Genomic DNA, 72,089 nt, shown 5'->3' with positions numbered 1-72,089 from the left:
ATATGTACAGACTGCACTGGCCACATGGTAATGGCTAAAACTATGTAAGTGATGTCAAAGGAGTAACTGTACCTGGAAGGGAACACAAGCATGTGCTCACAGGGTCTGTGCATCTGCCCCAATGCGCGATTTGGATGATAGCCTTGATCAGGGAGCATGAGGAATAGTGAGTAGAGAGGGGTTCAAATGTGGACGCATCGGAAATGGTAGTATTATGGGCCGGATGTGACACATTCGTCACCATAACAGCCGCGATGTTGGCTGGCATCCGCGTCATGGAGCAGGTGACATAAGGACCATGAGGGAGAATATGTGACCCAACGACAGCCACCACATGAAGACAAAGAAGGCCATCGGGTATGGTGGGGCAGGGTGCATAAGCGTGCTGCCCATGGCAATACCAAGGCTGTGTTAGAAACGTATGTGCAAAAGGGCCATCCATCAAGGAGACAGACGACGCATGGTGAGATGGATAGGAAGGGGAGCACGGCCACAAGCGAAAGATTAGAAGGCAATCCCCTGAAACTTTCCCTGCACAACCCGGAGCACGTTGACCTCCCTGGACAGTTTCACCCCATGCGGCAATTGCGTTCCTATCCCTGTCTTGACCTAAGCATGGCCCTGGCTATTGTGTGGGGTAGCAGGAATACAAGTCCTGCTCTATAAAACAGACACAAAGGGAAACATAGAAGGGTAAAACAAAACAGCAATCACTAGTGTTGAGCAATACCTTCCGATATTCGGAACTATCAGTATCGGATTGGATCGGACGATATTAAAAAAAATATCGGATATCGCCGATACCGATACCCGATACCAATGCAAGTCAATGGGACAAAAATATCGGAATTAAAATAAACCCTTTCTTTCCTTGTAGGTTAATTCTACATGAAGGAAAACAACTAAGAATAATTTAGGATGTATTGGGGGAGGTGAAGGAGACATTAAAGGCATAGCGGTTTAGCCCAATCAAATGGAATAGCAGGAATTACTTTTTTTTAAGACGTTCGGAGTTACAAAGATATGTTAAGATTTTTTATATTTTGTCAGATATTTGTTTCACTACTACTACTACTACTGCCTCTGTACAAATCCCTAGTTAGACCGCACATGGAGTACTGTGTCCAGGTTTGGGCACCGGTGCTCAGGAAGGATATAATGGAACTAGAGAGAGTACAAAGGAGGGCAACAAAATTAATAAAGGGGATGGGAGAACTACAATACCCAGATAGATTAGCGAAATTAGGATTATTTAGTCTAGAAAAAAGACGACTGAGGGGCGATCTAATAACCATGTATAAGTATATAAGGGGACAATACAAATATCTCGCTGAGGATCTGTTTATACCAAGGAAGGTGACGGGCACAAGGGGGCATTCTTTGCGTCTGGAGGAGAGAAGGTTTTTCCACCAACATAGAAGAGGATTCTTTACTGTTAGGGCAGTGAGAATCTGGAATTGCTTGCCTGAGGAGGTGGTGATGGCGAACTCAGTCGAGGGGTTCAAGAGAGGCCTGGATGTCTTCCTGGAGCAGAACAATATTGTATCATACAATTAGGTTCTGTAGAAGGACGTAGATCTGGGGATTTATTATGATGGAATATAGGCTGAACTGGATGGACAAATGTCTTTTTTCGGCCTTATTAACTATGTTACTATGTTACTATGTTACTTCCATGATCTTCACCTTCTTTTTTACTTCTCCCACACTTTCTTCTTCATCATCCTCTCCAGGGTCTTCGTCGTATCCGGGGTCGTCGTCTTCTTCAAGGTGGTCTTCAGGGTCGTTGTCTCAAGGGTCGACATCTCTGGGGTCGTTGCCTCCGGGGTCGTCGTCTTCTTCAGGGTGGTCTTCAGGGTCATCTTCAGAGTCTTAAACTTGGAAATGTAGCAGAAGGTACAAGAAGGCTGAGGAACGGCCAAGAACCAGCTGACGGTACTGGAACCCGGATGGCTACCCGAAGGTACAAGAGCCAATGGAACTACTGAGGACCAGCTGACGGTACTGGAACCCGGTTACTAAGCAGGAGGTACCCGTGCCAGAAAACACTACCAAGGGCCACCAGACGTTGGTGGAACTCGGATACCCAGGAGGCACTTAAGCCAAAGGCTGTGCCTGGAACCAGCTGACGGTACTGGAACCAGGGGGACCTATTCAAGATTGTCTTCCAAAGAACCAGCTAATGGTGCTGAAACTTAGATAGGCAGCAGAAGGTCCACAGGAAAAAAAAATTGCTAGGCCGCGAGCCGGCGGTAGTTACCGAAAACCATAGAGTTGGCTAACCCGACCGCAACCCGACAGGACAATGTATTGGAGGCAAAGTGACCTTGACACTACTCAGAAACAGCTGACATGCTGGAACCAGGCTGGGCAGTAGGGAGTACCCATGTCAAAGACACTTCTGAGCAGCAACTGGCAGTGTTGGAGCCCAGGGATTACAGGAAAAACAGAGTGTAGGCCGAGGCCTAATTGGAGCAAGTTGGAAGGGAACCTGTAACCCCCAGGCGTTTGTAACTAAAAGAGCCACATTGTGCAGCTCTAATGTTGCACAAGAAAAGGTGGCTCTTTTACTTATGCTTCTTGCACACGCTGAAGTTAACACTTATAGAATGTGCCCCCTGATACCGTGAAACCATCCCAGAGGTGGGATTTTCCTTCATAATGAGACGCAGCACAGCCATCATTCATACCCCCTTGGGGCTGGGCGCCACCTCCTCTGCGTTGTTTGAATTTGTCCCGGTGCCTGCGCTGTTATGTTATCCCTTGGGCATGCGCAGTTAGCACTGCCCATCTTCTGACATAATTTGTTGTCAGGCTGACTGCACCTGTGCGGCTGAGTTGCCTGAGATCCCGCCCCGCAGTGTCTTCTGATTTATTCACACTGCGGGGCTGGGATTCATGGGCATGTGCAGTGCATATCATCACCTCTCAGTCATCTCCTTCCGCCTTCTTCAGACTGTGCGGTGTCATCTGATCCCTAAGTGCATGCCACGGCGATTAGGGATCAGCTGACGACGAACAGTGTGAATAAATCAGAACATACTGCAGGGCGGGATCTCGGGCAGCATGGCCGCACAGGTGCAGTCAGCCTGACATCAAATGATGTCAGAAGACGGGCAGCGCTAACTACGCATGGCCAATGGATAATGTAACAGCGCAGGCTCCTGGAGAGATTCAAACAATGCTCAGGAGGAGGCACACGGTGCCAAGGCGGTATGAATGACAGCTGTGCCGTGTCTGGTTAGGAAGGAAAGTACCGTCTCCGGGACTTTCACTGTATGAGGGGACACATTTTAGAAGTGTTTATTTCCGTGTGTGCAAGGAGCATAACTAAAAGAGCCACCTTTTCCTTGTGCAGCAATAGTGCTGCACAAGGTGGCTCTTTTAGTTACAAATGCCTGGGAGGGGACAGGTTCCCTTTAATTTCTGTAGTAGTGTGAGTGTGGAAGGAGCAGGAGAAATTGCCAGATACACAGCAGGGGATCAGCTGACATTACTGAACTCCAATAACACGGCAGCAACTGGTGACTGTGCAGACAGCATTTCCGGGCAGCAACTGGTGGTGTTGGAGCCCAGGGTCAATGCTAGAAGCAGAGTGTAGGCCGAGTCCTAATTGGAGCAAGTTTTATATCTGTTGTAGTCTTGGTGTGGAGGGAGCAGGAGACATTGCCGCACACACAGCAGGGGAGCAGCTGGCATTACTGAACCCCAATAACAAAGGAGCAACTGTTGACTGTGCAGACTGCACTTCCGGGCAGCAACTGGCGGTGTTGGAGCCCAGGGTCAATGCTAGAAACTGAGTGGAGAAATTGCCACACACACAGCAGGGGAGCAACTGGCATTACTGAACCCCAATAACAGAGGAGCAACTGTTGACTGTGCAGACAGCACTTCCGAGCAGCAACTGGCGGTATTGGAGCCCAGGCAATCCAGGAGAAGCAGAGTGTAGGCAGAGGCCTAATTTGAGCTAGTTTAATATCAGTTGTAGTGTGAGTGTGGACGGAGCAGGACAAATTGCCGGATACACAGCTGGGGATCAGATGACGTTACTGAACCCCAGTAACACGGCAGCAAGTGTTAACTGTGCAGATGGCACTTCTGAGCAGCAACTGGCAGTGTTGGAGCCCAGGGTCAATCATGGTGTAGGCCGAGGCCTAATTGAAGCAAGTTTAATATCTGATGTAATGTGATGAGACTTTGCCGGACACACAGCAGGGGAGCAGCTGACGTTACTGAACCCCACTAAACACAGGAGCTAGTGTTTTTCTCTGTGCAGACGGCATTTCCGAGCATCAACTGGCGGATTTGAAGCCCAGGGTCAATCATGGTGTAGGCCGAGGCCTAATTGGAGCAAGTTTAATATCTGATGTAATGTGAACGTGGAGGGAACAGGAGACATTGCCGGACACACAGCAGGGGAGCAGCTGTCGTTACTGAACCCCACTAACATAGGAGCTAGTGTTTTTCTCTGTGCAGATGGCACTTCCGAGCAGCAACTGGCAGTGTTGTAGCCCTGGGTCAATCATGGTGTAGGCCGAGGCCTAATTGGAGCAAGTTTAATATCTGATGTAATGTGAATGTGGAGGGAGCAGGAGACATTGCCGGACACACAGCAGGGGAGCAGCTGACGTTACTGAACCCCAATAACACAGCAGTAAGTGTTGACTGTGGAGACAGCACTTCTGAGCAGCAACTGGCGGTGTTGTAGCCCTGGGTCAATCATGGTGTAGGCCTCGGCCTAATTGAAGCAAGTTTAATATCTGATGTAATGTGAATGTGAAGGGAGCAGGAGACATTGCCGGACACACAGTAGGGGATCAGCTTACTTTCTGAAACCCTATAACACTGGGTCATGTGTTGACTGTGCAGATGGCACTTCTGAGCAGGATCTGGAGGTGTTGGAGTCCAGGGATTACAGTTCAGGTGGTAGAAACAAGAACACAACAGGAGACCTGGATACTTTTGCCAACAAATTTTTTATTCTGGAAGAGGAGTGGCAAATTCCTGCAAGATCCAGGACTTGTTCATTTTCCGAAAAGTAAGTTATCCCGGTAGTGAGGATCTAGGAGGGTGTACACCCAATAATCTGCCGTGTTGAGAATGTGGGCGATGCGGCGGTCGTTTCTCAGGCACTGCAGCATTAAATCAACCATGTGCTGCAGACTGCCAATTGGCCAAGAAACGCTGTCCCCTGCTTGAGGTGTGATCTCTGCCTGCTCTGCATCACCCCACCCTCGCTCTACATACTGACTACTGGAGCATTGTGTAACTCCCTCCTCTGGACAGATGTCTTCCTCCTCCATTGACTCCTCCTCATCCTCCACACAAAGTGTCCCCTGCCTAGGCCTTTGTGAGGAACCACGTTGTGCAGACTGTCCAGAAGCAGATGGCATTTGTGACTCCTCATCCTCTACCTCTTCCACAACCTCATCCCTTAGCGCTTGCAGTGTTTTTTTAAGCAGGCAGATAAGGGGGATAGTCATGCTGACTAGTGCATCATCTGCGCTCACCATCCGTGTGGAATCATCAAAGGCATGCAAAACCTGGCAGATGTCATTCATAGTGGCCCACTCAGTGGTTGTGAAGTCTGAACGGTGCGCAGTGCGACTTTCTTGCGCCTGATGCAGCTGGTACTCCATTACTGCTGGCTGCTGCTCACACAACCGCTCCAACATATGTAACGTTGAATTCCACCTGGTGGGTAGGTCACATATGATGCGATGTTCCGGAAGGTGAAATCGGCACTGCAGAGCTGCCATGCACGATCTTGACATGCTGGAACGCCGCAAGTGAGCACACTCTAGGCGGACCTTGTGCAGCAGTGCATCAAGATCTGGATAGTCCCTCAAAAAACTATGCACAACAAAGTTGATCACATTTGCCAGACATGGGATATGAGTGAGGTTGCCTAGGCCCAGAGCTGCCACCAGATTTCGGCCATTGTCACACACTACCATGCCTGGCTGGAGATTCGCTGGCACAAACCACATGTCGCTGTCCTGCTTGATGGCATTCCAGAGCTCCTGCGTTGTGTGGCTACGATTCCCCAAATACATTAATTTCAATGCGGCCTGTTGACATTTGGACACGGCTGTGCTCATATCGATCGTAACAGGTAAGTGTCCACGGGTCCATGTTGAGGTGGACTGTGATGACTCCTGCAGCGCTGATTCAGAGGAACTGGAGTATGAGGAGGAGTCAATGTGTACAGACTGGATTCCTGCAATCCTTGGCGTTGGCAGAACACGTACAGTGCCACTCGCAAGATCTGTACCCGGCTCCCCAACATTTACCCAATGGGCAGTGAGGGAAAGGTATCGTCCATGTCGATGGTGACTGGTCCGCGCATCGATGGTGAGGTGGATCTTCCTACTGACGGCATTTAGTAGCGCATGTTTAATGTTTCCCTCAACATGCTTTTGCAGGGCAGGGACAGCTTACCTGCTGAAATAAAAGTGGCTAGGCATGTTGTATTGTGGGACTGCCAATGCTATCAAGTTACGGAAGGTGTCTGTCTCCACCAACCTGAATGACAGCATTTCAAGGGACAGTAGTTTTGCAATGCCAGCAATCCAAACCTGTGCATGGGGGTGGTTTGCCAAGAATGGCCGCCTTTTCTCCCATGCCTGTGCTACCGATGGCTGTAAACTGGGCTGGGAGTGTAAGGATGACAGGTAACGTGATGCTGTGGGTGGAATTACACTGGGTCTCTGTACAACAGTGCCAGATGTTCTTCCATGGCGATCCTGTGAGGAAGCCGAACCAGCTGTGTGTGAGCTGGAGGAAGAGGCTACATCACGAGCTGAAGAGATGGTAGGTACCGCTGTAGGTTGGCCTAGGTCTTCAATGTGTTTTTGTAACTCCACCACGTGCTTGGTCTGCACATGTATCCACATATTTGTGGTATTGAGTTTGCTGACACTTTTCCCTCTTTTGACTTTCTGATTACACAGCTTGCATTTGACAAAGCAAATGTCATCTGCAACTGTGTCAAAAAAGGACCAGGCACTGCAAGTCTTGGTAGCGCCCATTTTGGCTTTCGGAAGAGGCATCCTCCTAATGGGTGCCAAAGTGGAGGCTACAGGCAACACAGTCTTCCCCCTCCCTCTCCCTCTTTGGGCCATTTGGGGAATCTCTTCCTCAGAGCTGCTCCCATCACCTTCCTGTACCTCACGCCATGATGGGTCAAGGACCTCATCATCTACACTACCCTCTTGCAACAACTGCTTCTCCTGGGTAGTCTCGGCAGCACAGTATGCACCAGAAAGTGGCACCTGAGTCTCATCATCATCATGAGATGCGTACTGAGGTGTGCTGACCTTAGGCACTGGCCCACCTGCCTCTTCAGATTGCATCACTGCATACTGCCTATTCTTCAGTTTCTCAAATGCTGCTTGGCTGGCCCCCTCTTTCCAAGCCAAGAGATTCAGAAAACAGAAATAGAGATGGCTCCTGCACTGGGCCCTCTGACTGCCTGGGCAATTTGGCAGGTGGTGAAGAGACAGATGGGTGCTCTTCAGTGCTTTGTGCCTGAGAGGATGTGGCACTAATTGAAGTCGATGCGTTAGCTGCCATCCATCCGACAACTGCTTCAATTTGTTCGTCCCGCAGCAGTGGGGTATAGTGAGCTCCTACAAAGCTGCGCATGAAGGACTGTACCCTGCTAAAACTGGGGGATGATGAGTCAGCGGTGCCCACAGCAGGCACAGAATCCCCACGACCTCTCCCTGCAGAAACTCCACGCCCACGACCACGTCCCTTACTCCCTGCCTTCTTCATCTTGGTAGACTGATAAAGATAGGCAGACAAGTACTAAGGGCTTAGTGTGCTTATCCTGAACAGCTGCTAACAGGTATAAGAAACACTAATTTTATAAAGTGTGGACTAGACTTTAATATGAGCTAATGTGGCCTACACAACTGTAAAGTGGAGTGTTTGGTGAACTTTATTTACTTTTTGTTTTTTTTTGCAGAACAGACTACAGCATGAGCAGCACTCACACAGAGACCTTGCAGACAGCCGTGAACGGTGCTGCAAGGCCTAAAAAAGCTCCTCTATGCACTCCTATGTAGTGTTTTTCCACAATCTAATAGGATACGGATGGAAACCCACTAATAGGATAAATCTGGACAAAATGTGCAGCAGGCTGCACTAATTGAAAAAAAGGACAATGGAACAGTATGAGGCAGTGATGCACACTGAGCTGTCTACAACCGGCTGTGGCTGCAGAACAGACTACAGAGTGAGCTGCACTCACACAGCAACCTTGCAGACAGCCATGAACAGTGCTGTAAGGCAAAAACAAGGTTCTCACATAGCGGTTGTTAAATTAGCCTGGGTAAAGCACAATGAAGCAAATCACTTTCTCAAACTGGCCCTCAGTCAGAACACAGCGTCCTGTCCCTAACTGAATTCACAGCAGAGTGAATCCAAAACGGTGGCGGCGACTTTTATAGTGCATTATGACATCATTTCCGCAGCCAATCACAGCCATGCCAGTAGTTACCTGACTAATATGCATAACAGGATGTGCCCACACTTCTAAGGATTCCTCATTGGCTGAATTAAATGAAACTGGCTCATTGAATTATGGGAACTTCCGATTCCGGTATCCGATATTGAGAAATTATCGGAACTCGGTATCGGAATTCCGATACCGCGAATGTCGGTCGATACCCGATATTTGCAGTATCGCAATAGCAATCACTCTAAGCGCACCCAGACTAAGGAATAGCATATAAAGGGAGAGTAAGGGTGAGGCAAACCAAAAAGGGAGATAAGGAGAAGCAAAACGCCAAACTTTCAAACAGTAATCTCCAGAGTCGACTTATACATGACTTCTCTTTCCACGGCTCAAAGCTAAGAGGTGAGTACTTATACCAAAGAAGAAATTTAAGGAGCCAAGCCGGAGTAGTAATATAGTAACATAGTTAGTAAGGCCGAAAAAAGACATTTGTCCATCCAGTTCAGCCTATATTCCATCATAATAAATCCCCAGATCTACGTCCTTCTACAGAACCTAATAATTGTATGATACAATATTGTTCTGCTCCAGAAAGACATCCAGGCCTCTCTTGAACCCCTCGACTGAGTTCGCCATCACCACCTCCTCAGGCAAGCAATTCCAGATTCTCACTGCCCTAACAGTAAAGAATCCTCTTCTATGTTGGTGGAAAAACCTTCTCTCCTCCAGACGCAAAGAATGCCCCCTTGTGCCCGTCACCTTCCTTGGTATAAACAGATCCTCAGCGAGATATTTGTATTGTCCCCTTATATACTTATACATGGTTATTAGATCGCCCCTCAGTCGTCTTTTTTCTAGACTAAATAATCCTAATTTCGCTAATCTATCTGGGTATTGTAGTTCTCCCATCCCCTTTATTAATTTTGTTGCCCTCCTTTGTACTCTCTCTAGTTCCATTATATCCTTTCTGAGCACCGGTGCCCAAAACTGGACACAGTACTCCATGTGCGGTCTAACTAGGGATTTGTACAGAGGCAGTATAATGCTCTCATCATGTGTATCCAGACCTCTTTTAATGCACCCCATGATCCTGTTTGCCTTGGCAGCTGCTGCCTGGCACTGGCTGCTCCAGGTAAGTTTATCATTAACTATGATCCCCAAGTCCTTCTCCCTGTCAGATTTACCCAGTGGTTTCCCGTTCAGTGTGTAATGGTGATATTGATTCCTTCTTCCCATGTGTATAACCTTACATTTATCATTGTTAAACCTCATCTGCCACCTTTCAGCCCAAGTTTCCAACTTATCCAGATCCATCTGTAGCAGAATACTATCTTCTCTTGTATTAACTGCTTTACATAGTTTTGTATCATCTGCAAATATCGATATTTTACTGTGTAAACCTTCTACCAGATCATTAATGAATATGTTGAAGAGAACAGGTCCCAATACTGACCCCTGCGGTGCCCCACTGGTCACAGCGACCCAGTTAGAGACTATACCATTTATAACCACCCTCTGCTTTCTATCACTACGCCAGTTACTAACCCATTTACACACATTTTCCCCCAGACCAAGCATTCTCATTTTGTGTACCAACCTCTTGTGCGGCACAGTATCAAACGCTTTGGAAAAATCGAGATATACCACGTCCAATGACTCACCGTGGTCCAGCCTATAGCTTACCTCTTCATAAAAACTGATTAGATTGGTTTGACAGGAGCGATTTCTCATAAACCCATGCTGATATGGAGTTAAACAGTTATTCTCATTGAGATAATACAGAATAACATCCCTCAGATACCCTTCAAATATTTTACCAACAATAGAGGTTAGACTTACTGGCCTATAATTTCCAGGTTCACTTTTAGAGCCCTTTTTGAATATTGGCACCACATTTGCTATGCGCCAGTCCTGCGGAACAGACCCCGTCGCTATAGAGTCCCTAAAAATAAGAAATAATGGTTTATCTATTACATTACTTAGTTCTCTTAGTACTCGTGGGTGTATGCCATCCGGACCCGGAGATTTATCTATTTTAATCTTAAATAGCCGGTTTTGCACCTCTTCTTGGGTTAGATTGGTGATCCTTAATATAGTGTTTTCATTGTTTCTTGGGATTTCATCTAGCATTTCATTTTCCACCGTGAATACCGTGGAGAAGAAGGTGTTTAATATGTTAGCTTTTTCCTCGTCATCTACAACCATTCTTTCCTCACTATTTTTTAAGGGGCCTACATTTTCAGTTTTTATTCTTTTACTATTGATATAGTTGAAGAACAGTTTGGGATTAGTTTTACTCTCCTTAGCAATGTGCTTCTCTGTTTCCTTTTTGGCAGCTCTCTGGAGTATTGGAGTATTTAACCCTTGCAACAACTAAACAAGTAAAATTTGCACAGCTAACTGGAAAGTATAGCAGATCAAACCAGTGCTGGCGTGTGTGTAGCCAAACACTGCCATCTTCTTAGTTTTGCAATAGAGGAGACCACTCTCTGGGGTACACTAGTGACAGGAATACTCATTTAACTTTATTTGCATCCCTCGGGATTGATAAAGCATGACAGTGTGGCCCTTGGACAAAAAGCATTTCTGCATCCCTGTATTAGTGCATAAGAGGGATCGCCTGACCACTTACGTACGTTATCCAGCTGTTGGAGCTGGAATTATCTTCATTCTTGATATCCATTTTCTGCTCTGTCCATACTGTAGTTGGCCTTTTTCTCTCATCATCATTATTTCTGCTATGGGTTTTACAACATCTAATTGTGTAGCAAGGTAATCAATAAGGTCACTAGAAATAATGAACCCAACTATTAGGCACATGTATTACCAAATGCCTTTTTTTATATTAAGTAAATTTTTCCTAAACAGTGCCACTGCCTTGTTATGGATGGCGATTAGTGTGTTTCACCTGTTCTACTGCTTTATGTAACCTTTTTACGTTATTGTGAAAATTACAATGTCTCATCATTGTGTCATCGATGTTTTTCTTCAATAAAAATTGAAAAAATAAAAAATGTAAGGTAGACACTTGAGTAGGTGACTTCAAAAATTGTTTTTGTATGCAATCATTGTTAAGCTTTCAACAGAATCAATCAGCAATTAGAAATGAGCAAATAAATTTGAGTGGAATAGAATTCGTCTAGAATTTTACAAAAATCCACATTAGCAAAAATACAGATTTATTTTGCAATTCGCTTCGACGCAGATGCAGCTGCCATTTTCCTAAACCAGTAAACTCAATGGCAAAAAAAGCAAGAAAGTTTTGGCCTTATATGTTACATGGGTTACAAGACTTGCATGACTTCTTTCTCCAAATCACCATTAATTGGTTTAATGTGAAAATAAAATCAATTCTATAGGGATGAATGAATCTATTAATAGAGGATTGATTTCAAGCCAAATTTCCTGAATTCTTCGGTTTCACGTGAATTTGAACACTTTGAGATTCAATCTGCGGTTCACAAAAAAAAAGTATCCAACACCATTTCCCACATTACTGAAACATCAGAGACAAGTCATATTCCAATTTTTGTGGCTACGCAGGCCTCCTCTTAATGTCCTGCAGCAATGGTGTCTAGCTAGAGGCATAAATAGTAGTGATGAACGAATATATTCGGCACTATTCGTTACTCACACGAATAGCACGGTATTCAGTATATTCGTTACTCGAATATGATTTGCTATTCACTTTGGTATATTCGAGTGACCCGCCCAGCATGTTTGGCACTTTAATTGCAGCCAATCAACATGTTGGTATTGCTTGCCAGTCACTTGTCTTATTTCTAATAAAGGACTTTATTCTAGCTATGTCTTTATTTACCATACAACTATAGTATTAGCAATGGAGAAGTGTCTTATAGACGCCTCTCCATTTTTATTCCGTGGGCTTGACATCAACCCCATAAATATGAACCCCACATGCCACCGCTATAGGGCAAGTGGGAAGAGCAAGGCAAATCGCCAGAATTGGCGCATCTAATAGATGTGCCTTTTGTGGGCAGTTGCTGGCTGCTATTTTTAGGTTGGGGGTGCTAATATCCATAGCCCCTTACCAGCCTGAGAATACCAGCCTCCAGCTGTCTGCTTTAGCAAGGCTGGTTATCAAAAATGGGGGGGACCCCACACCGTTTTTTTTAATTATTTATTAAAATATGGTGTTGAGACCCCTGTATTCTTGATAATCAACCTTGCTGAAGCTGACAGCTGAGGATTGCAGCCCCCAGCTGTGTTTTGCCTGGCTGGTTATCAAAAATACAGTGGAACACACACAGGTTTTTTTTATTATTATTTATTTACAATGCAGGATCGGCTGATGAATACTTCCATCTGCTGCTCCTGCTCACACTGTTATTAGCCGCAGCAGGTGTCAGCTGATGGGAGCTGTAGTCTCATCAGGTGACACCAGTGACTGGAGGTAAACTTTATACATCCGATCACAGCTTACTGCTCACGCTGTCTTCTGACGGCATGGGAACCATGGTTCTCTGACCAGTGGGAATTATTTCATCACTGATGAGAAGCACTACACCAGCATGGGAAACAACGTTTTTTTTGCTGTGTATGTTCGGCTATATTTGGCAATTTCTATTAAATCGTCGAATATTGCAAATTTGACGATCATGATCTAAACTGAACATTGAAATATTAGCTCATCACCCCTGAAAAAGGCACACACGTCAGTGGCGATACACGTGGGTTTGCCTCCTCCTCCTTCATCCTTGTTTACCCTGATTTCTCAGGGTGCACACTTTACGGCATTTTCCAATAAGCACCATTGAAACTTCTTATTAGGGTCATACCTACTTCTCATTAGCAACTATACACTTTCCACATTTACATGGCCTGATACTTTTTGTCTTCATCACGCTTAGAGTTGAGCGACTTTTACTTTTTTAGGATCGTTTCGGGTTTCGCGAAACCCGACTTCCTCAAAAGTCGGGTTGGGTGAAATCGGCCGATTATTGCGAAAAGTTGGGGGTCAGCCGAAACACGAAACCCAATGCAAGTCAATGGGGAATCAAAGCCGGCAGTTAGTGGAGGACAGGAAAACACTTACAGTGCCCATTTTAATGCCAAAAACATCAATTCGTATTTCTTAAGCTTGTCAATCTGAATTTACTTTATAATAATAGTTTGGCATTGAAAACAGGGCCTCATTTGGCTAAAGTTGTGGGGGGGTAGGGCTGGCTGAAGATTTTCGTGGGCCCATGAAACGCGGAATACGTCACGGTGTTGGAGCAGGGAGAGGTAAGTATTTCAACTTTGCAAGAGCTGCGATCCTGAGCAAGTGGGGGGCCACTAGGCATTGCTTTGTTCAGTGGAGGACAACTGTAATAAGTGTCTCAGACAGAATGACTAGGCCTAAAATAAAAAAGTAGGCTAAATGCAGTTCACAATTGGTAACAGGAGTACACAGGCAGCATTGCTTTGTTCAGTGGAGGACAACTGTAATAAGTGGCTCAGACAGACTTAGTAGGCCTAAAATAAAAAAGTATGCTAAATGCAGTTCACAATTGGTAACAGGAGTACACAGGTGGAATTGCTTTTGTTCAGTGGAGGACAACTGTAATGAGTGGATGACACAGTTAGTAGGCCAAAATAATAAAGTGGGCTAAATGTCAGCCAAAAAAATGTTCATAACTAAACTGGTGGCATAGCTAGGTACAGGGGTGGGCTACTCTGCTGAGTAGCAGACAGTGGTAGTTGGCGCTAAGTATTAACTGGTCTAATTGGAGGCCAGGGCCCCTGTATATTTTTACTATCATCTATCATTTCAACAAATTTGTATTGGCAGTGCCATTGAAGGATTTAACAGCACAGACTACACAGTGGTGGAGCAGGGAAAGGTAAGTTTTGCAAGTGGTAGAGCACTGTTTGAGCTGGGGGGGAACACTCTCTCGTGGGTGGCGGTACTGGCACAGGGCCCCTCATATTACGAGGTGTGTATGACAATGGTTGTGCACCACCACTATCCGAGACACTTCATTGTACTATGAGAGACCCTGTGCCAGTGCCGTCGCCCAAGAGTGGGCACACCCACCTGTCCAGGCAAACGGCACTCGCACGGGTGCTTGCGCCAAGTGGTGACCACAGCCCTGTGGGGGGAGTCAGCCCATTTAGGGAGGTATAAAAATGGCCTATGGTGGACATTCAGCAGATGCAAATGGAGGAATTGGAGCAGTCAGTAAGAGGAGGCCAAAAGCAAGATATTTTTAAGGCAAGCTACGTGTCAGCAGGGGAAGGTGGGGCAAAATAATTTGAAATCCATGATTGGTTCATTTTAATGAAGGTTAGATCATCAACATTTCAGGTAGCCAGATGTGTCCTTTTTTCAGTCAGTATTGAACCAGCAGCACTGAAGACTCTTTCTGATAGCACACTAGCAGCTAGGCAAGCGAGCTCCTGTAATGCATATTCTGCCAATTCAGGCCAGGTGTCTATTTTAGATGCCCAGTAATCAAAGGGGAATGACCTGTGAGGGAGAACATCGATAAGGGAGGAAAAATAGTTGGTAACCATACTGGACAAGTGCTGTCTCCTGTAACTTTGAATTGATGCAGCAGTACCTGTCGTGTCTGCGGTCATTGCGAAATCACTCCACAACCTGGTCATAAAACCCCTCTGTCCAACGCCACTTCGGATTTGTGCACCTCTAACACCTCTGCCATGTTGCCCCCTACAGCTTGTGTGAGAACCATCACCGCCGCTGTGTGCTGGGAATGCCTGAACCAAACAGTCTGCAAGAGTTGCTTGTTTGGTAGCCAATATTTGCTCAAGGTTCTCATGTGGCATGATATTTTGTAATTTTCCTTTGTATCGTGGATCCAGGAGGCAGGCCAACCAGTAATCGTCATCGGTAGTGTTGAGCGATACCGTCCGATACTTGAAAGTATCGGTATCGGATAGTATCGGCCGATACCCGAAAAATATCGGATATCACCGATACCGATATCCGATACCAATACAAGTCAATGGGACATCAAGTATCGGAATGTATCCTCATGGATCCCAGGGTCTGAAGGAGAGGAAACTCTCCTTCAGGCCCTGGGATCCATATTAAAGTGTAAAATAAAGAATTAAAATAAAAAATATTGTTATATTCACCTCTCCGGCGGCCCCTGGACATCAGCGGGAGGATCCGGCGTCCGGCACGGCTTCTTTCTTCAAAATGCGCGCCTTCAGGACCTGTGGAATGACGTCCCGGCTTCTGATTGGTCGCGTGCCGCCCATGTGACCGCCACGCGACCAATCAGAAGCCGCGACGTCATTCCTCAGGTCCTAGAAGGCGCTCATTCTAGGACTTTAGCTGAGGAATGACGTCGCGGCTTCTGATTGGTCGCGTGGCGGTCACATGGGCGGCACGCGACCAATCAGAAGCCGGGACGTCATACCACAGGTCCTAAAGGCGCGCATTTTGAAGAAAGAAGCCGTGCCGGACGCCGGATCCTCCCGCTGATGTCCAGGGGCCGCCGGAGAGGTGAATATAACAATATTTTTTATTTTAATTCTTTATTTTACACTTCCGATACCGATACCCGATATCACAAAAATATCGGATCTCGGTATCGGAATTCCGATACCGCAAGTATCGGCCGATACCCGATACTTGCGGTATCGGAATGCTCAATACTAGTCATCGGTCATCATTTTGATAATGCGGGGGTCCCTTTTTAGGATACGCAAGGCATACTCTGCCATGTGGGCCAATGTTCCAGGTGTTAATTCACTGCTTGTGCTGGGTTGAGGAGCACTTTCTTGCAAATCAACATTACTTATGGCCTGCAATAATCCTGTACCTGACCTTGCAACGCCACCAGTTTCTATTGCCCCCTGAGAACCATCCTCCTCCCAAAAATATTCATCCCCATCATCCTCATCCTCCTCCTCCTCTTCATCCACCACCTCATCCAGGAGAGTTCCCTGACCAGACAATGGCTAACTGTCATCAAGGCTTCCCTCCTCCTTGGCTGCAGACGCTTGCTCCTTGATGTGCGACAAACTTTACATGAGCAGACGCATTAGTGGGATGCTCATGCTTATGATGGCATCGTCTGCACTTACCAGCCATGTGCATTCCTCAATACACTGAAGGACTTGACAGAGGTCTTGGAGCTTCGACCACTGCACACCAGACAACTCCATGTCTGCCATCCAACTGCCTGCCCGTGTATGTGTATCCTCCAACAAATAAATGACAGCACGCCTCTGTTCGCACAGCCTCTGAAGCATGATGGTTCTGCATACGGCTGGAGTGTACGGGCTACCGGCGGATGTGCGAGCAAAGTCTTCGCACCTTCAGGAGCAGGGCTGGTAACTTTGGATAATTTTTCAGGAAGCACTGCACCACCAGGTTCAAGGTGTGAGCCAGACAAGGAATCTGTTTCAGTTCTGAAATTGCTATGGCAGTCATAAAATTCCTTCCGTTATCACTGACTACCTTGCCTGCCTCAAGATGTACACTGCCCAGCCATGACTGAGTTTGTTGCTGCAAGTACTTGGCCAGTACTTCCGCGGTGTGTCTGTTGTCGCCCAATCACTTCATTTGTAGCACAGCCTGCTGACGCTTACCACTAGCTGTTCCATAATGGGACACCTCGTGTGCAACACTGGCAGCTGCGGATGGAGTGGTCGTGCGACTGCACTCTGTGGACGAGTTTTCATTTCTGGAGGAGGAGGAGGAGGGGTGGCGAACACCTACAGCAAACTGTTTCCTAGACCATGGGCTAGGCAGAACTGTCCAACTATGGCTGTCCCTTTTGGACCCTGGATCCACCACATTAACCCAGTGCGCCGTGATGGACACGTAACGTCCCTGGCCATGCCTACTGGTCCATGCATCTGTTGTGAGGTGCACCTTTCTACTGACTGATTGCCTCAGTGCATGGACAATGCGGTCTTTGACATGCTGGTGGAGGGCTGGGATGGTTTTTCTCGCAAAGAAGTTTCAACTGGGTATGTCATAGCATGGTACTGCGTAGGCCATCAGGGCTTTGAAAGCTTCGCTTTCAGCCAACCGGTAGGGCATCATCTCTAACGAGATTAGTCTAGCAATGTGGGTGTTCAAACCCTGTGTACGCGGATGACAGGATGAGTACTTTCTTTTCCTAACGAGAGTCTCCTGTAGGGTGAGCTGGACTGGAGAGCTACATATGGTGGAATTAGCGGGGGTGGTGGTGGACATGGCAGATTGAGAGAGGGTTGTTGATGGTATTCTTGTTTTTGGCCTACCTACAGTGTTTCCTACCAAGAACCTTGTGATTCCCTGACTGCTTTGGCCTTGCGACGATATCTCCACATTTTCTGCTGGTGGTGTCCTAACCGGTGGACTTACTGTGAGGGAAGCAATGTAGCGTTGCTGACTACCTTCATTCTTAGCAGGTGCACCAACGGTACTGGACGTTTGGTAGTTAGTCCAGGCTTGCAAGTGCATGCTGGTTAAATGTCTACGCATGCACGTTGTATTTAAATTTAGGAGATTCTTCTCTCTGCTAAAGGTCTTTGAGCACTTCTTACAAATAACTTTGCACTGATCATTCGGATCTTGGTTAAAAATTGCCACAATGCACTCTTCCTACTATGGATTACCTTTTCAGGCATTGCACGCTGTGCTACTTTCACCGGATGGCCACGCTGTCCTAAAACAGTTTTTGGTTTTGACAAACATTTTTGGCCAGATACGGGCCTGCCATATGAAGGCTGTTGCGATGTAGATGGCTGCTGCGGATCATCCTCCTCCGCTTCTGAGCTACTGGCAGCGGCACCCTCTTCCCCCAATGGCTGCCAATCTGGGTCAACAACTGGGTCATCTATCACCTCCTCTTCAATGTCATGTGAACCTTCCTCTGTGTCACCGTGTAAGGTGCTATAGCATTCGTGACGGGGCACCATAGTCTCATCAGGGTCAGATTCTGGCTCAGTACACTGCGAGGGCAATGTAGTGATCTGAGTCAATCTGAGACTGCAACAAAACTCAGGTGTAGTGTATTACACTACACAATGTAAGTGGCAGAATGTGGCTGGAAGATGTACGACAAACTAACAGAACTATGACGTAAATCCACTTAGTGCCAATTTAAATCTCCCTTTTATTTGGGGGAGACTGCAACAAAACTCAGGCCCAGTGTATTACACTACGCAATGTAAGTGGCAGAACGTGGCTGGAAGATAAACGACAAACTAACAGAACTGACGTAGATCCACTTAGTGCCAATTTAAATCTCCCTTTTATTTGGGGGAGACTGCAACAAAACTCAGGCCCAGTGTAATACACTACACAATGTAACTGGCAGAACGTGGCTGGAAGATATATCAAAAAATACAAGGGCTGTAGTACAATTTTGATCTCCCTACAATGATCTCAGGACAAGTATGGCAGCAATTGAAAGGACTGCTGCACACAAAAGTGTGGACAAAAAAACAAGAGAACTGTGCAGAAAGGAGCAACAGGATTTTTGCTTTTAAAAAAGCAGTTGGTTTGCACAGCGGCGTGCAAACAGCAATGCAGCTATCAGGGAGCCTGAGGCCGGCATCACACTCAGCGTATGAAAATACGGTCCGTTATTTACGGCCGTAATACGCAGAAAAGTCAAAATAGTGATCCGTATGTCATCCGTAGGCAGGGTGTGTCAACGTATTTTGCGCATGGCATCCTCAGTATGTAATCCATATGGCATCCATACTGCGAACTTTTAAGAATATTTTCCCAGGCTCGAGTTCATATTAGGACATCCAGCAGAGGGCGCATCACCGCAACTCGAGGTAACTACAGGTCATTCACCTACATTCCATTCATTCGCCGGGTTTTACAGGCAGGGGCGGCTGCATTAGCAGGCTTCTGCTTGTAAAATTAGTTAACGCTTTCAGATGGATTTACAGCGTGGGACGAGACTGATCGTCGGAAGGTATGGAATATTGTTGTTTGTTTTTTTTACATTTGTTTCAGGTGACAAGGGTCTTCAGGTGGATTACCAGTATAATAAAATATTACAACAACCTGTCTATTTATTTCATTAAAATACTTTCTAATAATATGTGTGTGTTTTTTTTAACCATTTCATACTATTGGATTAATAATGGATAGGTTTCATAATTGACGCCTCTCCATTATTAATCTGGCTTAATTTCAGCTTACAATAGCAAGGTGACATTAACCCTTCATTACCCCATATCCCACCACTACACGGGAATGGGAAGAAAGTGGCCAAGTGCCAGAATAGATGCATCTTCCAGAAATACCTTTTCTGGGGTGGCTGGGAGCAGATGTTTTTAGCCAGGTGGGTCAATAACCATGGACCCTCTCCAGGCTATTAATATCTGCCCTCAGTCACTGGTTTTTCCGCTCTGGCAGAGAAAATTGCGCAGCAGCCCACGTCAATTTTTTCTGCGATTTAACCCTTTAATTTAACAGCTAGAGCGCCCAAATTTTGCACATACACACTACTAACATTAGTAGTGTGGAATATGCAAAAAAAGGGATATGAGATTGTTTACTGTATGTAAACCATGTCTCATAACATGTCGGGTTTGTGAAGGAGATAGGAAAAGCCGGCAATTGAATTACCGGCTTTTCTCCTATCTAGCGCTGTATGAAATAATAATATACAGGTATATACATATATGTGTCTCACTGACATATATATTTATATACCCCTATACTATGTGTAGCTATTTATCTTAGCTATTCTATTCTAACCTGTCAGTGTGATTTTACTGTACACCGCACTGAATTGGCAGCTTTTCTATAGAACACCGCTGCATATTTCTCGCAAGTCACACTGCTGGTCCGTGTGTAATCCGTAATTTTCTCACCCCCATATATTTTCATTGGCGATTTTTTTGCGCAATACGGTGACAAACCCAGCATGCTGTGATTTTCTACGGCCGTAGAAGACTGTAAAATACGGATCAGTAAAATACGGCAGATAGGAGCTGGGCCATAGAGAATCATTGTACCGTATGCAATCCGTATATTCTGCACCTCTCATACATCCATAAACTCGCTAGTGTGATGCCGGCCTTATAGGGCAGCCTAATAAGCTACAGAGCTGATGCACAAAAAAATAAACTCCACTGTCCCTGAAAACAAATGGTGGTGTTGGACAGTGGAAATCGTTACAGCACAAGCAGTTTTGGGGTTAATCTTCCCTCCCTAACTATATCCCTTCTTCTGATGAAGCTGCAGCAACCTCTTCCTATGCTAAGATCAGCAGAAGTAAGATGGCGGTCAGCGTGCATGTCCCTTTATAGCCCCTGTGACGCCGCAGAAAGCAAGCCAATCACTGTAATGCCCTTCTCTAAGATGGTGGGGACCGAGACCTATGTCATCACGCTGCCCACACTCTGCGTCCTCCTTCGTTGGATGAGAAATGGCGCTGAAAGCGTCATACGAAACACGACTTTGGCGCGAAGATCGCCGACCTCATGGCCGATCCCACACTAGGATCGGGTCGGGTTTCACAAAACCCGACTTTGCCGAAAGTCGACGACTTTTGAATTTGTCCGATCCATTTCGCTCAACCCTAGTCCTAAGTACTTAATACTTTACTGGACAACTTTGTTGTGTTGCTGAAATTGTTCATTAAAAGCTGTAAGCCAATTTTCCTATGGACTTAGTGATTTCACATACATTTGATTTTTACTACTAATCAAGGTTTTTAGTGATATTATCTCAGGGAACATTACTTTTATATTTAATGCATCTATATTTTCCCACAACAAAGTGAAACGTGATAGGGGTCCCATCGCAGTAGCTTTTCACCCTCCCTTGCTTTATTAACACTAGTATATTATATTTATTCCTTTTTTACTTTACTAAATAAAAGATTGGATATAGAATGATGTAATTTATTAAGCGTGTTTCATACATTTCAATATTTATTAGTTATTTTGCTACTTTTTGGCATAAAAGATTTGCTTTTGCATTTTTTATAAACATTTCATAGCTTTGAGAAAATCCATAAAATGAAGGCAAATTCTAAAAATTACCCGTAAATTGTATCATACTAGATATTGCAAAAGATTTGCTCATCTCTAACTGTAGTGAATCATTTGCAGATTATGCACCTGGGTACATATAATATGTTGATCTTCCATGACTAAGTCACTTTATATTCACTTCTATCAACTTCAAATGATGTCTTCTATAAAGTATCAGAAGCCATTGAGCTCCATAATAATAAAGTAATATTATTCTATCCATCATATTATACTTTATGAACATGTAGCATTTAATCCATCAGATGAATGCAAAATTATATTCTTTCAAACTCATGTTTCCTTTACTGCTTCTTTTATATAATCTTATCAGAGAGACCCATATGTTTTTTATTCATTCAAATAAAGTAGAGGAGACATTCTCTGGTCTTCGTCTGTACCTACTGATTTTTCTAAGTTATTTATTATTATTATTATACATTTTTATAGCGACGATTATTCCATGGCACTTTACACGTGAAAGGGGCAAACATAGACAAGTACAGTAAGCATGAGCAAACACAAGGCACACACAGGTACAGAAAGAGAGAGGACCCTGCCCACGAGGGCACACAGTCTACAGGGGATGGGTGAGGATACACTGGGAGAGGGTAGAGCTGGTCATGCAATGGTTCAGCAGACTAAGGATCACTGCAGGTTGTAGGCTTGTCAGAAGAGGTGGGTCTTCAGGTTCTCTTTGAAGGTTTCCGTGGTAGGCGAGAGTCTGATGTGTTGGGGTAGAGAGTTCCAGAGTATGGGGGAAGCACAGGAGAAGTCTTGGATGCGGTTGTGGGAAGAAGAGATGAGAGGGGAGTAGAGAAGGAGATCTCGAGAGGATCAAAGGTTGCGTGTGGGTAAGTACTGGGAGACCATGTCACAGATGTATGGAGTATACATGTTGTGGATGGCTTTGTATGTCATCGTTAGTGTTTTGAACTGGAGCATCTGGACAATAGGAAGCCAGTGAAGGGTTTGGCAGAGAGGAGAGGTTGGGGAATAACGGTGAGGCAGGTGGATTAGTCAGGCAGCAGAGTATAAAGGTACCGTCACACATAACGATATCATTAACGATATCGTTGCAACATCACGCTTTTGTTGATGTAGCAATGATCCCGCTAAAGATCTCGTTATGTGTGACAGCGACCAACGATCAGGCCCCTGCTGGGAGATCGTTGGTCGTTGGGGAATCATCAGGACCATTTTTTGGTCGCTGATCACCCGCTGTCATCGCTGGATCGGTGTGTGTGACGCCGATCCAGCGATGTGTTCACTTGTAACCAGGGTAAATATCGGGTTACTAAGCACAGGGCCGCGCTTAGTAACCCGATATTTACCCTGGTTACCATTGTAAAAGTTAAAAAAAACAGTACATACTCACATTCTGATGTCTGTCACGTCCCCCGGCGTCCACAGGGTTAAAACTGCATTCAGCAGGAGCGCTGCTAATGCACGCGCTCCGGCCGAGAGTTTCCCTGCACTGTGTCAGCGCCGGCCATAAAGCAGAGCACAGCGGTGATGTCACCGCTGTTACTGCCGGCGCTGACACAGTCAGTGCAGGGAAACTCTCGGCAGCAGCGCGTGCATTAGCAGCGCTCTTGCCGAAAGCACTTTTAACCTTGTGGACACCGGCGGGGGACATGACAGACACCAGAATGTGAGTATGTAGTGTTTTTTTTTTTACTTTTACAATGGTAACCAGGGTAAATATCGGGTTACTAAGCGCGGCCCTGCACTTAGTAACCCGATGTTTACCCTGGTTACCCGGGTGCTGCAGGGGGACTTCGGCATCGTTGAAGACAGTTTCAACTATGCCGAAGTCATTCCCCTGATCGTTGGTCGCTGGAGAGAGCTGTCTGTGTGACAGCTCCCCAGCGACCACACAACAACTTACCAACGATCACTGCCAGGTCGTATCACTGGTCGTGATCGTTGGAAAGTTGTTCAGTGTGAAGGCACCTTAAGGATGGATTGGAGTGGTGCCAGATTGCTAGAGGGTTATTGGTTGTCCAGGTGCCTCTCATGCATTATCCTTTTTAAATGTTTGGATCTTACAATGTACTGTATGTGCAACAACTCCTTTTAAATATTTTTATTCTACTTAACTAAACTCATAAACTTTGTTGGTGTTACATGTAAACAGCTTTAAATATTTAATTGATGTATGGCGCACTAACAATTTTTCAGTGAGTGATTTCTTTTCTTGTATGAGGTCTAATAGGTAATAGGCATTCCAAGGTAAGGAGGCTTATTTGCCATGCAATGCTCCTCTGGGAAATTTATTATGCAAAATGCCTCTTCAAAGAGGAAGAGATCTTGAACTCGAAAGCTCCACCGTTTGGAGGCAGCAACCTACAAGTCACTATCAAGCCTTTAACGAGCCTTGAAATGTGACTTTGAATAAAAGACAAATCAGAATATCAATTTGCAAACACGGTGTTTCGGAGTATTGCCTTTCGTCAGTGCAAAGAATGAGGACCGATTTTGCTAGGTGAGAGGCTTTGTACTGAGGTCTAAGTGGTAATATTAGATATCCCTTGTATTGAGGTATAACGCTACATACACTTGACTGAAGGGAAGGAAGAAATCCAAACAACAACCTGTGGTCTATAATATTAAAAATTGCTTTATTGTGGAAGGTAAGGAGACAGTGAAGACCGTGGACAGTCATCCAAAAAGATAAATTAGGGGCACAGTGGACCATGAATGCCTAAATTTATATAAGGTGCTGGATATTACACACAAATTACAAAAGTGGAGAATATATTCAGTAGATTGCGCATCAGAAAATATACATGATTAAATCAGGTAATGGTCAGTGCCTTCACAGGTACCGAATATAACCTATAAAAGTGTTGAAGCGTACGAGACAAATAACATGAGTACATCACCCAAAGTGCAAGCAAGTGCAGGCAAACAGAGGGTCCCAGTGCCCGTCCCAACGCATGTTTCGGAACACCTTCATCAGGTCGCGCATTGTATTGAGCTGAGTTCCAACCAGTGACACAGATGGACCTATTCCCGGGTATGAAATTGGCAAATCCCCACAGCACACAGTGCGTGTATCGGGGGGATTCATAAGTCTGCAGGCACACAGAGTGACTGAAGACCTCACGGTATTGACCGGACAACCCGTTTAACGAGAGCTTACTAGGACTTACCACATTGCTGCTTAGTATACTAGGTACAAAGGTATTACTGTGCAATATGAATGAAACACTAAGAAGTAAAAAGACCAGTTATGCTTACTTTCCATTGAGTCTAAGCAGTGACTGACTTAGTACATTTTACGGGACATCATACAAAGTAGGAAAGTGAAATAACAAAACAGGATACTGTTGGAGACAAAACACAGTATTTTGTAGTCTATATAGAGATAGAATGGCTTGATTTTTTTTTCTTTGGCTGGAGTAAATCGTATAGAATGTTGTAGAGCGTCAATTTAATTGTGTATGTGTAAGTTAAGATTTTAAACATTTTTGACGCCTTTCACCAACCCCAAATTCTTGGCAGTTTTTACCCTTTGAAAACTGCTGACAGTGTTAAATACATGAATGGTATTGCAAGAAAATGTACCTGCTACAGTCATGACAAAAATAAGTGCACCCACTTTGATTTCTATGGTTTTCATATTAAAGCAAAATAAGAAAAAAATCTGGTTCTTAGGTCTTAATATTAGGTAAGTACCACCCAAGATCAACAAAAACACATTAAATTTGTGAAAAATTACCTACATCCAATGAATCAATAGCTTACATTGTAGAACTACTTTTAGCATCAAAAACGCAAAGCAATAATTTTCAGTCTCTCACATTGTTCTGGGTGAATTTTGGACCACTTTTCTTTACAACATTGCTTAATTTCATTGAGGTTTGTAGAAATGTGGTTTTGCATGACTCTCTTTAGGTCCCAAACACAGCATTTCTTTTGGGCTGAGGTCTGGATTGACAGGGTAAATTAAACACCTTGATTCTTTTTCTTTTCAGTCAATCTGAGGTAGATTTGCTGATGTGCTTAGGATCATTGCCTTGCTGCATGACCCAGTCTTATCCAATCCTCATTGACCCTAGAATACTTTTGTATATACAATAGAGGAGTTCATGGTCTGCAACAAGGCAAGTTACTGAGGCTGTAGAACAAGCCATTAATCATCACGAATCGACCACTGTGCTCGACAGTGAGTATTAGGTGTATGTGCTGTTTTGGTTTTCACCTAATGTAGCTTAACATCATCTCCTTCGTACCATCTGTCCAAAGTACAATATTCCAGAAATCTTTTGGTTTGTTCAGAATCAACTTTGTAAACTTTAGCCAGGCTGACATGCTGTTTTCAAAAAGGAGACACTTTCTTCTGGCAACCCTTCCAAACAAGTTCATTCTTTTCTAACTGTACTTTTATCAACTTTAAAACTTTAAATGCTAACTGAAATCTGAGCTGTTGAAGCTCTTAGTTTTTTTTCGCAATGTCTCAGTGCATTGCATGGCCTTACCTTGGGAATTGAATGTTACAACCACTCTTGGGAAGGCTGAAAACTGTGCTCAATGTTTTCCACTCGTGAAGAATTTTTCTCTCTACATATAACAATTGACTCAAAATAATTTGAAAATTGAATTTTAACCCTTCCTGAATTGATAGGCAGCAGCAATTGCCCATCTAAGATCATTGCTGATGTCTTTTTTCTTTGGTATTGTGCTAACACATGCCTAAATGCCCCAGACCAGTCAAGTATGTTTAATCAATGTTAATTGTCCTCTTAATCCTATAGAAGCACACACTACCTCTGCATTTTGGCCGTGTTTTTGTAAAATAAGATGAAGCAGATTAATTTGTCATATGTTGCTCATCTCATGCTTTGGTTGCCTAGCTTTAACCCCTTTCTGATATTGGGTGTACATTTACACAGATGTCAGACTACCTCCCGTTGATGTGGGCTCCGGCGGTGAGTCCACATCTTTTGCGGTACAAGTCAGCTGTTTTGACTCCATTAAATGCCACTGTCAAATGTTGACAGCAGCATTTAACTTGCGCTTCTGGCCACTGGGCCGGAAATCCACCCATTGGCATGACAACCAGAGGTCTCCTGGAGACATCTATGGTTGTTAGGGTTGAGCGAAACGGGTCGTTCATTTTCAAAAGTCGCCGACTTTTGGCAAAGTCGGGTTTCATGAAACCCGATCCGACCCCTGTGCGGGGTCGGCCATGCGGTACGCGACTTTCGCGCCAAAGTCGCATTTCAATGACGCGAAAAGCGCCATTTCTCAGCCAATGAAGGTAAACGCAGAGTGTGGGCAGCGTGATGACATAGGTCCTGGTCCCCACCATCTTAGAGAAGGGCATTGCAGTGATTGGCTTGCTGTCTGCGGCGTCACAGGGGCTATAAAGGGGCGTTCCCGCCGACCGCCATGTTACTGCTGCTGATCTGAGCTTAGGGAGAGGTTGCTGCCGCTTCGTCAGAAGCAGGGATAGCGTTAGGCAGGGTCCATTAACCACCAAACCGCTTGTGCTGTAGCGATTTCCACTGCCCAACACCACCTTCGGTGTGCAGGTACAGTGGAAGCTACATTTTTTTTTTTTCCCTCAGCGCTGTAGCTCATTGGGCTGCCCTAGAAGGCTCCCTGATAGCTGCATTGCTGTGTGTACGCCGCTGTGCAAACCAACTGCTTTTTTCAAAGCACAAATCCTCTTGTTCCTTCCTTTCTGCACAGCTATCTTTTTGGTTTGTACACACTTTTTATTTAATTTGTGCATCAGTCCACTCCTTATTGCTGCCTGCCATACCTGGCTGAGATTACTGCAGGGAGATAGTAATTGAAGGACACTCCCTGTTTTTTTTTTTTTTTTTGTGGGAGATTAAGATTGACATTTCTGCTAGAGTGCCATCCCTGTCTGTGTCATCTCTCACTCAGTGGGCCATAGAAAGCCTATTTATTTTTTTGCTTGATTTGGGTTATAAAATCTACCTGAAAAAATCACTACATCAATCAGTGGGAGAAAAATATTGGCCTCAGGGCTTGTGTGCCACTCTTGACTCCTGTGTGCATCATCACTCACTCAGTGGGCCATAGAAAGCCTATTTATTTTTTTGCTTGATTTTGGTTCTAAAATCTACCTGAAAAAATCACTACATCAATCAGTGGGAGAAAAATATTGGCCTCAGGGCTTGTGTGCCACTCCTGACTCCTGTGTGCATCATCACTCACTCAGTGGGCCATAGAAAGCCCATTTTTTTTTTTTTTTTTGCTTTATTTGGGTTCTAAATTCTACCTGAAAAAATCAATAAATCAATCAGTGGGAGATTAATATTGGCCTTTGGGCTTGTGTGCCAGTCCTAAGCGTGCCATCTCTCTCTCTCAGATAGTGGGCCATAGAAAGCCTATTTATTTTTATTTTTTTTTAATGGGTTTATAAATTTTCCCTGGAAAAAAAAAAAAAAGTGGGAGATTAATATTGGCCTCTGGGCTTGTGTGCCAGTCCTGAGCGTGCCATCTCTCTCACAAATAGTGGGCCATAGAAAGCCTATTTATTTTATTTTTTTTGGTTTTATAAATTCTCCCTGAAAAAAAAGGGAGATTAATATTGGCCTTTGGGCTTGTGTGCCAGTCCTAAGCGTGCCATCTCTCTCTCTCAGATAGTGGGCCATAGAAAGCCTATTTATTATTTTTTTTATTGGGTTTATAAATTTTCCCTGGAACAAAAAAAAAAAAAGTGGGAGATAAATATTGGCCTCTGGGCTTGTGTGCCACTCCTGACTCCTGTGTGCGTCATCTCTCACTCAGTGGGCCATAGAAAGCCTTTTTTTGTTTTATTTGTTTTCTAAATTCTCCCTGAAAAAATCATTTTATTTTCTTTGGTTTCTAAATTCTTCCTGAAAAAATCATTTTATTCTATTTTTTTTTTTTCCTAAAGTCTCCCTGAAAAAAAAAAAAAAAAAAAAAAAATCAGTGGGAGATTAATATTGCCCTTTCTGCTTGTGTGCCAGTCTTGACTCCTGGGTGTGCCATCTCTCTCTCTCTCTCCAATTGTGGGCCATAGAAAGCCTATTATTTTTTTAGCTTGATTTGGGTTCCAAAATCTACCTGAAAAAATCACTACATCAATCAGTGGGAGATAAATATTGGCCTCTGGGCTTGTGTGCCACTCCTGACTCCTGTGTGCGTCATCTCTAACTCAGTGGGCCATAGAAAGCCTTTTTTTGTTTTATTTGTTTTCTATATTCTCCCTGAAAAAATCATTTTATTTTATTTGGCTTCTAAATTCTTCCTGAAAAAATCATTTTATTCTATTTTTTATTTCCTAAAGTCTCCCTGAAAAAAAAACAAAAAAAACAAATCAGTGGGAGATTAATATTGCCCTTTCTGCTTGTGTGCCAGTCTTGACTCCTGGGTGTGCCATCTCTCTCTCTCTCTCCAATTGTGGGCCATAGAAAGCCTATTATTTTTTTTAGCTTGATTTGGGTTCCAAAATCTACCTGAAAAAATCACTACATCAATCAGTGGGAGATAAATATTGGCCTCTGGGCTTGTGTGCCACTCCTGACTCCTGTGTGCGTCATCTCTCACTCAGTGGGCCATAGAAAGCCTTTTTTTGTTTTATTTGTTTTCTAAATTCTCCCTGAAAAAATCATTTTATTTTATTTGGTTTCTAAATTCTTCCTGAAAAAATCATTTTATTCTATTATTTTTTTTTCCTAAAGTCTCCCTTAAAAAAAAAAAAAATCAAATCAGTGGGAGATTAATATTTACATTTGTGCTTCAGTGACAGTCCTGCGTGTGTGGCATCTCTCTCATTTGTTGCCACCAACAACAGAGTGTGTAACATTGTGCCTGATTTTCGTTGTGGTCTCACTCACCTGTAAAGGGGTAGCTAAATCATACTGAAGTTATAGCTCACCGTGTAATTTGTGTGACAGCAACAAATACCGTTAGTTTGTTTACGTTTTTAAAACAATGAGGAAGTATGGTGGAAGAGGTCGTGGCCGGGGGCGTTCATTGTCAGCTGGTAATGAGGGTAGTGGTAGTGGTGGAGCATCAGCTGGTCGTGGGAAAAAAAATATTGCACCTAAGTCTGGAGCTGTGGAGCCAGGTTCGTCGTCTGGCTACACAAGGCCTCGAACGCTCCCTTTTCTGGGAGTAGGAAAACCGCTTTTAAAGCCGGAGCAGCAAGAGCAAGTTTTGGCTTATCTTGCTGACTCAGCCTCTAGCTCTTTTGCCTCCTCTCGTGAAACTGGTAAATGTCAAAGCAGCGCGTCGTTAGTGGATGTTCACGGTCAGGGACAAGTCGCTTCCTTGTCCTCTTCAGCAAAAACAACAACAGAGAAGAATGCAGCAGGCGACACAACGGGTTACTCCATGGAGCTCTTTACACATACCGTCCCTGGCTTAGAAAGTGAAGCAGTTAACAGTCCATGCCCATTACAAGTTGAATCTGACATGGAGTGCACTGATGCACAGCCACAGCCAGACTACTATGCTGGTCCTTTGACTCAGACCACAACATTGCCCTCGCAGGGTGCTGATCAAGAATCAGACCCTGATGAGACTATGTTGCCCCATCACGAACGCTATACCACCGACCGACACGGTGACACAGACGAAGTTGCACACGAGCTACAAGAAGAGGTAATAGATGACCCAGTTCTTGACCCCGATTGGCAGCCATCGGGGGAACAGGGTGCAGGCGGCAGCAGTTCTGAAGCGGAGGAGGAGGGGCCGCAGCAGGCATCAACATCGCAACAGGTTCCATCTGCCGGGCCCGTATCTTGCCCAAAACACGTGGCAAAGCCAAAACCTGTTGGAGGACAGCGTGGCCATCCGGTTAAAGCTCAGTCTGCAATGCCTGAAAAGGTATCCGATGCTAGAAAGAGTGCAGTCTGGCATTTTTTTTAAACAACATCCAATTGATCAGCGCAAAGTCATCTGTCAAAAATGTTCAACTACCTTAAGCAGAGGACAGAATCTGAAAAGTCTCAATACAAGTTGCATGCATAGACATTTAACCACCATGCATTTGCAAGCCTGGACTAACTACCAAACGTCCCTTAAGGTTGTAGCACCCTCGGCCAATGAAGCTAGTCAGCAACGCAACATCCCTTCCGGCAGTGTAGGGCCACCATTTTCCGCACCACCTGCAGTATCTGTGCAGGTTTCTTTGCCAGGCCAAAGCAGTCAGGGTCAGGGAATCACCAGTTTCGTAGTAGGAAACACTGCATCTAGGGCACCGGTGGCAACAATACCATCTCCCACCGTCTCTCAGTCTGCCATGTCCACCGGCACCCCCGCTAGTTCCACGATCTCCAGCTCTCCAGTCCAGCTCACTCTACATGAGACTATGGTTAGAAAAAGGAAGTACTTAGCCTCGCATCCGCGTACACAGGGTTTGAACGCACACATAGCTAGACTAATCTCGTTAGAGATGATGCCCTACCGGTTAGTTGAAAGCGAAGCTTTCAAAACCCTGATGGACTACGCTGTACCACGCTACGAGCTAACCAGTCGACACTTTTTTTCCAGAAAAGCCATCCCAGCCCTCCACCAGCATGTTAAAGAGCGCATCGTCCATGCACTCAGGCAATCTGTGAGCACAAAGGTGCACCTGACAACAGATGCATGGACCAGTAGGCATGGCCAGGGACGTTACGTGTCCATCACGGCACACTGGGTAAATGTGGTGGATGCAGGGTCCACAGGGGACAGCAAGTTTGGGACAGTTCTGCCTAGCCCACGGTCTAGGAAACAATTGGCTGTAGCCGTTCGCACCCCCTCCTCCTCCTCTTCGTCCTCCTGCAGAAGCGAGAGCTCGTCCACAGACCGCAGTCGCACAACCACTCCATCCGCAGCTGCCACTGTTGCACACCAGGTCTCCCATTATGGGGCAGCTACTGGCAAACGTCAGCAGGCTGTATTGGCTATGAAGTGTTTGGGCGACAACAGACACACCGCGGAAGTTCTGTCCGAGTTCTTGCAGAAAGAAACGCAGTCGTGGCTGGGCACTGTAGATCTTGAGGCAGGCAAGGTAGTGAGTGATAACGGAAGGAATTTCATGGCTGCCATCTCCCTTTCCCAACTGAAACACATTCCTTGCCTGGCTCACACCTTAAACCTGGTGGTGCAGTGCTTCCTGAAAAGTTATCCGGGGTTATCCGACCTGCTCCTCAAAGTGCGTGGACTTTGCTTACATATCCGCCGTTCGCCCGTACACTCCAGCCGTATGCAGACCTATCAGCGTTCTTTGAACCTTCCCCAGCATCGCCTAATCATAGACGTTGCAACAAGGTGGAACTCAACACTGCACATGCTTCAGAGACTGTGTGAACAGAGGCGGGCTGTTATGTTTTTGTGGGAGGATACACATACACGGGCAGGCAGTAGGATGGCAGACATGGAGTTGTCAGGTGTGCAGTGGTCGAAGATTCAAGACATGTGCCAAGTCCTTCAGTGTTTTGAGGAATGCACACGGCTGGTTAGTGCAGACAACGCCATAATAAGCATGAGCATCCCCCTAATGCGTCTGCTGATGCAAAGTTTGACGCACATAAAGGATCAGGCGTCTGCAGCTGAGGAAGAGGAAAGCCTTGATGACAGTCAGCCATTGTCTGGCCAGGGCAGTGTACAGGACGAGGTAGCGGGCGAAGAGGAGGAGGAGGACGAGGAGGATGATGGGGATGATTATATTTTTAATGAGGAAGCTTTTCCGGGGCCACTGGAAATTGGTGGCGCGGCAAGGCCGGGTTCTGGTTTTTTGAGGGACACAAGTGACGTGGATTTGCCTGAAACTGCCCCTCAACCAAGCACAACCGCAGATTTGAGAACTGGAACTTTGGCCCACATGGCGGATTATGCCTTACGTATCCTCAAAAGGGACACACGCATAACTAAAATGATGAATGATGACGATTACTGGTTGGCCTGCCTCCTTGATCCTCGCTATAAAGGCAAATTGCAAAATATAATGCCACATGAGAACTTGGAACTAATATTAGCAACCAAACAATCAACTCTTGTTGACCGTTTGCTTCTGGCATTCCCTGCACACAGCGCCCGTGATCGTTCTCACACGAGCTGCAGGGGCCAGCAGACCAGAGGAGTTAGAGGGGCAGAAATCAGAAGTGGCGTTGGCCAGAGGGGTTTTCTGACCAGGTTGTGGAGTGATTTTGCTATGACCGCAGACAGGACAGGTACTGCAGCATCAATTCAAAGTGACAGGAGACAACATTTGTCCAGTATGGATACAAACTATTTTTCATCCCTTATCGATGTTCTCCCTCAACCGTCATTCCCATTTGATTACTGGGCATCAAAATTAGACACCTGGCCAGAATTGGCAGAATATGCATTGCAGGAGCTTGCTTGCCCGGCAGCTAGTGTCCTATCAGAAAGAGTATTCAGTGCTGCAGGTTCAATACTAACAGAAAAAAGGACTCGTCTGGCTACCCAAAATGTAGATGATCTAACCTTCATTAAAATGAACCACAACTGGATTTCGAAATCTTTTGCCCCACCTTGCCCGGCCGACACCTAGCTTTCCTATGAAAAGGTCTTGCCTGTGGACTATTCTGAATGCCTTTTCCAATCTCGTAATTTTCTGCACCTGATTGTCCAGCATACGACATGTTTACACCTCACTAAATGGCCAAACTCCCCACACGGGGCCGTGGTATCGACACTTGGCGACAGCACCCGTGAGAGTGCAGTTTGTCTGAAGAGGTGGGTGAGCCTGCTTTTGGTCGACGGCACTGCCACTGGGTCCCTCCTAGTACAATAAAGTGTCTCTGGCGGTGGTGGTGCGCACCCAACGTCAGACACACCGTTGTAATATGAGGGGCCCTGGGCCTGTACCGCCGGCCACAAGACAGTTTCCCCCCACCCCAGCTCAAACAGTGCTCTACCACTTGCAAAATTATCTCACAGCTCCACCAATGTTTAGTCTATGCGCTGACATCCTTCAATGCCTGCCACTGACAATACCATTGTATTGACATTTTTGTTATGTTAGGCCTTCGATGCCTGTCTGTGGTCACTCCTTCCACTAGGCCTCCACTGACCACACCACTGCTGCCCGTGTACCCCTGTAACCAATTTAAAATTGCCTACAGCCATGTGTTATTATTTTAGGCCTTCGATGCCTGTCTGCGGTCACTCCTTCCACTAGGCCTCCACTGACCACACCACTGCTGCCCGTGTACCCCTGTAACCAATTTAAAATTGCCTACAGCCATGTGTTATTATTTTAGGCCTTCGATGCCTGTCTGCTGTCACTCCTTCCACTAGGCCTCCACTGACCACACCACTGCTGCCCGTGTACCCCTGGAACCAATTTAAAATTGCCTACAGCCATGTGTTATTATTTTAGGCCTTCGATGCCTGTCTGCGGTGACTCCTTCCACTAGGCCTCCACTGACCACACCACTGCTGCCCGTGTACCCCTGTAACCAATTTAAAATTGCCTACAGCCATGTTTTATTATTTTAGGCTTTCGATGCCTGTCTGCGGTGACTCCTTCCACTAGGCCTCCACTGACCACACCACTGCTGCCCGTGTACCCCTGGAACCAATTTAAAATTGCCTACAGCCATGTGTTATTATTTTAGGCCTTCGATGCCTGTCTGCGGTCACTCCTTCCACTAGGCCTCCACTGACCACACCACTGCTGCCCGTGTACCCCTGTAACCAATTTAAAATTGCCTACAGCCATGTGTTATTATTTTAGGCCTTCGATGCCTGTCTGCGGTGACTCCTTCCACTAGGCCTCCACTGACCACACCACTGCTGCCCGTGTACCCCTGGAACCAATTTAAAATTGCCTACAGCCATGTGTTATTATTTTAGGCCTTCGATGCCTGTCTGCGGTGACTCCTTCCACTAGGCCTCCACTGACCACACCACTGCTGCCCGTGTACCCCTGGAACCAATTTAAAATTGCCTACAGCCATGTGTTATTATTTTAGGCCTTCGATGCCTGTCTGCGGTCACTCCTTCCACTATGCCTCCACTGACCACACCACTGCTGCCCGTGTACCCCTGGAACCAACATCAGAAAATATAAAAATAAGTATTTTGCTTATAAAAAAGAAAATACTGGAGAGATATCAAATGCAGACATTTTAACATTAAAAACAAACACATACAACAAAAATCTGGTACAGTACTAAAAATGGCCACCAGCTACAATAACTTTCTCCTGCAAGTAGTTAACTGAAAGGTTTTTTCAATTTTAAACACAGATATGGCATCCACCGAGTGTTGTCCTGTCGCGTCTTCTTTATATTATTGCCAAGAATATGCAAAACAATGAAAATAATAAAATCATTATTTACCAAAAAAATAGAGTAAGTCAAAACCACATTGCAAATAAACATTCATTACAAATAAAGAAGCAGGGCGCGTCCGAGGGTGAGTATATACCTAATAAGAATATAATCACCCTCGGACGCGCCCTGCTTCTTTCCGACAGCCTTCCTTCCTAAGAATCAGCCCTTCCGTGGTGTAGAGAGAGGGTTTGTTACACTCCAAGGTTTTCCCCAGGTTGCCTTTCCTGAGCTTCGATCTTCCGGCTCTCGTTTAGTAGTTGTTGGAAACTACGCTGCATTAGGCCTACAAATTGGGTATGGGGTGTAGAGAGATGGTGTGTTACACTCCAAGGTGTTCCCCAGGGTTCCTCTCCATTGCTTCGATCTTCCGGCTCTCGTTTAGTAGTTGTTGGAAACTACGCTGCATTAGGCCTACAAATTGGGTATGGGGTGTAGAGAGATGGTGTGTTACACTCCAAGGTGTTCCCCAGGTTTCCTCTCCATTGCTTCGATCTTCCGGCTCCCGTTTAGTAGTTGTTGGAAACTACGCTGCATTAGGCCTACAAATTGGGTATGGGGTGTAGAGAGATGGTGTGTTCCACTCCAAGGTGTTCTCCAGGTTGCCTTTCCTGAGCTTCGATCTTCCGGCTCTCGTTTAGTAGTTGTTGGAAACTACACTGCATTAGGCCTACAAATTGGGTATGGGGTGTAGAGAGATGGTGTGTTACACTCCAAGGTGTTCCCCAGGTTTCCTCTCCATTGCTTCGATCTTCCGGCTCTCGTTTAGTAGTTGTTGGAAACTACGCTGCATTAGGCCTACAAATTGGGTATGGGGTGTAGAGAGATGGTGTGTTACACTCCAAGGTGTTCCCCAGGTTTCCTCTCCATTGCTTCGATCTTCCGGCTCTCGTTTAGTAGTTGTTGGAAACTACGCTGCATTAGGCCTACAAATTGGGTATGGGGTGTAGAGAGATGGTGTGTTACACTCCAAGGTGTTCCCCAGGTTTCCTCTCCATTGCTTCGATCTTCCGGCTCTCGTTTAGTAGTTGTTGGAAACTACGCTGCATTAGGCCTACAAATTGGGTATGGGGTGTAGAGAGATGGTGTGTTACACTCCAAGGTGTTCCCCAGGTTTCCTCTCCATTGCTTCGATCTTCCGGCTCTCGTTTAGTAGTTGTTGGAAACTACGCTGCATTAGGCCTACAAATTGGGTATGGGGTGTAGAGAGATGGTGTGTTCCACTCCAAGGTGTTCTCCAGGTTGCCTTTCCTGAACTTCTATCTTCAGGCTCTCATTAAATTGTGGTTAAACGGAACAACTGCATTTGGCGTACTAGTTGGTTTGGGGCCTACTATCGGTGTCTGCCGCTCCTTGCTGTTCTCCTGGTTTCCTGTCCTGAAATTCCATTTTCAGGCGCTCGTTAAGTTGTTGTTAATGTTAGACTGCATTTGGCCTACTAGTTGGGTTGGGGCCTACTATCGGTGTCTGCCACTCCTTGCTGTTCTCCTCCACTGAACAAAGCTGTGCCGCCTGTTTACTACTGTTGCCAATTTTGAACTGCATTTCGACTACTTACTGATTTGGGCCTACTCTCTGTGTCAGCCTCTCATTCCAGTTGTCCTTCACTGCAATGCCCCCTGATTAGTCCTGTGTTGCCAATTTTGAACTGCATTTAGCCCACTTTATTCTTTGGGCCTATATCTGTGTTTCCTCCTCATCCTGCCCATTGCCCAGCCAGTGATAGATGAGTCTGCTGGTACATTGACCCATAACGCAACATTTCCAGTGCACGCTACACTGCAAGATTGTGACCCTGCTGAAAGTCAGGTCCCCCTTCCCGCATACCATACCACCTTACACGGGGACAAACAGGAAGGTGCAGATGAAAGTGCAGGTTCCTTCATCAGGTGGGGGGAGGAATACTAGTTGGCGACGTCACTGGCACAGGGCCTCTCATGGTACGCAAAAGTGTTGCTGCCGGTGGGAGGCGCCCCCGCCGTGCAAACACACCGCTGTACTTTGAGGGGCCCTGTGCCAGTGCCAATGCCAACGAGTGGGCCCCCCCTGCTTGCTCAGGTTCACAGCACTTGCAAAGTTGAAATACTTACCTCTCCCTGCTCCACTGCCGTGACGTGGTCCAGATTTCCTGGGCCCACTAATTACTTGAACCAGCCCTACCCACCACAACTTTAGCCAAATGACCCCCAATTTCAAATGCCTTCCAATTATTATAAGGTAAATTACGCTTGACAAGCTTCATTAAGAAGAATGGATGGTTTTGACATTAAAATGGGCACTCTAGGTGTTTTCCTGGCCCCCACTCACTGCCGACTATGCTGCCCCATTGACTTGCATTGGGTTTCGTGTTTCGGTCGATCCCGACTTTACGTCATAATCGGCCGATTTCACTCGACCCGACTTTTGAGATAGTCGGGTTTCGCGAAACCCGGCTCGACTCTTAAAAGGTCAAGGTCGCTCAACTCTAATGGTTGTCACTGCAGGCTTGCTGTGAGCGCCGCCCGGGTAATTCTACTACATAGAGGTGATCTGGTTATCGCCTCTATGTAGCAGAGCCAATCGGGTTGTGGCAGCTTATAGTCTACCATGGAGACTATTGAAGCATGCCAAAAGTAAACAAAAGTTTTTAAAGATATAAAAAAATAAAAAAGATATAAAATTTCAAATCACCCCCCTTTTGCCACGTTCAAAATAAACAATAAAAAATTCAAACATACACATATATGGTATCACCGCTTTCAGAATCGCCCGATCTATCAACAAAAAAGGATTAACCTGATCACTAAACAGCGTAGTGATAAAAATGTCAGAATGCCAGAATTACCTTTTCTGGTCGCCATGACATTAAATTAAAATGCAATAATGGGAGAGCAAAAGATCATATCTGCACCGAAATGGATTCTTTAAAAATGTTAGCTCGGCACGCAAAAAATAAGCCCTCACCCAACCCAACCCAAGATCACGAAAAACGGAGACGCTATGGGTATTCGAAAATGGCACAATTTTATTTTGTTTTAACAAAGTTTGGAATTGTTTTTCTTCACTTATATAAAGAAGAACCTAGACTTGTTTGGTGTCCATGAACTTGTAATGACCTGGTGAATCAACATGGCAGGTCAATTTTAGCATTTAGTGAATCTAGTAAAAAAGCCAAACAAAAAACCAGTGTGGAATTGCACTTTTTTTGCAGTTTCACTGCACTTGGCATTTTTTTCCTGTTTTCAAGTACACTACATGGTAAAACCAACGGTGTCATTCAAAAACTTTGGCAGTATTTGACGTCACTCTAAAGTGTTGTGCATGCATTTGTTTTTGCTTCCCATTGACGTGAATACTGTTTTGTAATGTTCGTCGAATCGTCGAATATTCTATGAATTAATCAGTGAATATTGCAAATTCAGCTTACGTTTTTCAAACTGAACATTGAAATGTTCATTCATATCTACTTGCTGTCCACCCAGGTGGTAAGGAAATTGCGGGCTTCCTTGTCATTTTTGGTGGCCGTGGTTGCATTGGGATGTGGTTGAACAAGTGTCTACCTGCAATGTTTGCATACGTTCTAAAGAACAGCTTACCCATTCATTTGATCCTTTTTTGCCACCACCTATTCTCAACCGGGTCAGGAGAGACAGGTATAAACGTATGACGGTCAGTAAACACGTGCCAGGTCCGGACCTGAATGTGAATAATTACAGTATGTGTGGTTGTCTACCAGGAATTTCAGGTTGAGGGTTCCTTCCTGGAAGTTGGGACCTAGATTCTCGCCTTCAATGTTTTTTCCTACAATACTTGGTGCACTGGAGGGATTATGGTCCAGAGGAAAGGATGTGGGTTTCTGCATCAGAGGTGAGCACCCCCAGATTGTTTCATTCATTCCACACCTCTTATCCTGAGTAACCTGGTCCTGAGTTTCTGAAGGCCACTTGTAGAAGGGGGTACTGTCATGGGTGTGTCAGAGGCTGCAGACCATCGCTCTGCATCAGACTGCAGAAGATCTCAGAAGTTTGCTTAGCAGACTTCCTCCTGGGCCTTCTGACTTTAGTACCCAGTGGCAACCTCCCCCGGCTCTAGTTGACACACCTGGCCCAGGGTGTATATAACTCCCAGCTTGCTGCTGGAAGTTGATATCGCTATTTCCCTGTTGAGGTTTGGAGCTATAGCGGTCTGCTATCTTCATCTCTGATGTTTTGAGGATGTCCGTGTTTCTCTCCGAGTGTAACCCAGTTAAGTATTCTCCCTTGTTTGCGTATCCCATATGTCTTTAGTGGTAGTGGGGATTGACTAGCGCCAAACATGTCCTTTCCAATGCAGGGCTTATTGCCAGGGTCAGGCAGTGATTAGGTTTCCTGCTCAACAATAGATGCGGAACCTTTATTGGGATGATAGAATACACAGGTGACATTAGATCTGCCTAGGGGTCCCAATTCTCCCCTTCCCTAGTGTTTGGTTCCCTTTCTCTTATCCCTTCATATTGCTCTTATCCTTTCCTACATGTTGCATGATAATTCCACTCATTGATCACCCTCACTGACAAAATTTTTCTCGAATATCTAATCTGTATCTTCTAAATTTCAGCTTCATTCCATTGTTTCTTGTGTATCCATGTGCAAATGAGAATAAGGATGATCCCTTTTACTGTGAAATCCCTTCAGATATTTGTAGATATCTATTAAGTCTCCTCTTAGTTAGTGATGTGCAAAACACTGGATGTCTGGGTTGGGAGGGTTCAACCAGTTAAAAATTTAGATTTGGGTACAAGAACAGTGCCTGAACCTGAAACCAGACCCAATTCACATGAATAGGGAGGCTGAACATCCAATGTTTACCACGCAGTCATGTACAGGACAGCATGGCAAGCACTGCCACTGATTGATGTTCAGATCATTACAACTGGTCAGAGCAATGTGTCACAGCCACTGTCAGATAGCAGTGTGAGCAAGCAGCTGTGACCGGAGGTAAAAAGTTTACCTATGGTCATAGGCATTGGCTGATGAGACTACTACTCTCATCATCCTACACCTGCTGCCGCTAATAACAGCTAGAGCAGGCGGTGGCTGATGGGAGTATTCATCAGCAGGCACCTGCTCTATAAATAAATAAATTAAAAGAAAAACAGCTTGGGTTTCCTTGTATTTTTGATAACCAGCCAGGCAAAACTGATAGCTGCGTGTTTGAACACTGAGCTGTCAGCTTTAGCAAGGCTGCTTATCAAGAATAGAGGGGTCAACATGCCGATTCTTTAAATAATTTAAATACATTTTTGACAACCAGCTAAGCTAAGGAAGACAGCTTGTGGATGGTATTCTCAGGGGTTTTGTCCGGTGACAATAAGCCCACTACTTAGTAATGGAGAGGCATCTAAAAGACACCGCTCCATTACTAATCTTACAGTTATATTGTAAATAAAAACACATTCAGAATAAAGTCCTTTATTTGAAATAAGAAATACACTTTAACTTTTTAATTTAAAAATAGCAAACAAAATGTTAGGTGTCGAGTTCCCGCTGCTGCACAGGGGGAATCTCGAACCATGTCCACTGCGGTCTCCCATTTTCCTCCAGCTGCAGAGGAACCTGCTCAGCAGAGATGTCGATACCAGCATCTGGCTCAAGCTGATACTGTGTGCTTGGGTACTGCTAGCCTTCCAGGCTCTGCCTTTGTAGCCAGCACTGTTCAGCGGCGAGCAGGCGTTTCAGGGACTAAGTCCTTCTTTTCCCACACTGAGCATGCCCACGGGGCGACCTCCCATTGGAGTTCAGGGGTTACATGCTCAGGTCCTGTTGTGGCTCCTATTGGACCATCAGGAAAGTCCTGGAGCGCTACTGCTATAAAAGGTTTGCATGGCCGCTCGGCCATGCGCTAGTGTAAACCTTGATAATGTGTGTGTAGATGAATGACTGTTGATGGATGAAAGCTCCTTAATCATTCCCATTCCTCGTGTTGTTGACTGCTCACGAATGGTGGAAGCTATCTAGCGCCCAACAGTGCTGTCTGCACACCAAGCACACGTTGCAGTGCCCGTCTCTATGGTACCATGCGCCATCATTGCGCTCTCCTGACAACCATCAGTATAGGGTGGGAATTCTCTCCTGGTCTGTGCATCTGACTCGGGGCATCCTCAGGCACAGGCTCAAAAGCCTCCGAGGGTCAGAGCCAGTTCATTCACCAGATTAGTGGGGATGATTCGTATGGATCCCACAAATGTCTTCCAGCTGCACCTTGTGACTGCTAACAGGGTGCAGCGTATTGTGCGACTCTACCATTTCACACGGGGTGAGGTCTAACCCACGTGTGAGCTAAGTGTCCATCCGCCATTACATAGCAGCAGGTAACATCTCTGCATGGTGGACTGCAGGCTGCAAACGCACCTCGTATCAATCTCTTTATTATTTGATGCTTTCCGCTAGCCCTAACATTACACTAGCACCAGGGTCTGGCTTGTAATTGCGGACAAACAGCATCTACACCGGTACATCCAGCAGCTGGAGGGTAGGTTGGTAGCTCTTGAGCGTACAACCTCAGCTGTGGATGTTACCGCCGTCGCTGTTCAAGCTGGTAGCGTAGCTGCAGCCAGTTTTTAGTCTAGAAAAAAGACGACTGAGGGACGATCTTATAACCATGTATAAGTATATAAGGGGACAATACAAATATCTCGCTGAGGATCTGTTTATACCAAGGAAGTTGACGGGCACAAGGGGGCATTCTTTGCGTCTGGAGGAGAGAAGGTTTTTCCACCAACATAGAAGAGGATTCTTTACTGTTAGGGCAGTGAGAATCTGGAATTGCTTGCCTGAGGAGGTGGTGATGGCGAACTCAGTCGAGGGGTTCAAGAGAGGCCTGGATGTCTTCCTGGAGCAGAACAATATTGTATCATACAATTAGGTTCTGTAGAAGGACGTAGATCTGGGGATTTATTATGATGGAATATAGGCTGAACTGGATGGACAAATGTCTTTTTTCGGCCTTACTAACTATGTTACTATGTTACTATGTTACTATGTTTGTCCACTGCCACCCTTGATTCAACCTTATCCTGTCTCCCGCTACCTGATAAGTTTACTGGTGACAGTAAGCAGTGTCGGGGATTCGTGAGTCAGTGTGCCATACACCTTGAGCTCCTAGCTGCACGTTTTCCCACGGAGCGGACAAAGGTGGCATTTATTGTATCCCTGTTGTCAGGCAGGGCGTTGGACTGGGCAACGCCTCTGTGGGAGCGTGACGATCATGTGGTGCAGAGTGCTCCAAGGTTTCTGGACTCTCTGAGACAGGTCTTTTTGGGACCTCGTATCATCCATGATTCGGCGCTCCAACTGCTGGCTTTGACACAGGGTTCAACCATGTTCAGTCTTTATTCCATTCACTTCTGGACTTTGGCATCTGAGCTGAGGTTAAAGTCCTTATCCATGTGTTTTGGAAAAGATTGGCTGACCATTTGAAGGACGCCTTGGCCACTAGGGAGATTCCCGCCACACTGGAAGAGCTGATAGCCATATCCACTCTCATTGACCTCCGTTTTCACGAGTGGGGGTTGGAGCGAGCCCAGTGTAGGCAGAGGTTTCGGCTGGCACCTACCTTCACCAAGCCTCTGGAGTTTCCTGTTCAGGTGTCTGAGCTCCATGAGGCCATGGAGGTTTCTCGAGCGGGTCCTAAGTCTCGGGCAGCTTGAATACCCATAGTCTGAAATGTCTGCTAGCAGTCAGGACATTATACCAAGAAATGTCCACAGCAGCAGGGGAAACGGCCGTGTCTAGTAACTGTAGGAGGTGGTTCACTAGACACAGTAGCGTTTTCCTCCAAATTCTCCTTCAAGGGGAAAATTACCTTTGGCCCTTCCACTTTTACGGTCGAGCTTTGTGTGGATTTTGGGTTGGAGGGAAATTTCATGTCCTCAGCCTTCAGCCAAAGGCACACAATACCCCTGGTTATGTTATCCAAACCAGTGACCGTAAGAGTAGTGAATGGGTCAACACTGCCCTCACAAATAACACACCAGACTATCCATTTCTCCATCCCACCAGGAGATCATTTCCCTTCTTGTCATTCCTAAGGGAATAGACGAGATTCTGCTAGGGATACCTTGGTTGCGTTACCACTCTCCACATATAGAGTGGTCCTCTGGGAGAATTCTGGGATGGAGTAAATCTTGTGAGGGCAGATGTCTAAGGGAGTGTGTTCAGGTTGCCACAACAGAGGTACCCGCAGTTCTTACCCCTCTCCCAAAACACTATTGGTCTTATGAGGATGTATTCTCCAAGAGAGCTGCAGAAACTCTTCCACCTCACCGCCCCTATGACTGCCCTATTGATCTCTTGCCTGGGTCAGAGCCTCCCCGGGGGTGAGTCTATCCCCTGTCTCTCCCTGAGACAGAGGCAATGTCACTATACATCCAGGAGAATCTGGCAAGAGGATTCATTAGGAAGTGAGTGTCACCTGCGGGGGCGGGTTTCTTTGTGCAAAAGAACGGAATATTGCGTATATGTATTGACTACCGGGGTCTTAACGCCATCACCGTTAAGAATAAGTAACCTCTGCCTTTGATATCTGAGCTATTCGATAGACTATGAGGGGTGAAGATATTTACTAAGTTAGATCTGTGGGAGGCTTACAACCTGATTCGCATCCATGAGGGGGACGAATGGAAGACGGCTTTTAACACGAGGGATGGGCACTATGAGTATCTCGTGATGCCCTTTGGGCTCTGTAATGCCCCAGCCTTCTTCCAAGACTTTGCGAATGATATCTTCCGGGATATGCTCTCCACTTCAGTGATAGTTTTTCTGGATGATATTCTCATCTACTCTCAAGATATGGATTCCCACCGTAGAGATGCTTGCAGAGTCTTTGATCTCCTACGGGCAAGCTCCCTCTATGCCAAGTTGGAGAAGTGTCTGTTTGAGCAGGAGTCCTTGCCTTTCTTAGGCTATATCATCTCAGCCCGGGGATTAACTATGGATCCCGCCAAGCTACAAGCAGTGATGGACTGGCAGGAACCTCATTCTCTCAAAGCGGTGCAGCGTTTTATGGGTTCATTAATTATTATCGCCAGTTCATTCCCCACTTCTCCACTTTGGTAGCTCCCTTGGTAGCCCTCACCAAGACGGGTGCAAATCCCAAATTGTGGTCAGAGGAGGTCTCCAAGGCCTTCATATCTGTTAAGTCCCATTTTGCTAGCACTGCCATTCTGCATCGTCCTGGTGTAGATAAGCCCTTCATTATAGAGGTGGATGCCTCATCCATCTGTGCTGGAGCGGTCCTCTTCCAAAAGGATGCTCAAGGTCGGAAGCATCCTTGCTTCTTCTACTCCAAGACCTTCACTCCGGTGGAGAGGAATTATTCCATCAGGGACAGGGAGTTTCTAGCAATGAAGTTGGCCTTTTCAGAGTGGAGACACCTCCTTGAGGGGGCTCGCTTTCCCTTCCAAGTTTACACTGACCACAAGAATTTGGTGTATTTGCAAACAGCCCAGCGGCTAAATTCTTGCCAGGCTAGATGGTCCCTGTTCTCCTCCCAGTTCCACTTCACCCCTCATTTCCTATCCAGGAAGAAGAACATTCGTGCCAATGCTCTCTCCCGCTTCGTGGTGTCATCAGAGGAGGAGGATACAGCAAAAAAGAGAAAAGACTAGACCAATGATGGTATGCACACCCGAAAATAATAAAAAAATCAGAAAACTTTAATTATTACACCTCTAAAAAGACAGACACAGATAAAACCATTTAAAAAGGCCTAAGATAAAAGACCGATAAGCGACACCCCTATACAGTATATCACAAATAAAGTAGAGAAAGCAAGGTGGAGAAAAATAAGCCCACTCTAAGTAGATAAATACCAACCGAGGCTCTTGCCTCACCCCTTATTCTTGTCTCTTGTCTCTCCTGGGCGCCTCTATCCGCTGCACTCCCTTGCAGCTCGAGTGGTATTTATCTACTTATAGTAGAGTGGGCTTATTTTTCTCCACCTTGCTTTCTCTAGGCGCAATTGCACGTTATTTGTTATCAGTTGCTGCCAATTTCTGTTGGACTTGGTCCACATAGGTATTTGGACATACATCTTTGTGGGGTCTATTCTTATGTGTCAGCCTAATATAGTAATGTGCACATTGGGACTCAGGCTTTCCAGGTACGTAGCATGCTCAGATAATACTGTAATTTAATGTATAGCCGTATATATCATTGTGGGGTCTGTGCCTATATTCAAGCCTAACATTGTGATATGAATATTGGTATTTGGGCTTTTCAGGCACTGAGCATGCTTAGATAACACTGTTACTCATTATAGTCATGCCTATTTTATAGGGTTTCAATTATATGTGTATATGTTTGCAGCACATTGTGTGTCATGACATTCTTCTTTTTTTGGTTCAATATTAGGAGACTTTATTTATTCAACCTATAAGCAAGAGACATTTTGTTATTTATATCTCTACAGCCTATTATATTATGCATATTTGCTTATAATCACAACGTTTTTTGGTTGTACTATACATTACTTGTGATATATAGGGGTGTCGCTTATCGGTCCTTTATATTAGACACTTTTAAATGGGTTTTTCTGTGTCTGTCTTTTTTGAGGTATAATAATTAAAGTTTTCTGATTTTTTTATTTTCGGGTGTGCATACCATCATTGATCTAGTCTTTTTCTTTTTTGCTGTATCCTCCTCCTCTGATGACACTATGGAGCGGGAGAGAGCGTTGGCACAAATGTTCTTCTTCCCGGATAGGAAATGAAGGGTGAAGTGGAACCGGGAGAAGAACAGGGACCATCTAGCCTGGCAAGAATTTAGCCGCTGGGCTGTTTGCAAATAAACCAAATTCTTGTGGTCAGTGTAAACTTGGAAGGGAAAGCGTGCCCCATCCAGGAGGTGTCTTCACTCTGAAAAGGCCAACTTCATTGCTAGCAACTCCCTGTCCCTGATGGAATAATTCCTCTCTACCGGAGTGAAGGTCTTGGAGTAGAAGAAGCAAGGATGCTTCCGACCTTGAGCATCCTTTTGGAAGAGGACTGCTCCAGCGGTTTTCTCTTTTTTGCTGTATCATCAGTATAGGGGTGCACCCGTTTTACATACATTTATCAGAGGAGGATGAGGAGCCTCGGCTAATTGTCCCCTCCGAGAGTCTGAGAACTGTGGCTCCGGTGTTGCTAGAGTCTAAGACTCTTGTGCCATCTAATTTGCGACTGGAGGTTATCTCTTGGGCTCACTCGTCCAGGGTGGGTGGACATATCTGGATCAAGAGGACATCAGAGCTTCTGGCGAGGATGTACTGGTGGCTGAATATGGCCCATGACGTCGAAGACTATATTCGGGTGTGCGTCTCCTGTGCCAAGAAAAGGTCTTCTCGACAACGGCCTGCTGGGCTACTTTACCCCTACCAGTGGCTGATAGGCCCTGGGAGATGGTCGAGATGGACTTTGTGGTTGGCTTACCCAAGTCCCGTAGCTGCACCATTATTTGGGTAGTTACCAATCATTTCTCTAAAATGTTGCATTTGGAGCCTCTCCTACGGTTACCTTCTGCACGGGCCTTGGCGGCATTGTTTGTCAAACATGTCTTCCGCTTACGCGGTATGCCTGATAAGATTATCAATGACTGGGGTCCCCAGTTTGCATCTCAGTTCAGGAGAGAGCTTTGTCGCCTACTTAGTATTGAGCTGAATCTCTCTTCAGCGTACCATCCCGAGATGAATGGGTTGGTAGAGAGGGCCAACCAGACCCTGGTCACATACCTATGACATTATTCGAGAAGGTCCTGGAGCGCTACTGCTATAAAAGGTTTGCATGGCCGCTCGGCCATGCGCTAATATAAATCTTGGTAATGTGTGTGTATATGAATGACTGTTGATGGATGAAAGCTCCTTAATCATTCCCATTCCTCGTGTTGTTGACTGCTCACGAATGGTGGAAGCTATCTAGCGCCCAACAGTGCTATCTGCACACTAAGCACACGTTGCAGTGTCCGTCTCTATGGTACCATGCGCTATCAGTGCGCTCTCCTGACAACCATCAGTATAGGGTGGGAATTCCCGCTTGGTCTGTGCATCTGACTCAGGGCGTCCTCAGGCGCGGGCTCAAAAGCCACTGAGGGTCAGAGCCAGTTCAATTACTAGATTAGTGGGGGTGATTCTTAGCGATCCCCTAGTATCTTGCAACTGCACCTTGTGACTGCTAACAGGGTGCAGCGCATTGTGCGACTCTGTGAAGCAACAGAGCTCACTACCATTTCACATGGGGTGAAGTCTAACCCATGTGTGAGCTAACTGTCCATCCGCCATTACATAGCAGCAGGTACCATCTCTGCACGGTGGACCCCGGGCTGCAAACTCACCTCGCATCAATCTCTTTATTATTTGGTGCATTCCGCTAGCCCTAACACAAAGTTATACTCACCTAACGCACATTACATTGAAGCCATGGTCTCATGTAAAAAATAACCATATCGCTTACCTGTCCAACGTTCTGTCCCATACCAAAATTCATGTCTGGGATAAATGGTTTTCAACCTGCCAAGATGCAACTGTCTAGGCTGCAAACTACTGGAGAATGAGCAGTGTCAGTAACTAGCGGTGACGTGATCAAGGTTACCGCAAATCACTGAGGCTGCATTACCAGCTGGGCCCCTGAACTGCGGTGACTCACTGAGCTCAGTGCTGCACCATGAGATATTTTTCACGGTGGTGCTAGTAGTAATCTCACTGAGGTCACCGCAGTTCAGTTTTTTTAATAAAAAAGAAAAGGGGGTTGTTTTTTTAAACAAAGGACTTTATTCTTATTATTCTATTATTATATATTTATTTACAATATAAGTATAAGATTAGTAATGGAGAAGCATCTAAGCTAGACAGTACAAAGGTGACATCAACCCCACAAATCTGAACCCCACTTGCCACTGCTTCAGGGAAAGTGGGAAGAGGAGGGCAAAAAGCCAGAATTGGTGCATCTAAAAGATGCGCCTTTTCTGGAGTGGCTACTGGCTGATATTTTTAGGCTGGGGGGCCGTTATCTTTGGCCCTTTTTCAGTCTAACAATACAAGCCCAGAGCTGTCTGCATTAGCTAGGCTGGTTGTCAAAAATGGGGGGACCCCATGCTGTTTTTCAAAATTATTTATTTAAATATTTAAAAATTGACATGTGGACCCCTCTTTTCTTCTTTTTATTTATTTATTGCGCAGGCAGTAGCTGATGATTATTCCCATCAACTGTTGCCTGCTCTCACTTTTATAATGGCAGCAGGCATAGGATGATGGGAGTAGTACTCCCATCTGCTGCCACCTGTGACCATAGGTAAACGTTTTACCTCTGGTCACAGTTGTGAGCTCACACTGTCATCTGACAGCGAGAGAGACGCAGCACTGACCAGTAGTAATAATATTACCGCTGATCAATGCAGATGACTGCACGAGAAACACCCAATGTTCGGGGTGCTGAACACAAACAGTAACACGGATTTCCCAGTAAAGTCCATGTTCAGGGTCAGTGCCTAAAAAGTTGGTGTTCTGTACGGATCAGGAACGTTTCTGTTAGGGTTCACCCATCTCTCTTTTTAACGTTCTTTTTTTGCAAGCTACATATTCCCAGATTCTTTAACCCCTTCATGACCAGGGGATTTTTCGTTTTTCCGTGTTCGTTTTTCGCTCCCCTCCTTCCCAGAGCCATAACTTTTTTATTTTTCCGTCAATTTGGCCATGTGAGGGCTTATTTTTTGCGGGACGAGTTGTACTTTTGAACGACATCATTAATTTTAGCATGTCGTGTACTAGAAAACGGGAAAAAAATTCCAACTGCGGTGAAATTGCAAAAAAAGTGCAATCCCACATTGGTTTTTTGTTTGGCTTTTTTGCTAGGTTCACTAAATGCTAAAACTGACCTGCCATTATGATTCTCCAGGTCAGTACAAGTTCATACACACCTAACATGACTAGGTTATTTTTTATCTAAGTGGTGAAAAAAAATTCCAAACTTTGCTAAAAAAAAAAAAAAAAATTGCGCCATTTTCCGATACCCGTAGCGTCTCCATTTTTCGAGATCTGGGGTCGGTTGAGGGCTTATTTTTTGCGTGCCGAGATGACGTTTTTAATGATAGCATTTCGGTGCAGATACGTTCTTATGATCGCCCGTTATTGCATTTTAATGCAATGTCGCGGCGACCAAAAAAACATAATTCTGGCGTTTCGAATTTTTTTCCCGCTACGCTGTTTAGCGATCAGGTTAATAATTTTTTTTATTTGATAGATCTGGCGATTCTGAGCGCAGCGATACCAAATATGCGTAGATTTGATATTTTTTTTATTGATTTATTTTGATTGGGGCGAAAGGGGGGTGATTTAAACTTTCATGTTTTTTTTATTTTTTTCACATTTTTTTAAACTTTTTTTTTTAACTTTTGCCATGCTTCAATAGCCTCCATGGGAGGCTAGAAGCAGGCACAGCACGATCGGCTCTGCTACATAGCAGCGATCTGCTGATCGCTGCTATGTAGCAGAATTGCAGGTGTGCTGTGAGCGCCGACCACAGGGTGGCGCTCACAGCCACCGGTCATCAGTAACCATAGAGGTCTCAAGGACCTCTATGGTTACAATATACAAGCATCGCCGACCCCCGATCATGTGACGGGGGTCGGCGATGACGTCATTTCCGGCCGCCGGGCCGGAAGCGGTAGTTAAATGCCGTTGTCTGCGTTTGACAGCAGCATTTAACTAGTTAATAGGTGCGGGCAGATCGCGATTCTGCCCGCGCCTATTACGGGCACATGTCAGCTGTTCAAAACAGCTGACATGTCCCGGCTTTGATGCGGGCTCACCACGGAGCCCTGCATCAAAGCAGGGGAGCCGGCATCGGACGGTATAGTACGTCCGATGCCGGTAAGGGGTTAACTGTTCCTTGTAGGACATAGTTTTAGTTTGATCACTATCCTGGTAGCTCTTCACTGAACTTTCTACAGTTTTTTATGTTTTTTTTATAAAATACAGTGCCCATAACTGGACACCATAATAGAGATGAAGTCTGACCAAGGAGGAGTAGAAGGGGATAATTACTTCACGTGATCTAAACTATGATTCTCTTAATACATCTTAGAACTGTGTTTGCCTTTTTTGCTTTTGCATAACACTGTTAATTCATGTTCAGTCTGTGATCTATTACTAGTTTTTCACATATGCTGTTGCTTAGTTCTATTCCTTCCATTCTGCAGATGTCATTTTCATTTTTCTTGAGTAGATGCAGAATCTTGTGTTTATTCCTGTTAAAAACCATTCTATTAGTCGCTGCCCATTGTTCAAGCTGATCTAGATCCTTCTAAATCCCTTCTCTGTCTTCTCAAGTATACTATATCTGCATTATTTCCCTGATCAACCCAGTCAGTGATTCCATCATAGAAGGAAATTAGATTTGCTTGGCATGACTTATTTGCTACAAATCCATGCTGGCTCTTGTTAATTACTGTATTCATATTAAAGTACTTATATACATGCTTTTTAATAATTTGTTCAAAGATCTTTCATGGTTTAGAAGTAAGGTTCATTGGCCTGTAATGTCCTGGCTTCATCTTCCTTCCTTTTTTGAAGACAAGGACAGCATTTGCCCTTATCCAATCTTTTGAGACATCACCTGTTCTCCAGGATTTTTCAAATATTCTGGCTAGTGATTCTGTTATTTCCTCTGCTATCTCTTTCAGTACCCTATAATTGAATTCATCTGGACCATGAGATTTAAATTAATTTAAATTATCTAAGTGTTCTTTACCATTTCTCTGGATGGAGAAAAGGAAGGCAAAAACAACAACACAAAATTATGGGGATTTTTTCATTACAATCCAGTGCAGGTCACTTTATAAAGAAAAAATTGAGTTTGGTGATTGAAAAATATTTTACACTATGGCTTATAAATGTGTATTGTCTTTTACTAAAATATAAAAAAGTAATATTTCCCCAAAATTTTATTTAAAATCTGATACACTAATATATCCTTACCATCCATTGATGCGTGTCGTAGACTCTCACTGATAGAACAGAGTCTCATGCATATATTTATGGTAATAAAAAGATATACTGTATCATATTAAAAGACATACTAATTCCTTACATTAATTATATATTCCAAAATATATAATTCAGCCTCATAAATGGCAATATGCCCATATGTTTTAAAAATGTACACCATAAGGGAAATATTCTTTTTGACTCTGCAGACTTTTGCTAATATATTTATGAGTAGACCAGCATTTAATTCAATATTTATGGGAGTCTGACATACATCTAATTTATTTGATTTATAATTTTTGTCAGGAGTATTTTGTCTGCAATTATATGATGAAAATGAATAGAACTGTATTGCTTGTGGGAAAAGCTAAACAATGTGTAGTTACATATTTGTACTGAAGCTCATAACAAACTTCAGAAAATGTATTTTATTCTTGGAATGTAATTTTCTTAGACAATTTAATTTCTACTGTGGGGCATGGATTGCAATCTGTGAAATTTGACCTTAAATTTGATTTATTTATTTTTTACATCCAATCCGACTTTTACAAAGTAAAACAGTTCTTTTCATATTGATACTTAGCCTTTTTTTTTAAATGAAACACATAATTGGCAAGGCAGGGAGGAAAAGGAAAACAATGATAAAAGTAAAATTAAAAGGATTTTTGTTTTTTATTTGGTGCATTGACTTGCAGATGATGAAAATAACACATACATCTACAGTGGGGGAAATAAGTATTTGATCCCTTGCTGATTTTGTAAGTTTGCCCACTGAGAAAGACATGAACACAATATAATTTTAAGGGTAAATACATTTTAACATTGAGAGATAGAATATAAAAAATAAAATCCAGAAAATCACATTGTTTAAATTATATAAATGTATTTGCATCTTGCAGTGAGAAATAAGTATTTGATCCCCTACCAACCATTAAAGGGAACCTGTCACCTGAATTTGGCGGGACCGGTTTTCGGTCATATGAGTGGAAGATTGCCTTACGCTGGCGTGTACTACAGAGGACAGAGAATAAACTTCAATCCAATATTGCGGCCAGCATGCAGCCAGCGGGTAAGGAAAGGGTGAATCAAACACCTGAAAACTCCGCCCATATGACCAAAAACCGGTCCCGCCAAATTCAGGTGACAGGTTCCGTTTAAGAGTTCTGACTCCTACACACCAGTTAGACACTCCTAATCAACTCGTTATCTGCATTAAAAACAGATGTCTTACATAGTCACCTTAATAAATTACTCCTGTCCACAGACACAATTAATCAGTCAAACTCTAACCTCTACAACATGGTCAAGACAAAAGAGTATTATAAGGATTTTAGGGACAAGATCATAGGCCTGCACAAAGTTGGAATGGGCTACAAAACCATAAGTAGAATGCTGGGTGAGAAGAAGACAACTGTTGATGCAATAGTAAGAAAATGGAAGAAATACAAAACCACTGTCAATCAACATCGATCTGGGGCACCATGCAAAATCTCACCTCGGGTATCCTTGATCATGGGGAAGATGAGAGATCAGCCTAAAACCTCATGTGGGAACTTGTTAATGATCTCAAGGCAGCTTGGACCACAGTCACCAAGAAAACCATTGGTAACACATTACGCCATAAAGGTTTAAAATCCTGCAGTGCCCGCAAGGTCTCCCTGCTCAAGAAGGCACATGTCCAGGTCCATCTGAAGTTTGCCTATGAACACCTGGATGATTCTGTGAGTGATTGGGAGAAGGTGCTGTGGTCAGATGAGATAAAAATTGAGGTCTTTGGGATTAACTCAACTCGCCGTGTTTAGAGGAAGAGAAATGCTGCCTATGATGCAAACAACACCGTCCCCACTGTCAAGAATTAAAGTGGAAGCATTATCCTCACTCCATGATACAGACAGTGCTGCTGCTTTCTACAATGCCAGTCTCGCATCAGCTATTGACACAGTTGCCCCTATCGTACATAGCAGAGTGCGATGTATCAATAGACAACCTTGCACAATAAGAGCACTAAAGAGCTCCGGCTAGTGTCCAGGGTTGCAGAGCGGCGTTGGAAGAAAACACACTCAAAAGATGACTTCACTGTATTCAAACAAGCAACACTCGCTTTTAAATCTGCTCTCACCTCTGCCAAACAGGCCTACTTCACAACCCTCATATCTTCCCTATTCTACAACCCCAAACAGTTATTCAAAACCTTTAACTCCCTCCTCCGCCCCCACTGGCCCCTCCAACCTCCCTCATCTCTGCTGAGGACTTTGCCACACGCTAAAAATAAGATCGACCAGACAAGGCAAGTCTTCATTGTTCAACCACCACAACCCCTTTGTATACCAGACCAATGCCCAAACCCCATAACCTCCCTATCCAACATCACTGAAGGGGGGATAAATTGTCTCGGCTCCAAATCGCACCTCACTACCTGTGCACTCAACCCCATCCCTTCCCACCTCCTCCCCAACCTCACCACCACACTTATCCCATCCCTAACCCACCTCTTCAACCTATCACTAATTTCTGGCACCTTCTTTTCTGCTTTCAAACATGCCGCAATCACGCCTATCCTTAAAATGCCAACCCTCGATCCAACTGCTATGTCCAGCTATCACCCAATATCACTGCTCCCATTCGCTTCCAAACTCCTGGAGCAGCACGTCCACTCTGAACTTTCCTCCCACCTTTCAGCTAACTTTCTCTTTGACAATCTTCAATCTGGTTTCCGCCCCATCACTCAACTGAGACAGCCTTGACCAAAATCACTAACGACCTACTTACTGCCAAAGCTAACGGACAACACTCTGTACTCCCCCTTCTAGACCTGTCCTCTGCTTTTGACACAGTTGACCACTGCCTCCTGCTACAGATCCTCTCCTCCTTTGGCATCAAAGACCTCGCCATATCCTGGATCTCCTCGTAGCTTTCCAACTGCACATTAAGCGTCTCCCACTCCCACACTACCTCCTCATCCCACCCTCTCTCTGTTGGAGTCCCCCAAGGCTCTGTTCTAGGACCCCTACTCTTCTCAATCTATACATTCGGCCTGGGACAACTCATAAAGTCCCATGGATTCCAATTCCAGTACCACCTCTATGCTGATGACACTCAGATCTACATCTCTGGCTCAGACGTCACCGCTCTTCTGTCCAGAATCCCACAGTGTCTCTCAGCCATATCCTCCTTCTTCTTCTCTCACTTCCTCAAACTCAATGTGGACAAATCTGAACTCATCATCTTTCCTCCATCCCATAGATCTTCCTTACCTGACCTATCTATCGCAATCAACGACATCATGCTTGCCCCGTACCGGAAGTCCGCTGCCTCGGAGTAACCTTTGACTCTGCCCTGTACTTTAAACCGCACATCCAAGCTCTGTCCACCTCATGTTGCCTCCAGCTCAAAAATATCTCCAGAATCCATCCTTTCCTCAACCATCAATCTACTAAAATGCTTGTGCATGCCCTCATCATCTCCTGCCTTGACTACTGCAGCATCCTTTTCTGCAGCCTCCCTGCTAACACCCTTGCACCTCTCCAGTCCATCCTTAACTCTGCTGCCTGACTTATTCATCTCTCTCCTCTCTACTCCTCCCCTTCCCCCTCTGCAAATCTCTTCACTGGCTCCCATTCCCTCAGCGTATCCAGTGTTATGATACGGTGGTCTAGGAGCAACATGGAACGAGCTCTGAAGGAAGTGGTAACTGTACTGACCGCAGTTCCTAAGCTCAACACAACACTAGAAGTAGCCGTGGAATGCTCCTAACTCTCCCTAGGCATCTCGTCACAGCCTAAGAGCTAACTACCCCTAAAGAAAGAAGCAGGAATGCTATCTTGCCTCAGAGAAAATCCCCAAAGGATAGATTAGCCCCCCACAAATAATGACTGTGAGTGGAGAGGGAAAAGACATACACAGAATGAAACCAGGATGAGCACAGGAGGCCAGTCTAGCTAAATAGATAGGACAGGATGGAGTACTGTGCGGTTAGTATAAAACACTACAAAAATCCACGCAGAGTTTACAAAAAATCTCCACACCTGACTAAAGGTGTGGAGGGCAAATCTGCCTCCCAGAGCTTCCAGCAAGACAGAATTAATTCACACTGATAAGCTGGACAAACAAAGAAAGCACAGAATGGATAAGTCCACAATCTATGGACAGAAAAGAGCAAGCAAAAACTTAGCTTTGCTGAACTGGTCAGGATAACAGGGAACTCCAAAGAGATGTGAATCCAACCAGGAACCATTTACAAGTGGCACTGGCTGAAGAAAGAGCCAGGCCTAAATAGCCGAGCAGAAGAGACGATAAGTGGAGGCAGCTGATGACAGCTAACTCCAAGGAGCAGCCATACCACTAGAAACCACAAGAGGGAGCCCAAGAGCAGAACTCACAAAAGTGCCACTTACAACCACCGGAGGGAGCCCAAGAGCGGAATTCACAACAATCCAGTTCAAATTACTAATACTGACCTACAAAGCCATCCATAACCTGTTCCTCCCTATATCTCTGAACTAATCTCCTGATATCTTCCCTCACGTAATCTCTGGTCCTCCCAAGACCTCCTTCTCTCCTCCACACTTATTTGCTCCTCATCCAAAGACCTCCAAGACTTCTCCAGAATATCCCCCATCCTCTGGAATTCTCTGGCCCAACATGTCTGACTATCAACCACATTTGGATCCTCCAGATGGAACCTGAAAACCCATCTCTTTAGGAAAGCCAACAGCCTACACTGATCCAGCTGCCTCCTCATCACTACATCACTACCGGAGATACTGCCTCACCAACATCGGAGCTCCTGCAACACTTATTTGCTCCTCATCCAACCACCTCCAAGACTTCTCCAGAATATCCCCCATCCTCTGGAATTCTTTGCCCCAACACGTCCGACTGTCAACCACATTCGGATCCTCCAGACGGAACCTGAAAACCCATCTCTTTAGGAAAGCCAACAGCCTTCACTGATCCCGCTGCCTCCTCATCACTACCGGAGATACTGCCTCACCAACACCGGTGCTCCTGCAACCCTCACCCTATTGTCTCCTTCCCCATAATCCTTTAAAATGTAAGCCCGCAAAGACAGGGTCCTCGCCCGTCTGTATCAGTATGTCATTGTTAGTTTGTTTACTGTAAGTGATATCTGTAACTTGTATGTAATCTATTCTCATGTACAGCACCATGGAATCAATGGTGCTATATAAATAAATAATAATAATAATAATAATAATGTTTTGGGGGTGTTTCTCTGCTGAAGCACAGGACTACTTCACCACATCAATGGGAGAATGAATGGAGCCATGTACCGTAAAATCCTGAGTGACATCCTCCTTCCCTCTGCCAGGACATTAAAAATGGGTCATGGCTGGGTCATCCAGCAAAACAATGACCCAAAACATACAGCCAAGGTAGCAAAGAAGTGGCTCAAAAAGATGCAAATTAAAGTCATGAAGTGGCCTAGCCAGTCTCCAGACCAAAATCCCATAGAATACTTATGGAGGGAGTTGAATCTCTGAGTTGCCAAGCGACAGCCTCAAAATCTTAATGATTTAGAGATGATCTGCAAAGAGGAGTGGACCAAAATTCCTCCTGACTGTAACAACTCTGCTGGCATCGCAGCATGGCCTCACATCTCTCACACAATCTTACCCACTGCTCCAGGCCATGATGTGCTTTCTCTTTAATGCCAGCTCCATGTTCTGTGTCTCTGCTCTCTGCATGCCTCATGGCTATGTGTATAGGGGGCCAGCGCCTGAACTCTCTGGTTCTTATAGGAATCAGGTGCACCTGTCCAATCAGTTCCTGACCAATTACCAAGAGGCCTCCTGTATATAGTACAGCTCCACCCTGTGGTCTGGGCCTGTGCAATGTGTTAGCTCAGTTAGTGTTTAGCTGCTGAGTTTACCTGGCCTTGCTCTGAGTTACTCCCTCTGAGCTTTTCTCTGTGCTTTTGCCTTGTTCTTGTAGTCTGCAATCCAGGAGGCAGAATATTATGGTCCCTGTGTCTTTGTCCCTGTGTCTTGTTCTATTGCCTTGTCTGTACTTTGTCTTTTCTCGGTCTCCTTGTCTGTGGCTTTCTTCCCTGCTTTCTTTCCTTGTGTTTTCTGTCTGCTTTCACTCCGCACTCTTGTGGCTCTGCACTCAGACCTTGCTTCGCACTCTCTGGCTTTGCTCTGTGGCTCCGCTCTTTGCGGTACCATCTGGCTCCGCCTCCTGTGTTTCTGCACTTGGCTCCGTCTCTGCTCTTGGCTCCGCCTCCAGCGTCTCCGCTCTTGGCTCCGCCTCCAGTGTCTCCGCTCTTGGCGTTACCTCCAGCGTCTCCGCTCTTGGCTCCGCCTCCAGCGTCTCCGCTCTTGGCTCCGCCTCCAGCGTCTCCGCTCTTGGCTCCGCCTCCAGCGTCTCCGCTCTTGGCTCCGCCTCCAGCGTCTCCGCCCTTGGCTCTGCCTTCTCCTTCTCTTTTCTTAGTTCCACCTTCTACTTGTTACTTGGTCCTCCTGTGTGAACAGGTCCCTACCTGTTTCTTCATACCTCATTCCTTTCTGCTTGTTTCCTTTCCTGCACCTCCTGTGTGAACAGGTCCCTACCTGTTCCTTCATTCTCCTTTCCTTCTGGCTTGTTTCCGTACCTGCATCTTCTGTGTGTACAGGTCCCTACCTGCTCCTTCATCACTCTCACAATAGGACTGCACTCGGGTGTCATCTGAGTGCAGCCTGATTCATACACCACATCAACCAGTCCTGTGTATCCTGTGTTCCTGCCAGTCCTGCCGTTCCTGCCCTGCCTTCCAGTCCTGTATTCTCTGCAGTGCCTCCCAATCCTGTGTTCCTGCCAGTCCTGCCGTTCCTGCCCTGCCTTCCAGTCCTGTGTTCCTGCTGTCCTAGCCAGTCCTGTTTCCTGCCGTGTCTCTGCCAGCCCTAAGTTCTCTGCCGTGTCTCTGCCAGCCCTGTCTCAGCCGTGCCAGCCTACTCGTCTGTGTTCCAGCCGTGCTCTTCTGCCAGTCCTGCCTAATGCCCGCACCAATCCTGGTGTTCCTGTCTCCCAAGTGGGATCAGCAGCCACAGCCAGACACCACCCTGGAGTAGCACCTGGCAGCTGCCTGCTGCACAAGCCTGTCCTCACCATCAGAGGCTCCAGTGAAAACCCAGGCAGCTGTCATAGTCACGCCCCTTCCAGGGTAGTCTGGTTTGTGGCACAGTGGGGCCACAAACCCCCCGAGCTCACGCCCACCAGTCAGGGCATGAGCGTGACACTGACATGTGCGCAAACCTCAGCAAAGTGAAGGACAGCATCCAATCCAGGTGAAGTATAAAAAGTCCATTATTGTGCCAAATGCAACATTTCAACCATATAGGTCTTTTTCAAGTATGCTTGAAAAAGACCTATATGGTTGAAACGTTGCATTTGGCACAATGAAGGACTTTTTATACTTCACCTGGATTGGATGCTGTCCATCACTTTGCTGCGGTATGTACTTTTCCATTTGGGTCCAGTGAAACTAGGATGGGCATCCCTATATCAGTTGTGCTGTCGGCTATTTTCTAATATATGTGCGCAAACCTCATCATCAACAACAAAAAATGCCTGACTGCTGTGCTTGCCAAAAAGGTTTTTGTCACCAAGTATCGTTTGCCAGAGGGATCAAATACTTATTTCTCACTGCAAAATGCAAATAAATTTATAGAATTTATACAATGTGATTTTCTGGATTTTATTTTTGATATTCTATCTCTCAAAGTAGAAATTAATCTACCCTTAAAATTATAGACTGTTCTTGTCTTTGTCAGTGGGCAAACTTACAAAATCAGCAAGGGATCAAATACTTATTTCCCCCACTGTATATTCACCCTCCATAGTTCCAGCGATGCCTCTCAGTCACTGTTATGCTCTTTTGGCTATAGCATTTACCGTGACTGAAGAAGTCATAATTAGTGATGAGCGGGTGTACTCATTGCACGGGTTTTCCCATGCATGCTCGGGTGGTCTCAGAATATTTGTAACTGCTTGGAGATTTAGTTTTTGTTGATGCAGCTGCATGATTACGGCTGCTAGCAAGCCTGAGTACATGTGGGGGTTGCCTGGTTGCTAGGGAATCCTCAGATGTATTCAAGCTGTCTAGTAGCCGCAAATCATGCAGCTGAGTCAACAAAAACTAAATCTCCGAGCACTCACAAATACTCGGAGACCACCCGAGCATGCTCCGGAAAACAAGCAACGAGTACACTCGCTCATCACTAGTCATAATCACTACTGGGCTCAGTGGCTTATGTAATCCAAATTGGCATCACTGCTGAGCCCACTTATTGGCTGCAGTGTTCACAAGTGCTGTAATCAACACTGTAACCAATCAACAAAGACAAAAGCAGTGATGGAGATACATGACTGAATTTGGAGCCCGTTACCAGGGAAACTCTTTTGATCATGTGATGCAAAGATGGTGTGTAGCATGCAATGTTGCATACTGCATCATAAAGATGTTCTTGCATAGAAACTTTGCTTATGGGGAAAAATACTGGGACTCACTGAAACACCATATTAACTTCTCTATACTATGTATCCATAGCACACTCCATGCCTCTTTTTATGGGTCTGTACACTCAGCATTTCCATAGAATCATAGAATCATAGAATGTTAGAGTTGTAAGGGACCTCAAGGGTCATCATATCCAACCCCCTGCTGAAGGAAGTACAGGGTTCACAAAAACATTTCAGACAAATGTCAGTCCAGCCTCTGTTTGTAAACTTCCATTGAAGTAGAGCTCACCAACTCTCGTAGAAGCCTGTTCCACTCATTGATCGACCTCACTTTCAAAAAGGTTATTTTATTATCTAATCTGTACTTTCTCCCTTTCAGTTTCATTCTGTTGCTTCTTTTGTTTTCATGTGAAAATTTGAATAACGTTTCAGCGTCATTTTTAAAATGTGGTGCCTAGAACTGGACACAGTATTCCAGATGAGGCCTGACCAAGGAGGAGTAGGGGGATAATTACTTCACGTGTTCAAGACTCTATGCTTCTCTTAAGGCTGGCTTCACACTCAGCGTATGAAAATACGGTCCGTCTATTACGGCCGTAATACGCTGAAAAGTCCCGAAAATAGTGGTACGTAGCTCCTCCGTAGGCAGGGTGTTTCAGCGATTTTTGCGCATGGCAGCCTCCGTATGTAATCCGTATGGCAGCCGTACTGCGTGTTTTTATCGCAGGCTTGCAAAATCGACATACGGCTATACAAGGGATCCATGTGTAAAAAAAAAAATATATATATATACTGTCTTTATATATATATATGTCAGTAGACACATATATGTATATATATTAATATTTTATCCAGCGCGATATAGCAGAAAGCCGGTAATTCAATTACCGGCTTTTGCTTTCTCCTTCCTAAACCCGACATGATATGAGACCTGGTTTACATACAGTAAACCATCTCATATCCCCATTTTTTTTGCATATTCCACACTACTAATGTTAGTAGTGTGTCTATGCAAAATTTGGCCGTTCTAGCTAGTAAATTAAGGGGTTAAATGGCGGAAAAAATTGGCGTGGGCTCCCGCACAATTTTCTCCGCCAGAGTAGTAAAGCCAGTGACTGAGGGCAGATATTAATAGCCTGGAGAGGGTCCACAGTTATTGGCCCCCCCGGCTAAAAACATCTGCCCCAGCCACCCCAGAAAAGGCACATCTGGAAGATGCGCCTATTCTGGCACTTGGCCACTCTCTTCCCATTCCCGTGTAGCGGTGGGATATGGGGTAATGAAGGGTTAATGCCACCTTGCTATTGTAAGGTGACATTAAGCCAGATTGATAATGGAGAGGCGTCAATTATGACACCTATCCATTATTAATCCAATACTAGTAAAGGGTTAAAAAAATACACAAACACATTATTAAAAATTATTTTAATGAAATAAAAACAAAGGTTGTTTTAATATTTTATTGAACGCCCAATTCAATCACTGAAGACCCTCGTTCTGTAACAAAAAAAACATAATAAACCAACAATATCCTTACCTTCCGCAGATATGTAAAGTCCAACGATGTAAATCCATCTGAAGGGGTTAAAATATTTTGCAGCCACGAGCTTTGCTAATGCAGCTGCTTATGTCTGCAAAACCCCGGAGAATGTAGATAAAGTAGGTCATTGACCTATATTTACCTGCATTTGCGGTGAGGCGCCCTCTGCTGGCTGTTCCTAGATTGTGGGAACTTTCCTAGAAAGCTCCCTGGCTCGAGTTCATATGAGAACAACCAGCAGAGGGCGCCCTCTTATGTTTTCGAGCCAGGGAGCTTTCTAGGAAAGTTCCCACGATCTAGGAACAGCCAGCAGAGGGCGCCTCACTGCAAATGCAGGTAAATATAGGTCAATGACCTACTTTACCTACATTCTCCGGGGTTTTGCAGACATGAGCAGCTGCATTAGCAAAGCTCGTGGCTGCAAAATATTTTAACCCCTTCAGATGGATTTACATCGTTGGACTTTACAGATCTGCGGAAGGTAAGGATATTGTTGGTTTATTATGTTTTTTTTTGTTACAGAACGAGGGTCTTCAGTGATTGGATTGGGCGTTCAATAAAATATTAAAACAACCTTTGTTTTTATTTCATTAAAATAATTTTTAATAATGTGTTTGTGTATTTTTTAACCCTTTACTAGTATTGGATTAATAATGGATAGGTGTCATAATTGACGTCTCTCCATTATTAATCTGGCTTAATGTCACCTTACAATAGCAAGGTGGCATTAACCCTTCCTTACCCCATATCCCACCGCTACACGGGAATGGGAAGAGAGTGGCCAAGTGCAAGAATAGGCGCATCTTCCAGATGTGCCTTTTCTGGGGTGGCTGGGGGCAGATGTTTTTAGCCAGGGGGGGGGCAATAACCGTGGACCCTCTCCAGGCTATTAATATCTGCCCTCAGTCACTGGCTTTACTACTCTGGTGGAGAAAATTGTGCGGGAGCCCACGCCAATTTTTTCCGCCATTTAACCCTTTAATTTACTAGCTAGAACGGCCAAATTTTGCATAGACACACTACTAACATTAGTAGTGTGGAATATGCAAAAAAAATGGGGATATGAGATGGTTTACTGTATGTAAACCAGGTCTCATATCATGTCGGGTTTTAGGAAGGAGAAAGCAAAAGCCGGTAATTGAATTACCGGCTTTAAAGCTGTCTAGCGCTGGAAGATATATTAATATATATATATATGTGTCTCACTGACATATATATATATATATATATATATATACCTATTCTATGTGTACACATTTATTCTACCTATTCTACTGGAAGCTGTCAGTGTGATTTTACTGTACACCGCACTGAATTACCGGCTTTTCTCTCTAACACCGCTGCGTATTCCTCGCAAGTCACACTGCTGGTCCGTGTGTGATCCGTATTTTTGGGGCTTCCATAGACTTTCATTGACGTTTTATTTGCGCAATACTGTGACAAACGCAGCATGCTGCGATTTTCTACGGCCGTAGAAAGCCGTATAATACTGATCAGTTTAATACGGCAGATAGGAGCAGGGGCATAGAGAATAATTGTGGCGTATGTCTTGCGAGTTTTATGGACGTAGTTTCTGCGCTCTTACGTCCGTAAAACTCGCAAGTGTGAAGCCGGCCTAATACATCCAAGTATTGTGTTTGCCTATTTTACTGCTGCTTCACACTGTTAACTCATGCTGTATTCTATTAGTATACCCAAGTATTTTCACACATGCTAATGCTTATTTCTACTCCTCCCATTCTGTAGATTATCCTTTTTCTTGCTCAGATGTAGAATCTTGCATTTCTCCCTGTTAAATATCATTCTATTAGTCACCCATTGTTCAAGCTAATCTAGGTCCTTCTAAATCTTTTCTCTACTTAGGGTACCGTCACACAGTTCCACTTTTGTCACCAAGACGGTATGATTCGTGACGTTCCAGCGATATCTATACGATATCGCTGTGTCTGACACGCAGCAGCGATCAGGGATCCTGCTGAGAATTGTACGTCATAGCAGATCGTTTGGAACATTCTTTCGTCACTGGATCTCCCGCTGTCATCGCTAGATCGGTGTGTGTGACACCGATCTAGCGATGCGTTCGCTTGTAACCAGGGTAAACATCGGGTTACTAAGCGCAGGGCCACGCTTAGTAACCTGATGTTTACCCTGGTTACCAGCGTAAATGTAAAAAAAAACAAACAGCACATACTTACATTCCGGTGTTCCTCAGGTCCCTTGCCGTCTGCTTCCCGCACTCACTGACTGCCGGCCGTAAAGTGAAAGCAGAGCACAGTGGTGCTGTGCTTTCACTTTACGGCCGGCAGTCAGTGAGTGCGGGAAGCAGACGGCAAGGGACAGACACCGGAATGTAAGTATGTGCTGTTTGTTTTTTTTTACGCTGGTAACCAGGGTAAACATCGGGTTACTAAGCGCGGTCCTGCGCTTAGTAACCCGATGTTTACCCTGGTTACTCGGGGACCTCGGCATCGTTGGTCGCTGGAGAGCTGTCTGTGTGACAGCTCTCCAGCGACCACACTACGACTTACCAACGATCACGGCCAGGTCGTATCGCTGGTCGTGATCGTTGGTAAATCGTATAGTGTGACGGTACCCTAAGTTATCCCTCCTAGCTTTGCATCATCTGCACATTTGATTAGTTTGAAGGAAAAGATATATACCTTCCAGATCTCTGGTGAATCAAAAACAAATGAAGTAAGAGCATAATATTTAGGTACTTTAAGGGTTTCTTATCACAGGATCGACCTTCCAAAGCCGAATAAATGGGCATGCAGTCCTTAGAAAAATGAATAAAATTAAAAACAAAACCTTGATATCTGCTACGTGAAGTCTTATTCCAGAGAAATCCAAACTTTTTCATATAAAGGAACTGTTTAGATCTATGGGCCTTAAGCAAAAATCTCCAAGAATCTGCCTCTAGAGCTTATTTTAAATGAAAGAGGACATTACTAGGGTTGAGCGCAACGGATCGAACAATTTAAAAAATCGCCGACTTTTGGCAAAGTCGGGTTTCGTGAAACCCGACCCGATCCCACTGTGGGATCGGCCATGAGGTCGGTGATCTGCGCGCCAAAGTCGCGTTTCGTATGACGCTTTAAGTGCCATTTGTCAGCCAATGAAGGAGCACGCAGAGTGTGGGCAGCGTGATGACATAGGTCTTGGTCCCCACCATCTTAGAGAAGGGCACGGCAGTGATTGGCTTGCTTTCTGCGGCATCACAGGGGCTATAAAGGGGCATGCACGCCAACCGCCATCTTACTTCTGCCGATCTCAGCATAGGGAGAGGTTGCTGCAGCTGCATCAGAAGAAGGGATATAGTTAGGGAGGGAAGATTAACTCCGAAACTGCTTGTGCTGTAGCGATTTCCACTGTCCAACACCACCTTTTCTTTGCAGGGACAGTGGGTTTTTTATTTTGTGCATCAGCTCTGTAGCTTATTAGGCTGCCCTATAAGGCTCCCTGAAAACTGCATTGCTGTGTGTACGCCGCTGTGCAAACCAACTGCATTTTTAAAAGCAAAAATCCAGTAGCTCCTTTCTGCACAGTTCTCTTGTTTCTTTGCCCACACTCTTTTGTGTGCAGCAGTCCTTTTTATTGCTGCCATACTTGTCCTTTGATCATTGTAGGGAGATTGAAATTGTACTGCAGCCCTTGTATTTTTCATATATCTTCCAGCCACTTTCTGCCACTGACATTGTGTAGTGTAATACACAGGGCCTGTTTTTTGCTGCATTCTCCCCCCCCCAAAAAAAGGAAGTTTTAAATTGCCAAAAAATTTCTATACGTCAGTTCTGTTTGTCGTATATCTGCCAGCCACATTGTGCCACCTACATTGTGTAGTGTAATACACAGGGCCTGTTTTTTTGCTGCATTCGCCCCACCCCCAAAAAAGGGAGAGTTAAATTGCCAACAAGTTTCTATACGTCAGTTCTGTTTGTCGTGTGTCTGGCAGCCACGTTCTGCCACTGACATTGTGTAGTGTAATACACAGGGCCTGTTTTTTGCTGCATTCTCCCCCCCAAAAAGGGAGATTTAAATTGCCCACAAGTTTCTATACGTCAGTTCTGTTGGTCGTGTATCTGGCAGCCACGTTCTGCCACTGACATTGTGTAGTGTAATACACTGGGCCTGTTTTTTGCTGCATTCTCCCCCCAAAAAAAGAGAGATTTAAATTGCCCACAAATTTCTATACGTCAGTTCTGTTGGTCGTGTATCTGGCAGCCACGTTCTGCCACTGACATTGTGTAGTGTAATACACTGGGCCTGTTTTTTGCTGCATTCTCCCCCCCAAAAAAGAGAGATTTAAATTGCCCACAAATTTCTATACGTCAGTTCTGTTGGTTGTGTATCTGGCAGCCACGTTCTGCCACTGACATTGTGTAGTGTAATACACTGGGCCTGTCTTTTGCTGCATTCTCCCCCCAAAAAAGGGAGCGTTAAATTGCCAACAAGTTTCTATATGTCAGTTCTGTTGGTCGTATATCTGGCAGCCACGTTCTGCCACTGACATTGTGTAGTGTAATACACTGGGCCTGTTTTTTGCTGCATTCTCCCCCCAAAAAAAGGGAGAGTTAAATTGCCAACAAGTTTCTATACGTCAGTTCGGTTGGTCGTATATCTGGCATCCACATTCTGCCACTGACATTGTGTAGTGTAATACACTGGGCCTGTTTTTTGCTGCATTCTCCCCCCCCCCCCCCAAAATAAAAAGAGAGAGTTAAATTGCCAACAAGTTTCTATACGTCAGTTCTGTTGGTCGTATATCTGGCAGCCACGTTCTGCCACTGACTTTGTGTAGTGTAATACACTGGGCCTGTTTTTTGCTGCATTCTCCCCCCAAAATAGGGAGCGGTAAATTGCCAACAAGTTTCTATACGTCAGTTCTGTTGGTCGTATATCTGGCAGCCACGTTCTGCCACTGACATTGTGTAGTGTAATACACTGGGCCTGTTTTTTGCTGCATTCTCCCCCCAAAAAAGGGAGAGTTTAATTGCCAACAAGTTTCTATACGTCAGTTCTGTTGGTCGTATATCTGGCAGCCACGTTCTGCCACTGACTTTGTGTAGTGTAATACACTAGGCCTGTTTTTGCTGCATTCTCCCCCCCAAAAAGGGAGCGTTAAATTGCCAACAAGTTTCTATACGTCAGTTCTGTTGGTCGTATATCTGGCAGCCACGTTCTGCCACTGACATTGTGTAGTGTAATACACAGGGCCTGTTTTTTGCTGCATTCTCCCCCCCAAAAAAGGAAGAGTTACATTGCCAACAAGTTTCTTTATGTCAGTTCTGTTGGTCATATATCTGGCAGCCACGTTCTGCCACTGACATTGTGTAGTGTAATACACTGGGCCTTTTTTTTGCTGCATTCTCCCCCATCAAAAAAGGAAGAGTTACATTGCCAACAAGTTTCTATATGTCAGTTCTGTTGGTCGTATATATGGCAGGCACATTCTGCCACTGACATTGTGCAGTGTAATACACTGGGCCTGTTTTTTGCTGCATTCTCCCCCCAAAAAAGGGAGCAGTAAATTGCCAACAAGTTTCTATACGTCAGTTCTGTTGGTCGTATATCTGGCAGCCACGTTCTGCCACTGACATTTTGTAGTGTAATACATTGGGCCTGTTTTTTGCTGCATTCTCCCCCCCAAAAAGGGAGCGTTAAATTGCCAACAAGTTTCTATACGTCAGTTCTGTTGGTCGTATATCTGACAGCCACGTTCTGCCACTGACATTGTGTAGTGTAATACATTGGGCCTGTTTTTTGCAGCATTCTCCCCCCCAAAAAAAGGGAGAGTTAATTTGCCAACAAGTTTCTATACGTCAATTCTGTTGGTCGTATATCTGGCAGCCACGTTCTGCCACTGACATTGTGTAGTGTAATACACTGGGCCTGTTTTTTGCAGCATTCTCCCCCCCAAAAAAGGGAGAGTTAAATTGCCAACAAGTTTCTATACGTCAGTTCTGTTGGTCGTATATCTGACAGCCACGTTCTGCCACTGACATTTTGTAGTGTAATACATTGGGCCTGTTTTTTGCAGCATTCTCCCCCCCAAAAAAGGGAGAGTTAAATTGCCCACAAGTTTCTATTCGTCAGTTCTGTTTGTCGCATATCTGGCTGCAACGTTCTGCCACTGACATTGTGTAGTGTAATACTCTAGGCTTATTTTTTGCTGCATTCTCCCCCCAAAAAAGGGAGAGTTAAATTGCCAACAAGTTTCAATACATCAGTTCTGTTTGTCGTGTGTCTGGCAGCCACTTTCTGCCACTGACATTGTGTAGTGTAATACACAGGGCCTGTTTTTATGCTGCATTCGCCCCAACCCCAAAAAAGGCAGAGTTAAATTGCCAACAAGTTTCTATACGTCAGGTTTGTTTGTCGTGTGTCTGGCAGCCACGTTCTGCCACTGACATTGTGTAGTGTAATACACAGGGCCTGTTTTTTTGCTGCAGTCTCCCCCCCAAAAAGGGAGATTTAAATTGCCCACAAGTTTCTATACGTCAGTTCTGTTTGTCGTGTATCTGGCAGCCACGTTCTGCCACTGACATTGTGTAGTGTAATACACTGGGCCTGTTTTTTGCTGCATTCTCCCCCCAAAAAAGGGAGCGTTAAATTGCCAACAAGTTTCTATATGTCAGTTCTGTTGGTCGTATATCTGGCAACCACGTTCTGCCACTGACATTGTGTAGTGTAATACACTGGGCCTGTTTTTTGCTGCATTCTCCCCCCCAAAAAAGGGAGAGTTAAATTGCCAACAAGTTTCTATACGTCAGTTCTGTTGGTCGTATATCTGGCATCCACATTCTGCCACTGACATTGTGTAGTGTAATACACTGGGCCTGTTTTTTGCTGCATTCTCCCCCCCCCGCCCCCAAAAAAGAGAGAGTTAAATTGCCAACAAGTTTCTATACGTCAGTTCTGTTGGTCGTATATCTGGCAGCCACGTTCTGCCACTGACTTTGTGTAGTGTAATACACTGGGCCTGTTTTTTGCTGCATTCTCCCCCCAAAATAGGGAGCGGTAAATTGCCAACAAGTTTCTATACGTCAGTTCTGTTGGTCGTATATCTGGCAGCCACGTTCTGCCACTGACATTGTGTAGTGTAATACACTGGGCCTGTTTTTTGCAGCATTCTCCCCCCCAAAAAAGGGAGAGTTAAATTGCCAACAAGTTTCTATACGTCAGTTCTGTTGGTCGTATATCTGGCAGCCACGTTCTGCCACTGACTTTGTGTAGTGTAATACACTAGGCCTGTTTTTGCTGCATTCTCCCCCCCAAAAAGGGAGCGTTAAATTGCCAACAAGTTTCTATACGTCAGTTCTGTTGGTCGTATATCTGGCAGCCACGTTCTGCCACTGACATTGTGTAGTGTAATACACAGGGCCTGTTTTTTGCTGCATTCTCCCCCCCAAAAAAAAAGAGAGAGTTAAATTGCCAACAAGTTTCTATACGTCAGTTCTGTTGGTCATATATTTGGCAGCCACGTTCTGCCACTGACATTGTGTAGTGTAATACACTGGGCCTGTTTTTGCTGCATTCTCCCCCATCAAAAAAGGAAGAGTTACATTGCCAACAAGTTTCTATATGTCAGTTCTGTTGGTCGTATATCTGGCAGCCACGTTCTGCCACTGACATTGTGTAGTGTAATACATTGGGCCTGTTTTTTGCAGCATTCTCCCCCCCAAAAAAGGGAGAGTTAAATTGCCCACAAGTTTCTATTCATCAGTTCTGTTTGTCGCATATCTGGCTGCAACGTTGTGCCACTGACATTGTGTAGTGTAGTACACTAGGCTTATTTTTTGCTGCATTCTCCCCCCAAAAAAGGGAAAGTTAAATTGCCAACAAGTTTCAATACATCAGTTCTGTTGGTTGTATATCTGGCAGCCACTTTCTGTCACTGACATTGTGAAATGTAATACACAGGGCCTGTTTTTTGCTGCAGTCTTCCCGCCAAAAAAAGGGAGATATAGATTCTCCAAAAGTTAATATACACCCTCTACCTTGTTTAACAGTACCATATAACGGTTGTTATTTTGGTAACATTTCCCCAAAAATGAGGAAGTCTGGTGGAAGAGGACGTGGGCGGTCGTTGCCAGCTGGTACTGATGGTGGTGGTGGTAGTGGAGCATCTGGTGGTACTGGGAAAAGCAAGATAGCACCAAAGGCTGGAGGTGTTGAGGCAGCGTCATCGTCTGGCTACACAAGGCCTCAAAGGCTCCCTTATCTTGGAGTTGGAAAACAGCTTTTAAAGCCGGAGCAGCAGGAACAAGTTTTGCCTTTCCTTGCTGACTCAGCCTCTAGCTCTTTCGCCTCCTCTTCAGAAGGTTCGAAATCAAAAAGCAGCGAGTCGTCAGTTGTTGCTCCTGGTCCGGAAAAAGTAGCTTCCTTGTGTCCTTCACCCAAAACAAAAGTGAAGGATGCGGCAGGCAACACAACACTTTACTCCATGGAGCTCTTTACACATACCGTGCCTGGGTTAGAGAGGGAAATTGTTAAAAGTCCATTACAAGATGAATCGGACATGAAGTGCACAGATGCACAGCCACAGCTAGATTTTTATGCTGTTCCATTGACTCAGATTACTACATTGCCCTCGCAGTGTACTGAGCCAGAATCTGACCCTGATGAGACTATGGTGCACAGTCCCGAACGCTATAGCACCTTACACGGTGACACAGAGGACGGTGCACATGACATTGAAGAGGAGGTGATAGATGACCCAGTTGTTGACCCTGATTGGCAGCCATTGGGGGAAGAGGGTGCCACTGCCAGTAGCTCAGAAGCAGAGGTGGATGATCTGCAGCAGCCATCTACATCACAAAAGCTGTCATCTGGCAGGCCCATATGAGGCCAAAAACATGTGTCAAAAACCACAACAGGTGTAGGACAGCGTGGCCATCCGGTGACAGTAGCACAGCGTGCAAAGCCTGAAAAGGTATTCCATAGTAGGACGAGTGCAGTGTGGCAATTTTTTAACCAAGATCCGAATGATCAGTCCAAAGTTATATGTAAGAAATGCTCCAAGACCTTTAGCAGAGGGAAGAATGATCAAAATTTAAATACAACGTGCATGCGTAGACATTTAACCAGCAGGAACTTGGAAGCATGGACTAACTACCAAACGTCCTGTAACGTTGGTGCACCTGCTCATATTGAAGCTAGTCAGCAACGCAACATTGCTTCCCTCACTGGAAGCCCACCGGTTATGACACCACCAGTAGCAAATGTGGAGGTATTGTCACAAGGCCAAAGCAGTCAGGGAATCACAAGGTTCTTGGTTGGAAGCACTGTAGATAGGCCCACATCAAGAATACCATCACCAAGCCTCTCTCAATCTGCCATGTCCACCACCACCCCTGCTAGTTCCACCATATGCAGCTCTCCAGTCCAGCTCAGCCTACAAGAGAATCTCGATAGGAACAGAAAGTACTCTTCCTTTCATCCGCGTACACAGGGCTTGAACGGCTACATTGCTCGACTAATCTCATTAGAGATGATGCCCTACCAGTTGGTTGAAAGCGAAGCTTTCAAAGCCCTGAGGGCCTACGCAGTACCACGCTATGACCTACCCAGTCGACACTTCTTTGCGAGAAAAGCCATCCCAGCACTCCACCAACATGTCAAAGAACGCATTGTCCATGCACTGAGGCGATCGGTCAGTAGAAAGGCGCACCTCACAACAGATGCATGGACAAGTAGGCATGGCCAGGTATGTTACATGTCCATTATGGCACACTGGGTTAATATGGTGGATGCAGGGTCCACAGGGGACAGCCATAGTGGCACAGTTCTGCCTAGCCCACGGTCTAGGAAACATTTGGCTGTAGCGTTCGCCTCCCCTCCTCCTCCTCCAGAAGCGAAAGCTCGTCCACAGAGCCCAGTCGCACAACCACTCCATCTGCTGCTGCCAGTGTTGCACCTGAGGTGTCCCATTATCGAGCAGCTTGTGGTAAGCGTCAGCAGGCTGTGCTGCAAATGAAGTGTTTGGGTGTCAACAGACACACCGCGGAAGTACTGGCCGAGTACTTGCAGCTAGAAACTCAGTCATGGCTGGGCAGTGTACATCTTGAGGCAGGCAAGGTAGTCAGTTATAACGGAAGGAATTTTATGGCTGCCACAGCCCTTTCAGAAATCAAAAATTACCCTGATTTACCAGCCCTGCTCCTGAAAGTGCGCAGACTTTGCTCGCACATCTGCCGGTCGCCCGTATACTCCCGCCGTAAGGTGAACCATCAGCAATCGCTGAATCTTCCCCAGCACTGCCTAATAATTGACGTTGCAACAAGGTGGAACTCCACACTGCACATGCTTCAGAGGCTGTGCGAACAGAGGCGTGCTGTCATGTATTTGTGGCAGGATACACATACACGGGCAGGCAGTTGGATGTCAGATATGGAGTTGTCTGGTGTGCAGTGGTCGAAGCTCCAAGACCTCTGTCAAGTCCTTCAGTGTTTTGAGGAATGGACACGGCTGGTCAGTGCAGACGACACCATCATAAGCATGAGCATCCCACTAATGCGTCTGCTGATGCAAAGTTTGACGCACATCAAGGAGCAGGCGTCTGCGGCCGAGGAGGAGGGAAGCCTTGATGACAGTCAGCCATTGTCTGCTCAGGGAAGTCTCTGGGATGAGGTGGCGGATGAAGAGGAGGAGGAGGAGGATGATGGAGATGAATATTTATTGGAGGAGGATGCTTCTCAGGGAGCAATAGAAACTGGTGGCATTGCAAGGTCAGGTACAGGGTTTTTGCGGGCCACAAGTGATGTAGATTTTCAAGAAAGTGCTCCTCAACCCAGCACAAGCAGTGATTTGACACCTGGAGCCTTGGCCACATGGCAGAGTATGCCTTGCATATCCTAAAACAGGACCCCCGCATTATCAAAATGATGACCGATGTTGAATACTGGTTGGCCTGCCTCCTGGATCCACGATATAAAGGAAAATTACAAAATATCATGCCACATGGGAACCTTGAGCAAATATTGGCTACCAAACAAGAAACTCTTGTAGACCGTTTGGTTCAGGCATTCCCCGAACACAGCGGCGGTGATGGTTCTCACACGAGCTGTAGGGGGCAACATGGCAGTGGTGTTAGAGGTGCACAAAGCCGAAGTGGCATTGGACAGAGGGGATTTATGACCAGGTTGTTGAGTGATTTCGCAATGACTGCAGACACGACAGGTACTGCTGCATCGATTCAAAGTGACAGGAGACAGCATTTGTCCAGTATGGTTACCAACTATTTTTCCACCATTATCAATGTTCTCCCTCACAGGTCATTCCCCTTTGATTACTGGACATCTAAACTAGAAACCTGGCCCGAATTGGCAGAATATGCATTACAGGAGCTCGCTTGCCCAGCTGCTAGTGTGTTATCAGAAAGAGT

This window comes from Ranitomeya imitator, chromosome 2 (genome assembly GCF_032444005.1).
Source record: "Ranitomeya imitator isolate aRanImi1 chromosome 2, aRanImi1.pri, whole genome shotgun sequence".
NCBI lineage: Eukaryota > Metazoa > Chordata > Amphibia > Anura > Dendrobatidae > Ranitomeya > Ranitomeya imitator.
This window is presented reverse-complemented; position numbering follows the sequence as displayed.